This window comes from Phascolarctos cinereus, unplaced genomic scaffold, assembly GCF_003287225.1.
Source record: "Phascolarctos cinereus isolate Bilbo 61053 unplaced genomic scaffold, phaCin_HiC Scaffold_726;HRSCAF=1367, whole genome shotgun sequence".
Taxonomy (NCBI): domain Eukaryota; kingdom Metazoa; phylum Chordata; class Mammalia; order Diprotodontia; family Phascolarctidae; genus Phascolarctos; species Phascolarctos cinereus.
In genome coordinates this window covers 426,741,917-426,814,005 of record NW_027556098.1, presented here as the reverse complement: position 1 = coordinate 426,814,005, position 72,089 = coordinate 426,741,917, and the positions used below count along the sequence as shown (strand labels likewise).

Here is a 72,089-nt window from a genome sequence, read left to right as displayed (position 1 = left end):
AGACTGGCCTGATGACTGGAGGCTGCCTGATTGAAACAGACAACACATGTAGTTACTCTTCAGGACCACAAAGTCGCACATTCCTGCCCCATAGACCCATACTGCCAGCCCAATTTATCAAGGCTATTTCTCATCCTTGGCACTTTGGGCACAACAAGTCCTGGTCTTTTTCCAGTTGATCATATCTTATTTTCCTAATCATACAACCTTCTCTTAACCGTGCTCTAAATTGGGCAATCACAATGCCCACCACACCTGTTGGAAGTCTAATGCCATCCTGTAATTGAAATGATGCTTTCCGCTTTGTGAACATTTGTCCTGGAAGCAGGCTTAGAACCTCTTCTCCTTGAGGGCCAGAGCCCTCTCCTTAGTGTGTTTGCAGCAGCCACACCTGTGGGAATCTTGCAATGATGGCATCTAGAGGCACTTTCCGACCTTGGACATCCTCACCCTTTACATGTAGGGGAGGAAGGAATTCCTATCCTGTCCTGATCCCCACTCAGCTGGTCAAGAGTTAGTCACCAAGCACTTATTCTGTGCCAGGCAGTGTGCTGAGTGCTGGAGATACAGAGGCGGTTGTTATTTGCCCTTCATTCTCAGAGATGATCATGACTTCAGGGAAGTGATACCATGACATGCAAATGAGGTGAATTTAAGTGAGGCAGGGCTGTGCAGAGCCACCAGCCTCACTTTCTCCTCCAAAGTCATCTGGGTCCAGTGGCCAGATCTAGATCAGGATGACTGCAGATGGTCCAGGATGTAGCTGGGAACCTAGACCTTTTTAAGCTAAGGTCTTTAATGGGTCTCAGTTTGTCTGAGGCAGTACCCTTTCAGCGATGAAGGTTAAATAAGAAAACAGGTAGAGAATGGCCTTTTTACCTAGTGAAAAACAAAATTCTGTCTGGCAGGGGAAGACCTTCAGGGTTTCTGGCCAAAAGAGAAACAATTTCTATTAGCATTCACTGTGAGCCAATCAGGGCCCAAATAGTGACCAAGCAGGGTTTGGCCAGGGCCCTATTGTTGTCCAAGGAAGGAGAGACAAAGTGATTTGATTTTAAGACTGGTCCATAGGAAAAAAATGTTTCAGAGAAGTATAAGACCTACATTTGTTTTGGGCAGAGCATGTGAAAATAAGGGCATGGTACCCTTTGTGGACAGAGGAGAGAGAAAGAAATAAAGAAAAAAGGAACAAAAAGAAAAGGAAACAGAGAGAAAGACAGCAAGCAAGCTGTGTTGCCCAGCTGATTCATTCCAGGTGAGTCCCCCGTGGGGCAGTTCTTTTTCTACTCAAAGGTTATTCTTTGTCCTTCATTCTTGAAGAGGACCATGACATCTGGGAGGTGACGTCATGATATGCGCCTGAATTGGATGGAAGTGAGGCAGGGCTGTGCAGAGTCACCAGCCTCACTTTCTTCTCCAGGGCCATCTGGGTCCAGTGGCCAAATATAGATAAGGACTACTGAAGATGGCCCAGGATGCAGTGGGAGACGTTGGCTGGACAAGAAATGAGGCAAAGAAGGGCCTCTTTTACCTAGTCAAAAAAAAAATCTGGGAAGGGAAGACCTCAGTGTTCCTGGCTATTAGGGCAGTTAGAAGGAGTATACGTAGACAGAGGGTGCAGGGAATAAGTTTTCTTTGACCCAATGGTATGAAAATGGAGATGGTCTATCTCTCTCTCTCTCTCTCTCTCTCCCTCTCTCTCTCTCTCTCCCTCTCTCTCTCTCTTTTTGGTGAGGCAATCAGAGTTAAGTGACTTGCCCAGGAGCCCAGGGTCACACAGCTAGTAAGTGTCTGAGGACAAATTTGAACTCAGGAGTAGGAGTCTTCTTGATTCCAGGCCTGTCACTCTAGGCACTCTTCCACCAAGCTGCCCTGATTTCTTCTTTAAAACATCTAACATCTATTTGGAATCTGTGTTTCATCTTTAATTTCCTTTATTTCTATTAATTAGATTCTGAGCAGGCAATGAATTTATGAATCCTTTCCTACTTTTTGAGATTCCCAAGAATTTACAAACCTGTCCTTTACACTAAGGTCTCTTGAATTACTGTTTTTCATTACATAGCATGGCCTTACAATATAGAAGAGCAGTCACCCCTTTTATAGATTAATAACTGATGCCAAATTGATTCTCTAATAAATTAATCACTCCAAAGAGAACTTATTCCAAACTTCTTTCCTTCCCAGTCTTTCCACATGTATCATTCACCACCCTGAGGCAGGTTTATGAACTTGAAACCTCCATTTTAAGGGGAAAGCTCATCTCAGATATCTCTTCTTTTCTGGCCTGGCTCCACACTTTGGGACCTTCTCAGACTCACTTCTCTTCCTTGCCTTCAAACTGGATACCTTATCCCCTCCCCCATTTCCTGCTTCCTTTTGGGTATTGTCTCCCGTCATTAGATTGTCAGGTCCTTGAGACTAGGGATTGTCTATGTTTATTCATATTTGTATGCCTGGCCCTTTTTACAGTGCTTAGCTGAGAGTAGATGTTTAAGAAATATGTAGGGGCAGATAGGTGGTGCAGTGGATAGACCATGGGCCCTGAAGTCAGGAAGAACTGAGTTCAAATTCAACCTCAGACCAAACACTTGAAACTTACTAGCTGTGTGACCCCAGGCAAGTCACTTAACCCCAATAGCCTAAAAATAAACAAGAAATATGTATCAACTCTTTATAATGCCTCCCAATTACCCTCATCTGGGTACCTTAGCTCTCATTAGACGTTAAAATTTGAGGCCATTGAAGCTGAGCCCCTTCTGCTCCCAAATGCCTTGTAGAAAATTTGACCTAGATGACGAATTCAAGATGACTTAGTATCAACATGTGTACAACTGAACCCATTTTCTTTCTCCTCCTCAGCCCTATTCCTGTGAAGAGCCATATAATCCTCCCCATCCCCCAGGTTCACAAGCAAGGTGTCCTTGAATTCTCTCATTCCACCTTTTCCACTTTCACCTTTTCAACATCTCTGTAATGCATCCCCTTCTCTCCACTGATGTTTCAACCTTCTTAGTTCAGACCCTCATCAACTCACCCTTGGACTGCTGCAATAACCTGCTGGTGGGTTGGCCAAATTCAAGACTGTCCCACTCCAATGCATGGAAGATCCAACCATGTGGATCCCATACTCAATAAAGTCCACTGATTCTCTACCACCTGCAGGATCAAATGCAAAATCTCTTTGCATTCAGCCCTTCATGAGCTAGGCAACACCTCCTTTTGCATTCTTCTTACACCTTACTTGTCTTGGATTTGATGATATTGGCTCCCTTGCTATTCCAGGAAGATATCTTGGACCCAAGAAATTTCTCTGGCTGTCCTCCATAGCCAATATGTTCCTTCTCCTCATTTCTGTCTCCTAGTTACCTTCAAGTCCCAACTAAAATCTCTCTTTCTACAGGAAGCCTTCCTCAACCACTCTTCATTCCAGTGTCTTCCCTCTTTTAATTATATCCTATTTATCTTGTTTGTAGCTCATTTAGAAATTATTTGCTTGTTGCTCCTCCCACTATTTTGTGAGCTCTTTGAAGGCAGAGACTGTTGTTGACCTTTTTTTTTCATCCCCATCACTAAGCATGGTATCTGCCACAAAGCAGGCATTTAATATGTGTTTCTTGTTTGATTTAGCCTCACAACAACCTAGAGGGGTGGTGTTATCTTCCTCATTCTCTAAAATAAGGAAACTGAGGCAGACAGAGACTGACTTAGTCAGTGTTACACACTAGGTAGTTGTTTGAGGCAGCATTTGAACTCAGTTCTTCCTGACTCCAGACTCAGCTGTCTATTTACTGGGTCAGCTGGATATCTACAGGACACACAAAGAATAGACAGAAGGTAATCAGTCTCACAGGGGAAGGCATTAGTTGCTTGGTGCCTTTTGACTGGAGTCCTGAAGGAAGCCAAGGATTCTTTAGTTTTTAAATTTATTCTGAACCTAATAATCACTCCCCAAAAGAGAAAACATTTTCATAAGCACAATATAAGCAAAATAGGATTGATCATAAGTGAAATCAGGAATTATTATGTGTGTTGTTGTTATGTCATGTCTGACTCTCTGTGACCCCATTTGGGGATTTGCTGGCAAAGATACTGTTGGACTGATTTGCCATTTCCTCCTCCAGCTCATTTTATAGATGAGGCAAACAGGGTTAAGTGACTTGCCCAGGGTCACACAGCTAGTAAGTGTCTGAGGCTAGATATAAACTCAGGAAGATGAGTCTTCCTGATCACAAGCTCAGTTCTCTAGCCACTGTGTCACTTAGTCAGTCATTATTACATTTAGGTGACTTTTTTGTTAATTTATTTTTAGTTTTCAACAATCACTTCAATAAGCTTTTGAGTTTTAAAATTTCTCCCCCTCCCTTCCCACCTCACTCCCCAAGACAGTGTGCAATCTAATATAGGCTCTACATATACACTCCTATTAAACATATTTTCACATTACTCATGTTGTAAGGAAGAATTAAAACCAATAGGAGGAACCACAGGAAAAAGGAAACAAAAAAAAAAGAAGAAGAAAAAGAGCGAATAACCTGCTTTGATCTGAATTCAAACTTCATAGTTCTTTCTCTGGATGTGGATAGCATTTTCCATCATGAGGCTGTTGGAGATGTCTTACTTAGATCCTTGCATTGCTGAGAAGAGCTAAGTCTATCAAAGTCAGTCATTGCACAATGTAGCTGTTACTGTGTACAACATTCTCATGATTCTGCTCATTTCACTCTGCATCAGTTCAGGTAAGTCTTTCCAGGTTTTTTTGAAGTTTGCCTGTTCATCATTTCTTATAGAACTATAGTATTCCATTATATTCATATACCACAAGTTGTTCAGACCTTCCCCAATTGATGAGTATCCCCTCAATTTCCAATTCTTTGCCACCACAGAAAGAGCTGCTATAAATATTTTTGTACATGTGGGTCCTTTTCCCATTTATATGATCTATTTGGGATACAGCCCTAGAAGTGCTGTTGTTGGGTCAAAGGATATGCACATTTCTATAGCCCTTTGGGCATAGTTCCAAATTGCTCTCCAAAATGGTTGGATCAGTTCACAACAATGCATTAGTGTTCCAATTTTCCCTCATTTTCTCCAACATCTATCATTTTCCTGTTTTGCCAGGTTGACCAATATGATAGGTGTGATGTGGTACCTCAGAGTTGGTTTGATTTGCATTTCTCCAATCAATAATGATTTAGAGCATTTTTTTCATATTACTATAGATAGCTTTAATTTCTTCATCTGAAAACTGCCTGTTCATATCCTTTGACCATTTATCAATTGGGGAATGATTTGTATTCTTATAAATTTGACTTAATTCTCTATATGTTTTAGAAATGAGGCCCTTATGAGAGACACTGGTTGTAAAAAACAAAAAATTTCCCGGTTTTCTGTTTCCTTCCTAATCTTGGTTGCATTGGCTTTGTTTGTGCAAAAACTTTTCAATTTAATGTCATCAAAATTATCAATTTTGCATTTCATAATGTTCTCTATCTCTTGTTTGGTCATAAATTCTTCTGTTCTCCATAAATCTGATAGGTAAACTATTCCTTGCTCTCCCAGTTGGCTTATAGTATAAGCCTTTATATCTAAATCTTGAACCCATTTTGACTTTATTTTGGTATGTAGTATAAGATTTTGTTCTATGCCTAGTTTCTGCCATACTCTTTTCCAGTTTTCCCAGCAGCTTTTGTCAAATAGTGAGTTCTTTTCCCAGAAGCTGGGGTCTTGGGGTTATCGAATAGTAAATTACTATAGTCATTGACTACTGTGTCTTGAATACCTAACCTATTCCACTGATCCACCACTCTATTTCTTTTCCTTTCTTTCTTTTTTTGGGGGGAGGAGGGTAAGGCAATCAGGGTTAAATGACTTACTCAGGGTCACACAGCTAATAAGTGTCAAATGTCTGAGGCCAGATTTGAACTCAGGTCCTCCTGACTCCAATGCCAGAGCTCTATCCACTGCACCTCCTAGCTGCCCCCCACCACTCTATTTCTTAGCCAGTACCAAGTAGTTTTGATAATTGCTGCATTATAATAATATTATTTAAGATCTGGAATGGCTAGGTCACCTTCCGAAGCATTTCTTTTCATTAGTTCCCTTGATATTCTGGACCTTTTATTCTTCCAAAAGAATCTTGTTATAATTTTTTCTAGCTCTCTAAAATAATTTTTTTGGTAGTTTGATTGGTATGGCACTGAATAAGTAAATTAGCTTAGGTAAAATTGTCATTTTTATTATATTGCCTTGGCCTACCCATGAGCAACTGATGTTTCTCCAATTATTTAGATTCGACTTTATTTGTGTGAAAAGTGTTTTGTAATTATGTTCATATAGTTCTTGGATTTGGGGGCAGCTAGGTGGTGCAGTGGATAGAGCACCAGCCCTGGAGTCAGGAAGACCTGAGTTCAAATCCAGTCTCAGACACATGACATTTAACTAGCTGTGTGACCCTGGGCAAGTCACTTAACCCCAATTGCCTCACCAAAAAAAAGCAAAAAAAAAAGTTCTTGGGTTTGTTTTAGGAGGTAGACTCCTAAATATTTTATAATGTCTACAGTAACTTTAAATGGAATTTCTCTTTCTATCTTTTCCTGTGGGGCATTGTTGGTAATATAGAGAAATGCCACTGATTTATTTGGGTTCATTTTATATCCTGCAACTTTACTAAAGTTTATTATTTCAAGTAGTTTTTTTACTTGATTCTCCAAGTAGATCACCATATCATCTGCAAAGAGTGATAGTTTTGTTTCTTCTTTGCCTATTCTAATACCTTCAATTTCTTTTTCTTATTCCTAAAGCTAATGTTTCTAGTACCATATTGAACAACAGTGGTGATAATAGACATCCTTGTTTCACCCCTGATCTTATTGGAAATGCTTCTAGTTTATCCCTATTACATGTAATGCTTGTTGAAGATTTTAGGTAGATTCTACTTATCATTTTAAGGAAGGCTTTATTTATTCCTATGTTCTGTAGTGTTTTTCAATTAATTAAGTAATTTAAAGTCTTATTTTTATTTATTTATTTAATTTTAGTTTTCAATATTCACTTCCACAAGATTTTGAATTCCAAATTTTCTCCCCATCTTGTCTCTCCCCCCACCCCAAGAGGGTGTGCATTCTGAATACCCTTCCCCCTAATCTGCCCTTTCTTCTATCTCCCTCCCCCCCTTTTCTTATCCTCTTCCCCTTAAATTTTCCTGAAGGGCAGGATAGATTTCTATACCCCATTGCCTGTATATCTTATTTCCCAGTTGCATGTGAAAACAATTTTTAACATTTGTTTTTAAAACTTTGGGTTGCAAATTTTCTCCCTTCTTCCCTCTCCACCCACCCTCTTTGAGGAGGCAAGGAACTTGATACAGGTTATACATGTGTAGTTATGCAAAACACTTCCATAGTAATCATGTTGTGAAAAACTAAGTATATTTCCCTTCATCCTATTCCATCCCCCATTTATTCTATTCTCTCTTTTGACCCTGTCCCTCCTTAGACATGTTTGCTTCTGATTACCCCTCCCCCGATTCCCCCCCTCTTTCATCCCCTCCCACTCTCTTGTCACCTTCCCCCCATTTTCCTGCAGTGTAAGCTACTTTTCCATACTCAATTGAGTGTGAATGTTATTCCCTCTTTAAGCCAAATCCAATGAGAATAAGATTTCTTCATTCTCTCTCACCTTCCCCCATTTCCCCTCCATTGTAAAAGCCTTTTCTTGTCTGTTTTCTGTGAGATAATTTACCCCATTCTACCTCTCCCTTTCTCCTTCTCCCAGTATAATACTTTCTCACCCCTTAATTTTATCCTCCAGATACCACTCCTTGATCTTCAACTCACCCTGTGCCCTCTATTTATCTATCTGTCTATATATATATATATATATATGTACATATAATTTTTTCCCTTCAGTTACCCTAATACTGACAAAGGTCTCATGAGTTACAAATATCATCTTTCCATGCAGGAATGTAAACAGTTCAATCCTGTTTACCTCTTCCATGTTTCTCTTGAGTCTTGTATTTGAAAATCAAACTTTCTATTCAGCTCTGGTCTTTTCATCAAGAATGATTTGTTGTTTGACCCACTCATTCTTTAGGATTAGATTATTTACTTTCCTACTAATTTTTAGTCTATCTTTCTGTGGCCCTTTATTATGTATAATTTTTATTACATCATGATCTGAAAAGGATGCATTTAATATTTCTGCCTTTCTGCATCGGATTGTGAGGTTTTTATGCCCTAAAATATAGTCCATTTTTGTGTAGGTGCCATGTACTGCTGTGAAAAAAAAGTATATTCCTTTCTATCCGCATTCACTTTCTTCCAGAGGTCTAATATATATTACTTCTCTTTTTTTGTCCATTAACTTATTTTTAGTTTTTAACATTCACTTCCACAAGATTTTGAGTTCCAAATTTTCTCCTCATCTCATCCCTCTCCCACCCCCAACACAGCTTGCATTCTGAATACCTTTACCCTAATACACCCTCCCTTCTATCTCTCCCCCTCCCACCTTCTCTTATGCCTTTCCTCTTCTAGTTTCCTGTAGGGCAGGATAGATTTCTATATCCTATTGCCTGTAAATCTTATTTCCCAGTTGCAAGTGAAAACAATGTTTTAACATTTGTTTTCAAAACTTTGGGTTCCAAATTTTCTCCCTTCCTCCCTCCCCACACACCTTCATTGAGAAGGTAAGCAGCTCCATATAGGTTATACTTATATAGTCATGCAAAACATTTCCAAAGCAGTCATGCTGTGGAAAACCAATTGTATTTCCCTTCATCTTATCCCACCCCCCCATTTATTCTATTCTCTCTTTTGACCCTGTTCCTCCTTAGAAGGGTTTGCTTCTGATTACCCCCTCTAATCTGCCCTCCCCTCTGTTATCCCTCTCCTCCTTCCCCTCCCCCCCCTCCTGTTCCCACCTATTTTCCTGTAAGGTAAGTTAGCTTTCCACAGCCAATTGAATGTGAATGTTATTCCCTCCTTAAGCCAAATCTTGAGCTCTTCCAAAAAGGCTTTTTGGCCATCAGACCAGTTCATATTCCCTTTTGAGGTTTCTAATGTGGGCATATTGACAATGTTGTCCTCTTCTGAATTTCTGCTTTGATCTTCCCTGTCCCCATAATAAGAATCTATGGTCATCGTATGTTTCTTTTTGCTCATGGTGTTTCCTTATTTCCTGACCTTTAAAAAAATTGAGTTCTTCTGCTGGAGAGCAGGGGGCACTGACCCAAGTTTCTTGTGCTGGGAGCTTGGGGCCTGGTCACTGGCTTTGTGTGCTGGGGCCTCGTGTGCTGGCAGTTGGAGTCTGTAGGGTTCTGGCAGCTCACCTGGTGTTGGGCTGGGATCAACAACACTGGAGTTCTAGGGGTAGGGGTGGGGAGTCTGTTCTGTGGAGAGACACGCATGAATACGAGCAGAGAGCATGGTGGTTTAAGAAGGAGAGCAGAGTTAAAGAGGTGTAGGGATTAAAAGTTGTCCAGCCTAAGATAGAGGAGATGGAGGTAGAGCTCTGAGCCGACTCACGAAGTGGGCCTCAGATCTTCCTCGTGATCTGGGACGGCCCCTTCTCTTAGGGCCTTATTTTGATGAGGCTTGATACGCGATTTGATACCTGAACACTCTAAAGGGGATGTACAAAGTAAAGAATCCCATTGGCTGACACACCTGGCTTTGCAGGTCAGAAATTATGCATTAGCTAAAAATGCTATGTCGGGGGTGAGTGTGGGGGGTCAGGTTGAGCAAAGCATGGAACATTTCCCCTGACTAAGTGGTCATAAGATGGTTACCTGAGCATGCTGGACAAGAGAGAATGGTCCAGAGGCACAAAAAAATTTGAGTTCTTTCCATGTAATTGAGTCATCTCCCACACACTGGTCAAGGAAAAACAAGGGTGAAGGGCCTCTTGTTAGCTTCCTATGACTAGAGAAGTAAACTTAAAATCTGGAGCTTATAGCTCTGGGGCCTAATATACAGAATTTATAATCACTACCCCTGTGGAATCCTAGAAAGCTAATTAATACTGATTGGAATAAAATGGGCGTTCAAACGAATTATTTCTCACAGAAGAAATAGTCAAAATCAAAATAATAATAATAGCTAAACATTCATGTAGCACTTACTATGGGCCAAGTGCTTTACTGATATTATCTGATTTGATCCTCACAACAATTGAGGGAGATTGGTGCTATTATTATCCTTATTTTATAGATAAAAAAAAAAGCTTAGGCAAATGGAGGTATTGTGATTTGCCAGTGTCACACAATTAGTAAATGTCATGGTCTGTATCTGAACTCTAGTATTCCCGACATGATGCTGAGAACTCATATCAATCAACTGCACCACTCAGTCACCTCAGTGGAAAATAAATTGCCACTATAGATATTTCAAAGTGGGGAGATTAATGAGATAAGAGACTTTTCAGATGGTGTTACAACCAGTCATCTGTGGCTGGGCTGGATGAAAGACAAGGTGGGATTAGGAGTGGGGATCATGACATTTCAATTATAGATGACTAGTGTTGCTCTTGTTGGCTTCTCCCACTTGCTTATTTTTTCTAAAAGTAGAAGCAAGGGCAAACAGAAAAGATGATAAGAGGATATGGAGAAGAAAACATGATTAAATATCATAAATCAATATAAAAGTCATGAATTCACTAACAAAAACAGTAGAGGGTAGCAGAATGCGTTAGAAAGCAGAACCCAACACAAAATATTTTGTATAAGAAATATTTTTGAAACAAAGATTTCCATAGCATTGACATGGAAGAGATGTCATTCTGTAATAGCATCAGTATTAGTTTTTTATTTTATTTAAAAATTCAGAACCATGAAAGAAAACGAACACTATATATAAACATATATGTATGTGTATATATATTTGTGTGTGTGTGTGTAGGGTGTAGGGTATAGGGTGTGTTAGGGAAGACTAGAACCTCTGGGGTAAGGGCTGCTTTCCAACTCTGTTATCCACTTGGTCTACCTAACTCTCCCCTGTGGCTCCAAGAAGCTGTAGCATGCACAGCAGCCACACCCCTGTAAACCATTTTGGCAGACAGGCTAAACCAGGTTGGGTAACTGAGAGGTCTCAAACCTGTCCATGAGTTAGGGGGTGTCTACCCCCAGCGTGTGAGAGCTTCCCCTGGTGAAATGGGTGGATGATGACAATTAGTTCCAACAGCCATGAAGGTGGCTGAAGCAGGTGCTGTGGAGTGCTTAGTGCTTGGTTAGACATTGAAGAGGCCAAGGTGACCCCCTGCATTCTGAGCCATCAGCAGTCACCTTGACTCTGTCCCTGCCAGCACACTGCAATGATTCTGAAAGAGACAGTGAGGTCAATGTCTTCATGCAACTTGGCCTCATGTAAATCCAATTCTCACAGGAATCAAAAGACGTCACCCTTACCATTTTACCATTTTTACCCATCTCAAAGTCCTGTGGTGACAGACAAATGATGAAGCGGCAGGTGCAGATACACTGGGAAGTGTAGTCACAATCCAGCACACAGGTGGCTCAGGCCCAGGGTCATCTTCTCACTGGAAGCAGCCCTGGGATTCAGCAGCCCCAAATGTGTCTGAGCAGCCTTTTAAGGATTGTGCTGCTCACCTCCTGGTGTGAAGAAGGGGCTAGAAAAGATGCCCTAAAAATTGACTGCTTACCCAACCCTCGTCTGATTACTGTGGCAGGCTAGGATCTCACCCTGTGGTGAGCATAAACAAAAAAAATATACAAAAAACTTCTGCAAAGATGATTCCACTCACCATAGGTACCCAGAATGTGCGCACTTATAGACAAGATAAAATCCAGTAGATCTGAAAAAAGAACAGCTCTTGTTGCAAGAGAAGTCAGCAGGAATCAGCCAAATAGCAGCCCTGAGTGAAACAAGGCTGACAAATGAAGGCCGGCTTACTGAAGTTGGAGCTGGATACACTTTTTTTCAGGAGTGACTGCAGTGAAGGGGAGTGCCATGAAACTGGTGTAGGTTTTGCAATCAAAACTAATCTAGTCAACAAACTTGTATACCTACCAAAAGGAGTGAAAGACAGGCTCATGACAATGCAATTGCCACTTGCAGGAAAATGCCATGCTGCCATCATCAGTGCCTATGCTCCCACAATGACAAATCCTGATGAGATCCAAGAAAAATTTTATGAAGACCTGAAGACCTCATCATCAATATGCCAAAAGACAACAAGCTTATAATTCTGGGTGACTTTAATGCAAGAGTAGGCACAGACTACCAGACTTGGCAGGGAGTCCTAGGGAGGAATGGAGTTGCAAACAGCAATAGCAATGGTCACTTACTACTGATGACTTGCGCATCTCATGCCCTTCTCATCACCCACACTGTTTTCCATTTACCTAAATGCAATAAAACTTTGTGGATGCATCCTCACAGCAAATATTGGCATTTAATAGAATATGTGATTGTAAGGAGAAGAGACAGACAGGATGTGAGAGTGATGAGGGCAATGTGTGGTGCAGAGTGCTGCACTGATCATAGACATTCTCTCCAAGCTAAATATTCACTTTCAACAAAAGCTATGGCACCAAGGCAAAATGACTACCAGAAGAATTAATGTCACTAGATTAGAGCACTCCTCTGATTGGGAACAGTTTGTTGCTAACTCGCAGGGAAAGTTTAGTCACCACATGGTTGGCAACAGTGAAGCAGAAAAGGAGAGGGCAGTTTTCATAGATTTAGTGCACAACACTGCATTTGCTCATCTGGGTCAGAACACTTGCAAACATAAAGACTCGTTTGATGAAAACAATGGGGAAATTCAGAATCTGCTAAGTGAAAAATGAGAACTCCACAGGGGTTACCAGCAGGATAGTTCATCCATCTCTCTAAGAAGGCAGCATTTAATGCCATCAAAAGTAAAGTACAAGTGAAGCTTAGAGTGATGCAAGATTGTTGGCTCAGTAGGAAGGCAGATGAAATTCAGTTTTATGCTGGTAGTAACAATCCAAAGTGCTTTTATGATGCCCTGAAGGCTATGTATGGATCAAAGAGCCACAGTGAATCTCACCTACTCAGGGCAGATGGAGCCACACGGATTAGTGATAAGGACATGATCCTAGTGAGATCTGAACACTTCCATAGTGGTCTCAATAGATTTTCATCAATCAATGCTGAAGCCATTGGCCATATACCTCAGGTTGAAATCAATCTCTCTCTAGCTAAAGTTCCAACTGAAGAGGAGGTTTTGAATGTCATCAGGCTCCACTTATGTGGCAAAGCACCTGGTGCTGATTCTATTCCAACTGAGATTTAGAAGGTGGAGGTTCATTGCTCATAGAAAAGCTGACTGAAATTTTCTGGGTTATATGCCAAGAGGAGGTTATCCCCTAGGAGTTGAAGGACATTATTCATCTCTATAAAGACAAAGGAAATAGATTTTCCTGTGAAAATCACAAAGAGTTCTCTCTCTTTGTCACTGTTGACAAGATTCTTGCCAGACTCTTCCTGGATCCTTCACCTGGAAGATTATTATCTACTTGGCTCCAGAAAAGGCTGAGAGTAATGGTCTATATGGTGTTTGCTGCCGAACAACTCCAGGAAAAATGCCAGGAGCAGAACAGAGGTCTGTAGGCAACATCTGTAGATCTGACCAAGGCCTTTGATACTGTCAGTCATGAGGGCTTAGGGAAAATTATGTCCAACTTTGGTGGCCCATAGAAGGTCACCAATCTTGTATGTCAATTTCACTTCAGCATGCTTACCTGTGTTCTGGATAATGGGTGATGCTCTTCTACTTTCCCAGTAACCAATGGAGTAAAACAAAGCTGTGTGCTTGCTCCCATTCTTGTAGCATGATGTTTCCAGCCATGCTGTCAAATGCCTTCACTGAGGACAAACATGACATTCAGGTCAGCTACCACACTGAAGGTAAATTCTTCAACTTGAAAAGGCTACAAGCCAAGACTAAAGTGCAGGGAGCATTGGCACACTTTTTCTTTCTTTTTCTTTCTTTTTTCTTTTTTTGCAGATGATTGTGCACTCAATGCAGCCTCTGAAATTGAGATGTAACAAAGTATGGATTGATTCCCTGTTGCTTGTGCTAACAATTAATGCCAAGAAAACACAGGTGCTCCATGAGCCAGCACCACACCATCCATATGTGGAACCATTGGTTAGAACAAATGGAGACGTTCTGAATACTGTAGATAAGTTCACTTACCTTGGCAGGATACTTTTCAGGGATGTACATGTTGATAATGAAGTTGACACTGACGTTGCTGGAGTTAGATCAGTGTTCAGGAGGCTCTGAAGGAAAGTGTGGGAGAGAAGAGATACCTACTGAACTGAAGGTCTACAGAGCCATTGTGCTGATCTCATTCTTGCATGCCTATGAAACTTGGGGCAGTATACCAGCACCATGCCAGGAAACTGAATCTCTTCCATCTGAATTGTCTTAGGAAGATTCTGAACATGGCCTGAACAGGCAGTAGATCTGTGAGGGGCTGGCTCAGACCTACATGGGATCTGCCCCACAGATTTGGTGTCCAGAAGGCAGAGGTCTCAGGTCCAAGAGAAGGCAGCGGTGACCTCAGCTGTGAGGGAGGAAGGCAGGGAGACAATCCCCAGGGACTCCTGATGGAAAATGATATCCACATCCAAAGAAAGAACTATGGAGTTTGAATGCTGATTGAAGCATACTATTTGCTGTTTTTTTTCTTCTGTTTTGTTTTCTGTTTCTTGTGGTTCCTCCTATTGGTTCTAATTCTTCCTTACAATATCACCAGTGTGAAGATATGTTTAATAGGAATGTATACATATAGCCTATGTCAGATTGCATGCTGTCTTGGGGAGGGAGACTGGGAAGGGAGGGAGGGAGGGAGAAAAATTTTAAATTCAGAAGCTTATGGAAGTGATTGTTGATAAATCAAAATTTCAAAAAAAGGAGTTAGAAGTGAAATTTAAAAAAAAGAAGAAAATTAACTCCTCAAATGTTGGAGAAGATATGGGAAAATTGGGACACTAACACATTGTTAGTGGAGTTGTGAACCAATCCAACCTTTCTGGAGAGCAATTTGGAGCTATGCCCAAAAGGCAATTAAACTGTGCATTCCCTTTGGTCTAACAATAGCACTCCTAGGTCTGTATCCCCAAAGAGGTCATAAAAAAGAGAAAAGGATTCACATGTGCAAAAATATTTCTAGCAGCTCTTTTTGTGGTGACCAAGAATTGGAAATTGGGGAAATGGCTGAAGAAGCTGTGGTATATGATTGTGATGGAATACTATTGTTCCATAAAAGAATGATGAGCAGGCAGGCTTCAGAAAAACCTGGAAAGACTTGTATGGACTGATTCTGAGTGAAGTGAGCAGAACCAGGAGAACACCGTACACAGTAACATAACATTGTGAGATGGCCAACTATGGTAGACTTAGCTCTTCTGAGCAATGCAATGATCTAAAACAATTCCAAAAGACTCTTGCCAAAAATGCTATCCACATCCACAAAAAATGCAGATTGAAGCATGCAGTTTTCTCTTTTTGTTATTGTTGTTTTTCCTTTCTCATGGTTTTTCCCTTTTGTTCTGATTCTCCTTTCACAACATGACTAAGGTAGAAATGTGTCTAACATGATTGTACGTGTACAGACTACATCAGATCTTGCTGCCTTGGGGAGGAGGAAGAAGAAAAAAAATTTGGAACTCAAAATCTTACACAAGTGAATGTTGGAAACTATCTTACCATGTAATTGGAAAAAATAAAATATTATTAAGTTTAAAACAAGAAGCAGTCTAATTCCAAGACTGGCTGTCTGGGAACCACAAAGAGATATATGAGTTCTGTAGTTGATTTGCACTGCAGTAACAAATATGTAAAGAAGAATTTGCACCCCAAATTTTAAAACTACGCACCATTAAAAAAAACCCTAAAGTTGAAAAAAGAAAGAAAAATAACCCCTCTTTTGATTTAGATGTTGTGAAATTATGAATTAATCTGTGAGAGAGGGTGGTTACAATGTGTAAACACTGGTAAGTATTTAATTGGGCATCTTTGACTTTAACATAAATAAGAATAAAAACTTAACTCTTTGAGAAAAGTACAAAGGACCTTGTAAATTCTCCTTCTCTATAAAGTTTTGGGGAACTTACCAAGTAAGGGCCTTGGGACCTTGTCTTTGGGCAAGGTCATCCAATCTTATCAGTCCTGAAGAAGAAGCTCCTGAAAAAAGGGTGTCCCAATTCTGAAGGGACAGTGTGGCTTACTGAGTAACTGAGATCTCTCACAGCTGAAGTGAGGGTGGGGGTGGGGGGAGAGACCCAGTAGCAAGGCATGTAAGTAGAAGCCAGACACAGACAATGGCCTGGCTCAGCCCTACCTGGGACCTGCACCCACAGAGCTGGCTTCCAGGAGGCTGAGATCTCAGCTGCAGGGGAAGGAGGCTTTACACGTTTGGTTACAAGTTGTGGTTGTGGTTATTGTTACTATAGAGGCAATGTACCTCATGGACTGTCTGACCAGAGATTAGGAAAATGATAGAATCTCACTGCAATAATATGTATCCAAGTGACACCTTCAAGCCCCCTTAGTCTCAGCAGACCCCAGCCCTGATTCCCAATGGGCCTCCCTCCTTCCTTGAGTACAGCTGATGTTGTCAGATCTTGGGGTGCAGAAAAGAAGAGAATGCCTCCAATCCTCTGCAACTGGGGACTGGACTCCATCAGTTAATTCAACAAGCATTTATCAACCAATCAACAAACATTTATTAAGCACTTACTATGTGTCAGCCAGTAGGCTAAGTGCTAAGGATACAAAGATTAAGTAGGAGCTCACATTCCAGTGGTTTAAGTCAACAAGTCAACAAGCATTTATTAAGCACCTACTGTAGCAGGAAATACTTACTCTGGAGCTCTCAGGAATGGAAAAAACCAAAAGAAAACAGGAGACAACTTGCAAACCACTAAATACACACACATACACATGCATGCCAACACACATATTTCCATCTCTATTTCTGAGATAACAGCTTTTAGAAAGAAGCTTGTTGCATCCTCTGGCTGAGGTGAGAGCTGAAATAGGGGCTGCTCCCAGAGCTTTTAGTAAGCTTTACATTCCACAGAGTTCAGACAGAGGAATAAGGGAACCAGCAGAGGGGCCAGCTGGGAGGCAGTTTCCAAATACAGCACTTACAGGGCCCTGAAAGGGCAGATCTCAGAAAGTTCCTGGACTCCCCCTCTAGACCCCTCCCTTCCCTGAAGGTGTCTGGGGTCAGGGGGACCTGCATGTCCTGACTGAGCCACAGATCTGGTGTCAAAGCATCAAACAGATCCAGGCTCTAAGCCACACAAGAGGAGGTTCAAACTACACAATCCCATTTTCCAGGGGTTCTAAATATGCTTCAAGGAGAAAATGTCCACAAAGGCTTCTGCCACCCTGAAAGCCTCCTCCTAGAGGCAGGCCGGCTCCCAGGCTTTCCCCAGATCCAGAGGCTGTGTTTTCCACCAATGCCCCAGAAATGAGGCAAGGCCAAAGTGGGGAATTTGCAGTGTCAGAAAGAGCTTGGAGCCAAAGCCTCCCCACCGAGATCTTTCCAAGGCTCTTCTCCCCTGAGATCTGTCTGATGGGCCAAAGCCAAAGGCTGGTTCAACCCTCTCCCACATCCATTAAACCCATGGGGAATTCCATCACCTCTAAGTTATCTGAGAAGACCCATGTCTGTGCCCCAGCTGAGGCCTTCTCCTCTTCCCTCCTTTCCAGGTTTTCTTGGTGCATTTTGTCTATACCAGAGGGAGACCAACCCTCTCTCTCCCTCCAGGCTGGATCCTCTCTTGTGACAAAGGAAACAACTGAGGCAAGGAGTCCAGCCCCTGGCACACTGGTTTGTGTGGATGACCTTCTACCCGGGAAGGCCCCTTTCCTCCAGATCACCACGTCCTGTCGGCCTCAGTTTCCTCCTCTGTAAAGTGGGCGTTTCCTGGGCTGGTTTTGAGGAGCAAATGACCCACTACATGGAATGCCTTTGTAGACCTTCAAAGCAGCTCCTCAAGGGGGCTCTCAGCGTTGCTTGTGTTGGACATTCAGGCCCTTTTTACGCCCCCTCGGGGACCCTGGACGTGAACCCCCTAAGCTTTAAGCGGTGGGTCCCTGGGGTGTCAGGACCAAAGGCCATGGTGAACATAAGCGCCTAACCCTCTCTTTGGTGAGGGGCGCGGTCGGCTACTGAGCCAAGGCCAGTCAGAGCTCTGGGCCAGCCCCGCCCCCGGGCCCCGCCCTCTCCCCGCCCTCTCCCCGCCCATTCTATCCTCCCCCGCCCTGCCCTACTCGCCCCCTGGTCCCGCCCCATCGCCTTGGCCCCGCCCTCACGTTCAGAGGTGAAGATCCGGCCCCGCCTTGGGCGCAGCGAACTAGAGTCAGTAGCGGACCTCACGTGGGCCTCGCCCCGCCCATCGACCCCGAACACCGGCCAGAGACGCAGTCCGGACTACATTTCCCAGAAGGGTGGTGGTCGTAACCGGAAGCGGCCTTCCCTGGGAACTCCCGGAGAGGTCCGCCCCGCGGCCTTGTCCCAGGCCTTGGAGAAGCTCGCCGGAACCTCTTCCGGTCTGGGTCTGCTTCCGCATGCGCAGTTTCAGCCGGGGTCGGGCTGGCCCGGCAGATGGGAGTTGTTAGACGAGTTGTGGGGGCGGGGCGAGAGGGTGGGCAGGTGTCTGTTGTGGGTGTGAGCTGGTGGGTCCGAGGGAACGTGGGAGGGGGGAGGAGCCGGGGCGGAGCCTGGCTGGGCGGGGCTCCCTCTTCCTGCCCCACGTGGAACAAAGCTCAACCCGCGCTCTGTGCTTGCAGGTCCCAGGTAGGTCGGCCCCAGCAGCCGTGCCTTGTGGCGGCTACCCTGCCTTCCGGGCTCCCCCCCACCCCTCTGCTCCCCCTCGTTTTCTTCCTCCGCCCTGGTGCTGAGCGGCCCCCGCTGCCCGTCCCCGAACGCCACCAGACTGCCGGGCTCTTCCCCCTCTGCGGGATCACCATCGGGGCTCACTTTGCCCTGGGGACCCAGGAGTCCTGCTTCCAGCCCCCCGCAGGCTCTAGGGGTTCCGGGTCCCTGACCCCGCCCGCCTTTAGGGGTTGAGTTGTTCTCCCTTCCGACCCCCCCATAACGATCCAGAGTTCTGCCTGCCCTGAGGACCCCGCTTTGGATGCAGGACCTCCAGCTCCTGCCTGGCCTCTTCTCTGGCCCCCAGCTCCTGCCTGGCCCCTTCTATGGCCCCCCAGCTCCTGCCTGGCCCCTTCTCTGGTCCCCCAGCTCCTGCCTGGCTCCTTGTCTTGCCCCCCAGCTCCTTCCTAGCCCCTTATCTGGATCCCCAGCTCCTGGGCTGCTTCACTGTCAGATCCCAGGCACTGGCTCCCTGTGCCCGGTCTCCCCTGGGGGATTCCAAGCCTAAGCTGTACCAGAGGGTCCCAAGAGTCTCCCCTAATCTGTTATGCAGAAACTGGATTGGTGGGTTGTTTCACCACATAAGCCTGGACACCCGGCAACAGGGGACCTTGTTCAATTCACTTTCACCCCATTCCCATCCCACTGCTCTGGGGCCCCTTTAAAACACTGCTTTCCTCCCTGAGTGGTGTGAACTCTCCTTGAGGGGGAGAGCCACCCTCCTATCAGACTGAATAAACCTCGCTTTGGTTTACAAGCTTATGGTGCAGTTACCTGGTTATTCTACTCACCTCCCACCGTCCTGAGTCACAATTCTTCACTTTATCACATTTGTTAATAGTGTTATGCCATCGTTTTACGGATTGTAATTGATTTTCTAACTCAGTTCTAACAGAAGCTTTTCCAAACCTCTTCCCTTCTCAGTCCTCCCTCATCCATGGGGGTGGAGCCATGGACTCTGACTCCCACATCTCCTCACTCCTGTCTTGGCTTCTGCTGCTTTGTGGCTCCTCTACCTGACTTCTCCCCACTTCCTGAGGATGCCCAGTGTATGGCATCTTCTCTGCCCCCTCCCTGCCTTTTTAGCTTCCTTTTGAGTGCTGGCTTTTCCCATCAAATAGTAAGCTCCTTGAGGGCAAGGACTGTCCTTCCATTTTTGTCTTTGAATCCCCAGCCCTTAGGACAATATCTGGCTCATGGTAGTACCTGATAAATACTTATTGACCATTGACTGTTATAGACCACCCAAACGCTTAGGGGTGGCTAGGTGGCACCACAGTGCACTTAGGGATACGTGTATGCATATGTGTGTATATGTATATATATATGTATTTTAGACCCCTCCGCAAATAATTTTTCAGTCCAACACCTGAGAAAAGCCTAAAACCTGGATTGGCCAATCAGGAGAGACATTTTGGCCCACTCTGGGCTTAATCTGCCATAATGCTTTGCATGCTGTGCTCTCTGAGTGATCTAAGAATGCCCCTTCCTGTGTCAGCCACTACAGGACCAGCTGGAGCTGACCAGCACGCTTCCTGTCTGTGATCCCTAAGGTCAGGATGCCTGGGACCAGACAATGTCTGGAAGAATGAGACTTTTCTTGTCTTGGTATCCTATGAACATATTTAGGGAAAAACAGGTATCTTGGGACTGTAATTCCAATGGACACTTTGTTTCTTCTCTTATATTTACAACCTGTTCAATTAAGAAATTTCCTTTCTCGTGCTACATGTTAAAAACATATAGTGTCTGTGTATATATACATATATATGTATTTTGTGACTCAGACATTCTGAGTTGGAATTGCTCTAAGAGTATAAATTGTCTATTTCAAATTGTTTGATTCAGTCAGAGTTAAAGCTCTGGCTCCATGTCCATGTTACTAATTTAAGGGAATAAACAATCAGTTTACTTATCACCTAGCTTGTTGTCTCTTTAACCAACTTCCAGGTTGACAATATATAATATAAACATATATAAATGTATGTGTGTGTGTGTGTGTGTGTGTATATATACATATACATACACTAAATTGTTTTAGGAAGTTTAGGGGTCTTCAATTTAGGTCTCTTAGGCCTGGATAAATTTAACCATAAAATAAAATAAAGAATTGAAGTAAAGAATAAAGTTGTAGTAAAGTTAGATGATAGACTCCTGGAGAAATTTGAATGTGAGTAGAATGGAGAATACCTATTGCTCAGCTGTGCATGGCACCTTCACAGAAATTGACCATGTATTAGGGCATAGAAACCTCACAGGAAATGCAGAAAAATAGATCTACAAAAAGAGACTACCTGCTATTAGTCACAATGCAAATGTTGAGGAATGTTAAGGGGTCCCTTGAACTTGTTTGTCTTTTTTTGCAGTTGCCATGTCACAAGTGACCCCTGTCTGTTTGTACCTGTTAGCCCTCATGTACTGGTGATTCTTGAGATGCTAAAATGCAAGGCCTCTTTTGCTGAAGAAGGTTTATCCACATTTGGTTTTTATCTCATTACAAAAATTATCAATAAAAGGTGGTTTCATCTTGAATCCCTTGCTGATCTGCAGTGAGAAGAGCCTCAATGTGTTACTACCTTGACATGTTTCAGAAACTTCTTTTTAATTCTCTTAGTCCTGAGTTTTGCCTGCTTCATCTGGCTGAAACTTTAAGGAGAATTTACAAGGTCCTTTGGACTTTGCTAAAAGAGTAAATTATTATCATTATTATTTATTTTATTATTTTTGAATAATTTGACTTTTAATTTATGGAGTAAAACAAGCTTTTCTACTGCAGATAACACAAGTTGCTATTCCTTTACAATATGCAACAAAATTACCTTGTAAATTTCTTTTTTTTTTACTTTCTTTTTCTTCCTTCAACCCCCAGCCTTGGAAATGAATGCTGCTAGACACACACACACACACACACACACACACACACACACACACACACACACACACACATAGGTATATATGAATGTGTATAAAATTATTCTATATATGATTCTATTTCTCTGGATGCAGATAGTGCCTTTCTTCATATGTCCTTTGTAGTTAATTTGGATGTTTAGAATAATCAAAATAACTTATTCTCTTAAAGTTATTCTTTTTTTTGTTTTTGTTTTTGTTTTTGCTAGGCAATGGGATTAAGTGACTTGCCCAGGGTCACACAGCTAGTAACTGTTATGTGTCTGAGGTCAAATTTGAACTCAGGTCCTCCTGAATCCAGGGCTGGTGCTCTATCCGCTGCGCCACCTAGCTGCCCCTCTTACAGTTATTCTTAAGACAACATTGCTGGTACTGTATATGAGGTTCTCTTGCTTTCATTCCACTATTTTGTGCATGTCTTTCCATGGTTTTCTAAAATCATTGAGCTCATCATTTCTTATAGCACAGTATTACTCTATCACAATCATATACCACAATTTGTTCAGCTATTCCCCAGTTGACGGGGATCCCCACAATTTCCAGTTCTTTGCTACTGCAAGGAGAGCTGCTATAGGTATTTTAGGAGATATAGGTTCTTTTCCATTTTACCTAATCATCTTGGGAAACAGACCTAATAGTGGTATTGCTGGGTCAAACGATACTGGCAGTTTAATAACTCTTTGGCCGTAATTCCAAATCTTTCTCCAAAATGGTTGGATCAGCTCACAGATCCACCAACAATGAATTACATTCCTAATTTTTCCACATCGGGACCCCACTTTGAATAGGGGCCTGTCCTGGACCCCCAGCTCCTGTGCTGCTTCCCTGTCAGATCCCAGGCACTGGCTCCCTGTGTCAGCTCTCCCCTTCCAAGCCTACGCTCTACCAGAGGGTCCCAGGAATCCTCCCCAGCTCCTAGTTAGACCTGAGCACACAGCCATCCTGCTTTCCCAGGCTCAGTGTCCACCTGGAGCCCTCCTGTCTCTCCAGTGTCCCTGACCTCTGCCAGGAGCTGGGTTAGAATGTCTCCCAGCCCCTACCTGTACTCTCTTCCCCCAGGCCTCCTGCTTGCCTGCCCCCTCTTCCTTCAGAGCCTTTAGGGCCCCTTCCAAGTGGCTGAATCTCAGACTGGATTTCTCTCCCGGTCTCTGGCTGGCCCTGGTCATTCCTGGTGGCTCCATCCCAGAGCCCTCCCCATCCCCAACCCTCCCTCCTAGGTCAAGCAGTCAGTCTGGTGTCTAGATAATATGTGTGTGTGCGTGTTGGGATTGAGGGGAGGCAGGAAGGGCAGAGGACCAAACGTAGGGAGAGCTCTGATTCAGGAGCCATTGACACTCTGCCTGGTTTCATCCCATCTGGGATACCAAGCCCCTTCTGCCTCCTGGGTCTCTGAAAGAGAATGGGGGAGGGGAAGGGGACAGAAGAGAAGGAATAGGAGAGGGTGGGATCATCTCATTTCTAAGCCTGACCCTTCCTGTGGGCTGCATTCTCAGTCCCTCACCCCTGTAAATCCCTGCAGGCCAGCCTCCTACCCTGGGATCCTTCTCCCTCCCCAGCTCAGTGGGCAGAGGATCAAGGCCTGACTTAGCAGGGAGCCTGGAGCCAGAGGGAATGGCCCCTCGGAACCACAGACCCTCAGCCCAGGTGAGTGCACTCTACCCTCAGACTTGACCCATAGCAGCCAAGGAGGCCATTTCCAGAAACAAAGAGGATTGTCTAGGAGGCTGGCCATCCCTACCTATGGATTGTTTCTTTGTAAAAATATGCAGGAAATTCAAAACAGTAGTACTACCTGTTGTGAGACATGGCCTAAAGTGCAGTTTCCTCAGGTCTAAGCCCTGAGTTGAGTTTCACCTTTCTCAAAAATCCATGTCAGCACAGGCCACTCCCGCTTCCTGGGGAACCCATACAGCTAGTTCCCAAATATGGGTATGTTTGCTTCTATGGGCATTAGTTGCCGGATTTTGATGGTATGCATTGAGTACCCAGCCAATGGAGGAAAGAGGTGAGAGTGGGAGGGGGTATGGGTTAGGGCTATAAAACTTTGCTTCTCACAGCCAGCTGCCAACTCCCTGGCTGCCCCTACTTGAGCAGCCGCAAGGGCTGTGCCCTTTCTCCTGAGAAAGAATAAAGACCTTTTCTGATCTCTGATTCAGACTCCACACTCTTGATTTCAGTGGTCACTGTCCCAAACACTGTCAACCATTTCCCAAAGGTTTGGTCCAAAGAAACAAACAGAATCAGTTTCCCCCTTAACTGAAGGTTTATCCCAAGAACAAACAGGATCAGGCTGCTTATCTGTTCTCATTAAGCCAGACAATTCTGTGTGATGGAGTCAGAAAATCATTCTGAACTCTGAGTAAACAAGCTGAAGGAGACCCTTGATACAGTAGTACTTCTCTTGTTAGAGAGGATGTAGGGAAAGGGCTGAGTTGGGGGAACTTTTCAAAGGCCTGGGAGTTTTCTTTTCACCTCAGTGTTGTTTTGGTTTACATTTCTCTTATTAGTTAGTGGTTTGGAGCATATTTTATTTGTAATTTTTTTTAAAAAATTTAAATAAATACAAAATAAGGAAAGAAAAAAATCATTGATATGTGCACAGCTGAATATGAGAGAGGATTCAAAATATACAGCAATAAATTTCCATTTCAATAAAGCCTATATGGTAAACACTACTCATTGTGTTCAGAGCTTTCTATCTTTTTTTTGCTTCCTTGTAAGTTTTCTTTTGTTCTCTGCTGTGCCCCTTTTTTTGTTTTGTTTTGTTTTAATTTTATTAATGTATTTTGATTTATCAACAATCACTTCCATATGCTTTTGAGTTTAAAATTTTTCTCCCCCTTCCTCCCGTCCACCCTCCCCAAGACGGCGTACAATCTTATATAGGCTATACATTTACATACCTATTAAATATATTTTCACATTAGTGAAGTTGTAAGTAAAAATTAAAACCAATTGGAGGAACCATCAGAAAGAGGAAACAAAACTCAACAGAAGAGAAAAAAAATGATAGTGATTCAACTTCCATAGTTCTTTCTTTGGATGTGGACAGCATTTTCCACCAGGAGGCCTCTGGAGATGTCTTAGATCCTTGCAATGCTGAGAAAGGTTAAGTTTATCAATATTAGTCATTGCACAACGTGGCTGTTATTACCTACAAAGTTCTCTTGGTTCTACTCACTTAACTCAGCATCAGACCATACAAGTCTTTCCAGGTTTTTCTGAATTCAACCTGTTCATCATTTCTTATAGCGCAATAGTATTCCAATACATTCATATACCACTACTTGCTCAAGCATTCTCCAGTTAAATGGGCATCCTCTCAATTTCCAATTCTTTGCCACCACAAAAAGACCTGCTATGAATATTTTTGTATATGTGAGTCCTTTTCCCATTTGTATGATCTCTTTTGGATATAGCCTTAGAAGTGCTATTTCTGCTGTGTACTTTTGACATTGTTCTTTTTTTCCTCCTTCTTCCCCGCCTATCCCCATCCCCCAGCCTTTGCCTCAGTCTAAAATTAAGTGTGTGTGTGTGTGTGTGTGTGTGTGTGTGTTTGGATATATAAATTTCCTCCCAACTACTGCATTGGCTGCATCCCATAAATGTTAGGTTGTCTCCTTGTTGTCATTCTCTTTAATTAAATTATTAATTATTTCTATAATTTGGTCTTGGATGCATTTATTCTTTAGGGTTAGATGAATAAGTTTCCAATTAATTTTATCTCTGTTTTCACTGCCTTTTATTAAATATACTTTATATTGTGTTGTGATCTGAATAGGATGTATTTTATATTTGTACTTCTCTACATTTGATTGTCATGTTTTTATGCTCTAATCCATGGGCAATTTTTGTGTGAATTCCATTACTACTGAGAAAAATGTATATTCCTTTCTATTCTCATTTAGTGTTCTCCAAAGTCTAGCAATCTAACTTTTCTAAATTTTATTTACCACCTTAACTTCTTTCTTGTTTATTTTTTTTAGATTTATCTGGTTCTTCTAGGGGAAGGTTGAGGTTCCCCACTAGTACAGTTTTATTAACTATTTCCTCCTGTAATTCGTTTAAGTTTTCTTTTCAAAACTTAGATGCTATACCGTTTGGTGAATATATGTTTAGTATTGATATCATTTAATTGTGGCACCTTTTAGCCACAAATGGAAGAGATTCAGTTTCTTGGTTTATCTAGCTAAAACTTTTTGTTTTTTCTTCTCAGGAAATAAACTAAATCTTCTCTTTTCTTTCCTCTCTTATCAATAATCACACATAAATCCTCCCAACCATTACAGAGTACTGTACTTCACAGCTTCTCAAAAACTCTTCACAAATTTTTTTAATATTATATTGCTTCTAGATTTCTATACCTCATTATGTTATGCCCTTCTTAAGCCAAATCTGATGAGAGTAAGGTTCAAACAATGCTCACTCCCCTCCCTTCTTTTCCTCTGCTGTAATAGGATTTTGTGTCTTTTCCTGTAATGTAATTTACCCTTGTCTGCCTCCTCCTTTCTCAGTACATTTTCTAAGATCAGATTAATCCACTTATTTGGATCCATTTAACCACTTGATTAGATTTCTTTTTTATTATTACATGAAAGTCAACTAATATCCACCCTCTTTATGTATAGTCCTTTAACATGGTGTAATAACAATACAGTTCTCAAGAGTTTCAAGTGTCATATTCCCTTGTAGGGATGTAGACAGCCCACCCTTATTAACAACGTATTGTATCTTTCTGTCCCATTTACCTTTTTATGTCTTTCTTGAATCCTGTGCTTGAAGATCACATTTTTTGTTAAGCTCTGGTCTTGTTATCAGGAAGGTTCAGAAGTCTCCTATTTCGTTGAATGTCCATCTTCTCCCTTAAAAAATGATGCTCATTTTTGCTGGGTAGTTGATCCTTGGCTGCAATCCAAGCTCCTCGGCCTGCAGTCTTTTAATGTAGAACCTGCAAGGTCCTGTGTAATCCTGACTGTGGTTCTATGGTATTTAAATTGTTTCTTTCTGGCTGCTTGCAGCACCTTCTCTTTCATCTGGTAATTTTGGAATTTTGCTGTTATATTACTTGGCGTTGTCAATTTTGGATCTCTTTCAGGTGGTGAGCAGTGTATTCTTTCTATGGTTATTTTACCTTCTGGTTCTAGGACTTCTGGGCAGTTTTCCTTTATGATTTCCTGAAAGATACTGCCCAGGCTTTTTTTTCATCATGATTTTCAGGTAGTCCAATAATTTTTAAATTGTCTCTCCTCAATCGATTTTCCAGGTCAGTTGTTTTACTGATGAGGTATTTTACATTTTCATCTATTTTTTCATTTTTTTGTTTCTGTTTGACTGATTCTTGCTCTCTCATAGAGATGTTAGTTTCCATTTCTCCAATTCTAGTTTTTAACAGATTCTTTTCTTCTGTTAGTTTTTGTACTTCCTTCTTCCATTGGCCAATTGTGTTTTTTAGGGACTTGTTTTCTTCAGTGTACTTTTTTTCCAATTGGCCAACTGTATTTTTGAAGGACTCTTCTACCTTTCTCATTTAACTTTTAAAATTCTTCTTGAACTCTTCTAAGAAGGGCTTCAGATCAGTTCATATTCCCTTTTGATGTTGCAGATGTGGGTTTGTTGACAATGTTGTCCTCTTCCGAATTTCTGTCTTGATCTTCACTCTTCTCATTATATGAATCTATGTTATGTTTCTTTTTACTCAGGGTGTTTCTTTATTCCCTGGCCTTTAAAGAGATTGAGCTCTCCTGCTGGGGAACAGAGGGCACTAACCCAAGCTTCTTATGTTGGGAGCCTAGGTCTTGGTCACTGACTTTGTGATCTGGGGCCTCTTACATTGGCAATTGGAGTCTGTAGGGTTCTGGCAGCTTACCTCGTGTTGGGCTGGAATCAGTAAGGCTGGAACTTTTAGGCAATTCTAGGTTGCCTGTTTTTCCTTTCCTTTAGCTTTCTTCAGCTCCTTTTAGCTGGGTGCTGCAGGGTATTTATCTACCTGGGGCCCCCTGCAGTGTCATCTTCCTTTTTCTACTAATGCACTGGGAGATTCCTTTGAGGTATAGTGCCCAGGCACCTGGTGGTTTTCTGAGCTGGTTTCCACCAGTTCTCTCCACACCCCCCCCCAGGCACTCGGAGGTCCAGGTGTTGGTGTTTGCCTGCTCTACCACCTGGGCTTCAGTATCTCTTCCTGGTTGACAGTTGGAGGTTCTGAGAGCTTACCTGGTGTTGGGCTGGAATCAGCAAGGCTCGGACTTTAGGAAGACTTTAAGTTGCTTTCTTCAGCTCTTTTCAGATGAATGCTGCAGGGTACTTATCTGCCTGTGGCTGTTTTTTAGTCCTGCTTCCCTTATTTTTGCTCAGGCATTGGGAGACCTGTTTGCTGGGCTGCTGCATTGCTGCTCCCTGTCTTTCTTTCAGAGTTGTTAGGGGACAGCAACTACCTTTTCACTCTGCCATCTTGGCTCCCGGAAGCAGAGGGCTGATACTATAAGCCACTTGGAGAGCAGGGAATAGTTTACCTATCATATCTATGGAGAACAGAAGAATTCATGACCAAACAGGAGATAGAGAACATTATGAAAACCAAAATGGATAAGTTTGATTACATTAAATTGAAAAGTTTTTGCACAAACAAAGCCAATGCAACTAAGATTAGAAGGAAGGTAGAAAATTGGGAAGGAATTTTTACAACCAGTCTCTCTGATAAAGGCCTCATTTCTAACATATATAGAGAATTAAGATAAATCTATAAGAATACAAGCCATTCCCCAACTGATAAATGGTCAAAGGATATGAACAGACAGTTCTCAAATGAAGAAACTAAAGCCATCTATAGTCATATGAAAAAATGCTCTGAATCATTATTGATTAGAGAAATGCAAATCAAAACAACTCTGAGGTACCAGATAACACCTATCAGATTGGCCATCATGACAAAACAAGAAAATGATAAATGTTGGAGAAGATGTGGGAAAATTGGAACACTAATACATTGTTGGTGGAGTTCTGAAATGATCCAACCATTCTGGAGAACAATTTGGAACTATGCCCAAAGGGCTACAAAAATGTGCATACCCTTTGATCCAGCAACAGCGTTTCTGTGAGGTAGGAGGTTCTGTGGAAGAGATAGACAGAAGATGATCTGAAATTTCTGCCTTCTGTCTACCTCTTCCATAGAATCTCCTACCTCACAGATAAAACATACACTTTCTCCCAGATTCCTCAGGGAGACACATTACATTCTAAGACTTTTCTCAACTGTATTCCAACTGACTTTCATCAAGGGTACCATCTTTGGGTATCCCCCCTGCCTGTGCCTCAGTTTCCTCCTCTCACTTGATGAGGGTTAGACTACAGGAATCCTGGAGTCTCTTTCAGCTCTAAATCTTGTGACTTTTGATGGTTTAGGAACTGGTGACATTCCAGGATGTGGCTGTGGACTTCACCCAGGAGGAGTGGGGCCTCTTGGACCATCCTCAGAAGGAGTTGTACAAGGAGGTCATGCTGGAGAATGCCCAGAACCTGGTCTCCCTGGGTAAGAACACTTTCCCTGGCCACTCTGAGTCTGCAATACAAGGGAATGTCTTCATTCCTGAGTGGGCTGGGTTTGGAGCATTTAATAATTACTAAAATGGAAAAGTGCCAGTCTCGTGTATCCAAGAGACAGGGTCCCCTGCTGCCTGGTTTTCCTATAAAAGGGCAGTACACTGTGTGAAGAGAACCTGGAGGTTTTCTGGTTGCTCCTGAAGCTGTCTCTTGCCAATTCTAGGTAGCTTGAGGTCAAAGATCAGATCAGTGTTGAAGCATCTCAGATGTGGAAGTAATTCCACATTATGTAGTCCAGCCTCTCCCTGGACAGGAATTTTGTCTGCCAAGTCTCTGGAAACTGCTCAGGCAGCTTTTCCTTGTGACCCCTTCCTCTTTGTGATGGCCCTACTGTATGGAACGTTCTTCTTAAGAAGCCTCCATTTATAGCTCATATCTCCTACGTGTGCCTGCTATGGCAGGTTTGCCCTGAATTTTCCTTTACAATGCCCCAATTCCAATAGAGATGGTGGGAAAGACAGGAAGGGAATAAGCCTTTCTATTCACCTGCTGTTAACCAGCTGTTGTGCTAAGTGCTTTTTTTACAATATTATATCATTAGGTGATATTATTATCTCCATTTGACATTTCAGTTGACTGAAGCAAACAGAGGTTAAGTGACTTTTCCAGAGACACACACATAGTAAGTGCCTGAGGCTGGATTTAGAACCTGGCATCCCTGACTCTAGGCCCAGGGCTCTCTCCACTGCACTCCCAGCTGCCTCTACTTTCCAGATAATTATTACTGTACAGTGAGTTTATCCTTCTGTGAAGAAGGTGCACCAGGACCAAATTTTTTGATTCCGTATTGGCTCCACGATCTTCTCCCCCACCTCTCCCCAAAGCTCCCAAAATTAAATGCTGTGGACACTTGGTTAAGGAGTCCTGGGAACCATCCTTTGCTCCTTGTTTGCAAGCCCCTGTCAATGCCGGGAATAACAGACTGGCCAAGAATCAGAATTTGGACTAAGGTTCATTGAATTCCCCAGCAGGAGAATCTCAGCAGAAGAGGCAAACACTCCCTGAATGAATAGTAACAAGGTGTTTATAGGTTTCAGGGAGTATCGGGCAGGGTAGGGGACAGGGCCAAAGCTGGTTCCTCAAGGCTGATTGGACAGATCCTATTTTGGGTTACTTGCATTACAGGCATTGATGGGAGAATAAGCCAAATATGTGTGAATGTGATGGATTTTCAAAATGCAGTAGCTTGGCATGCACACCCTTTTTCCTAAGGGAACTAAATTACTAGTTTTTCTCTACCCTCATCCATGATTCCGCATGCCCAGGGGTGCCAGTTCCCAGAGAAGATTTGATCTCTTATTTTGAGGAAAAGGAAGCACCATGGCTTCTGGAGCATGAAGGCCTAAGGAGCTGTTATCCAGGTGAGTGAGATGAAAGCAGGTTGGATGAGAACTGTGATTACAAGAGGCTTCTGGGTGTGGTGGTGAAGCAAGTGCTAGATCTGGGGACAGGAAAACCTGACCTGGAATTATTTTTTAGTCACTTTTTAGCAGTGGGATCCTGGACAAGTCAAGGAACCTCTGAGCCTCAGTTTCCCCATGGATAAAATTGGGGAGTTGGACCAGTTTCAGCTTTCTTCCAGTGATAAATCTGTGATGCTATAAAAACTCATTGTTTAGAATTTGGAGACAGGGGCTCTTTTGAAAATGGAAAAAGGGGTTAGACTTTCCAATTTGAGTTCTTTCTTAGACTTTCTTCAAGTCAATGAACATTTATTAAGTGCCAGCTATGTACCAGACCCTTTGCTAAGAATCCAAGATATAAAGAGATGCAAGGAACATCCCCTGCTCTCCTGGAGCTCAGAAACTGGGGAGGGGGGGCAGGTTGGGGCAGATGACATACCAACAACTATGTACAATTCTTCTATGGAGAGGAGTTCATTGAGTAGGGTCACTGGAAAGGCTTATTGTGGAAGGTGGGCTCTAGCTGGGGCTTCAGGGAAGCCAGGGTGAGCATTCTAGGCACAGGATGGTGAGGACAGTCTGTAGAGTCAGGGGATGGATTGGCCTGTTCACAGAAGAGAAGGGAGGCCCATAGGAGAGGAGTATAGCATATTTGGTGGGGATATAAGGTGAAAGAGGATTGGAAGAGTGGGAGAGGGTTAGGTAAAGCAGGGTTAGGTGATTAATAGCCCTAGAGGGATTTTATATTTGATCCTTTTCCTAGGGAGATATAGCAGGGTGTTGAGAACATGGTGACATGGTCAGTCAAAACGTTAGGAAGATGCTTTGAGAAGTGGGTGGAAGAATGCCTGGAGTGGGGGAGACTTAAGGCAGCTGGGCCAAGCGGTGGGTTCTTGCAGTACCTCAGGTGTGAGGTGATTGGAGCCTTGATCAAGACAGTGGAAGTGTTTGGAGAGAAGGGGGTGAGTGGAAGAGATGTTACCTAGGTGGAATCACAGGACTTTGCAGCAGATTAAATATGGGGATCCGGAGTGTGACTATGAGAGTCAGTGAGGGGTGCATGACACCTCATTTGTGAGTCAGTACTATTGAGAGGATGCCTTGGAAAGCGTTAGGGAAGTAGGAAGAGGGGAGGTTTGAGGAAAAAAGAATGAGTTTAGTTTGGATAAAGTAGGAGAACCAGGAGAGCAGTGTCACTAAAACTCAGAGAGAGAGAGAGGAAACGGTGATTGACTGTATCAAAGGCTGCAGAGAAGTCAGAAAAGGATGAGGATGAAGAAATGACCAGTTGATTTTGAGAGTTTTGTTAATTTTGGAGAGGAGTTTCCATTGAAGATGGAGCTGCAACTGGGAGCTAGACTGCAGAGTATTTCAGAGAAAACAAAAGGAAGGGGTTGGACACAGCAGTTGTAAATGGGCCTGTCCAGCTGTTTAGTCATGACATGGAAGAAAGATATTAGAAAATATCTCTTGGATTGAATGGATCAAGTGACTGTATTTTGAGGATTAGAGAGAAAAGGTAATATTTCTGGAAATAGGGAAGGTGACATTAGTGTTGGAGAGGGTGAAAAGTAGTGAAAACACAATGCTGGAGAGGCGGTATACCTGGAAGATGGTGTGATGGAATGGGATGATTGACACATGGAAAGGAGTTTCTTTTAGGAGGCAGAAGGAAGATGCTTTTATCTGATACTGGTGTCATAAAGGGAAAAAACGCACTCGATTTACAGAAGATGAAGATAAGACAGCTTTTGTTAAATATCCAATTTTTTTCAATGAAATATAAGGCAAAAATCCCCGTTGAGGAGGTGAGTGGTAGGTGGAGAGAGTGGGAGCAAGAATTACAGGAGGCTTTGGAAGAATAAAAAGAATTGGAAAAGTTGCTGTGAATGAAACCAGGGAAGTCAGTCACATCATTGTCCAGTCATTTCAATTGTTTCTGAGTCTTCATGACCGAGTTTGAGCTTTTCTTAGTAAAGATACTGGAGTGGTTTGCCATTTCCTTTTCAGGGTAGTTTTGCACCTGAGTTAGGTGAGGCCAGCAGGCCTGAGTGACTTGCCCAGGGTCACATAGCTAGTAAGTATCTGTTGCTGGATTTGAACTGGACTCTTCCTGACCAGTACTCTATCTACTGCACCATGTAGCTGTCCCAAGGGAGTCAGTTAGGAAGATGTCAAAGAATGGCCTTGCCACAGTGAGGGCCACACTGAGATTATGTAACCTGAATGTGAAGTGTACCCAGGAAGCCTGGGTCTAAGTATCTAAGTAGTCACAAAGTAGAATTAGCCCAAGGCTATGCTTTGCATAAACCATCAACCTGTGTCCCTCCCCTGGTCTCTGAGGCTGAATCTTTGGCCAATTCTTGGTGAATCATTGAGTTGACAGTCACTCTCAGTTTAGGGTAGTGGCAAGTGGAAACTCCCAGGAGTCTAGGAAGAAGTCTGTGTGATTTTCACTGTAGGTCTGCTCAGTTTGCAACATGGTTAGAACTAGACAAAACGGCCACTCAGTATAGCAGATAAAGTACAGAAAAGAGGCAGAAACAGGCCTGAAACCAGAACCTGCATTTGCCAACTAAGAGAGAGACCAGAATACAGTGCTTGAGATAGAGCCTGGGGCCTGGTGTCAGCCCTGGGCCGAGTCATCAGTCAGTAAGCATGGATGAAGCACCTGCACTTTTCTACACAGCTTGTTAAGCTGTAGGAAAGGGAAAAGCCAGTCCCTGTTGTCAAGGAGCTGCAAACATGGCCTGCAAACATGGAAGTGTTTGAGAAGAAGCAACAGATGAGGAGCCTCACTCTTAGCTGGTTCTGGTAAATGAGAGTGTTTGGGAATGGAGATACATGTAGTTCAATGGGATATGAGGCACTCAAGGAGTGTGGCTAGTAACAGTTTAAGGAGGAGACTCAAATTGAGGAGGAAAGAGTCAAAGTCAAAACAAGAATGAGAAAAATTTCAGGCACACCTCAGAGACATTGTAGGTTCTTTCTAAAGCTGCAGTGAATACTGCAACCAATTACGTCACATGAATTTTTTCATTTCTCAGTATATATAAAGGTCAAGTTATATTTCCTATATACTGTTGTCTATTATGTGTGCAATACTGTTTTCTAAAATGTATGTACTGGGGGCAGCTAGGTGGCACAGTGGATAGAGGACCGGACCTGAAGTGAGGAGGACCTGAGTTTAAATCTGGCCTCAGACCAAACACTTGACACTTTCGAGCTGTGTGTCCCTAGGCAAATCACTTAACTCCAATTGCCATATAATAATAATAATAATGATGATAATGATAATAGTAATGATAATAAAAATGTATGTACTGAAACTTAAAAATGCTTCATTGCAAATAAAAGCTATCTGTCATCTGAGCCTTCAGTGAATCATAATCTTGTTACTGATGGTGGCTCTAGACCGGTGTTGATGGCTGCTGACTCATCAAGGTGGGGGTTGCTCAAAGTTGGCAGTGACTGTGGGAATTTCTTAAAACTAGGCTACAGTGAAGTTTGCCACATTGATTGACTCTTCTTTTCTTCTTGAACTTATAGCCCCATTGTAGGGTTATTAATTGGCCTAATTTGTATACTGTTATGTCTCAGGAAATAGGAAGACCTAAAGAGAGGGAGAGAACAAGTCAACATACAATAATAAAATAACATTTCTTAAAAAAAAAAAGAAAACAAAGGAAAGTGCAATAGAGAATGGCCACCTTGTACCATGGACAGAGCATGCCCATTTGCAGGTTTGGAGTACTAGCCTCAGCTGCACAGATGTTGGGCAGGTCACCCAGCCATTCTGAGCTCATGGCCTGAGGTGTAAATGAGAATGTGGGGCCTGCCAGTGTCATAGGGTTTTGTGAGGATCCAGTGTGATTCTGTGTGAAGCTCTGTGTGAATGAAGCATCCCTCTGATGTGAACTAATACAATTTTCAAATGACTGATTCTGTCCATTGAACTTTGCAGACTTTTCTCTTAGACCGTGGAGGTAGGATGTAGATCCTGCTTTCTCAGTCACTTTCTGGCAGTGGAGGGAAGGGAATATAACTATATATGTGTGTACATGTGTCTTTATGTATGTTTTACTGTTTCTTACAGAAGGAGAGATTAGATCTGAAATGAAAGAGACTACTGCAAAGCTAAGCATTTCTGTGAAAGAAACTGATGAAGAAAGTTTCATGAGGGTTGGTCCTTGTGACTTCACTGGGAGACAAATCTGTGCTGCATTTCACAGAATCCACAGAGGAGAAAAACCTTATGATTGTCTTCATGATGGGAAGGTGTTGAGTCAACAGTCATCCCTTATTTACCATCAAAAAATTAATCCTGGCATGAAACTACATGAGTGTCATGAATGTGGTAAAACTTTTAGTGAATGCTCATCCTTCATTACACATGGGAGAAATTACATTGGCAGGAAACCATATGAATGTAATCAGTGTGGAAAGGCTTTCACACAGAGCTCCAGCCTTATTAAACATCAAAGGCTCCACACTGGAGAGAAACCTTATGAATGTAATCAGTGTGGAAAGGCTTTCACACAGAAGTCCAGCCTTATTAAACATCAAAGACTCCATACTGGAGAGAAACGTTATGAATGTAATCAGTGTGGAAAGGCTTTCACACAGAACTCCAACCTTATTGTACATCAGAGAATTCCACACTGGAGAGAAACCTTATGAATGTAATCAGTGTGGAAAGGCTTTCACAGAGTCCAGCCTTAGTATACATCAAAGAATCCACACTGGAGAGAAACCTTATGAATGTAATCAGTGTGGAAAGGCTTTTACACAGAAATCCAAACTTACTCAGCATCAAAGACTCCTCACTGGAGAGAAACCTTGTGAATGTAATCAGTGTGGAAAGACTTTCAGGTGTAAAAGTGATCTTATTCTACATCACAGAAACCACACTGGAGAGAATCCTTATGAATGTAATCAATGTGGAAAGGCTTTCACACGAAGCTCCAACCTTATTAACCATCAAAGACTGCACACTGGAGAGAAACCTTATGAATGTTATCAGTGTGGAAAGGCTTTCACACAGAACTCCTACCTTGTTATACATCAGAGAATCCATACTGGAGAGAAACCTTACAAATGTAATCAGTGTGGAAAGGCTTTCACACAGAGCTTCAAACTTACTCAACATCAGAGACTCCACACTGGAGAGAAACCTTATGAGTGTAATCAGTGTGGAAAGGCTTTCACACAGAAATCCAAACTTACTCAACATCAGAGACTCCACACTGGAGAGAAACCTTATGAATGTATTCAGTGTGGAAAGGCTTTCAGGTGTAAAAGTAAACTTAGTCTACATCAGAGAAACCACACTGGAGAGAAACCTTATGAATGTAATCAGTGTGGAAAGGCTTTCAGGTGTAAAAGTGACCTTAGTCTTCATGAGAGAATCCACACTGGAGAGAAACCATATGAATGTAGTCAGTGTGGAAAGGCTTTCAGGTGTAAAAGTAAACTTAGTCTACATCAGAGAAAGCACACTGGAGAGAAACCTTATGAATGTATTCAGTGTGGAAAGGCTTTCACAGAGAGCTCCAGCCTTATTAAACATCAAAGAGTTCACACTGGAGAGAAACCTCATGAATGTAATCAGTGTGGAATGGCTTTCAGGTGTAAAAGTAAACTTAGTCTACATCAGAGAAAGCACACTGGAGAGAAACCTTATGAATGTAATCAGTGTGGAAAGGCTTTCAGGTATAAAAGTAACCTTAGTCTTCATCAGAGAATCCACACTGGAGAGAAACCTTATCAATGCAATCAGTGTGGAAAGGCTTTCACACAGAGCTCCAGCCTTATTAAACATCAGAGAATCCACACTGGAGAGAAACCTTATGAATGTGGTCAGTGTGGTAAGTCTTTCAGGTGTAAAAGTGATCTTAGTCTACATCAGAGAAAGCACACTGGAGAGAAACCTTATGAATATAAGTAGTGCGGAAAGGCTTTCATATATAAAAGTGATCTTCGTCTACATTAGAGAATCCTCACTGGAGAGAAACTATATGAATGTAAGTAGTGTGGAAAGGCTTTCAGATATAAAAGTGATCTTCGTCTACATCAGAGAATCCTCACTGGAGAGAAACTATATGAATGTAAGTAGTGTGGAAAGGCTTTCAGATATAAAAGTGATCTTCGTCTACATCAGAGAATCCTCACTGGAGAGAAACTATATGAATGTGATCAATGTGGAAAAGCTTTCAGACTAAACTGGGAAATGCTGTACATGAGAAAATCCACACTGGAAAGAAACTTTATAAATGTAATCAGTGTGGAAAGGCTTTCACACTGAGGTCCAGCCTTAGTATACATCAAAGAATCCACACTGGAGAGAAACCTTATGAATGTAATCACTGTGGAAAGGCTTTCACACAGAGCTCCAAACTTACTCAACATCAGTTTCCACACTGGAGAGAAACCTTATGAATGTAATCAATGTGGAAAGACTTTCAGGTGTAAAAGTGATCTTAGCCTACATCAGAGAATCCACACTGCAGAGAAACCTTATGAAGGTAATCAGTGTGGAAAGGCTTTCAGGTTTAAAAGTCATCTTTGTCTACATCACAGAAGCTGCACTGGAGAGAAACCATATGAATGTGACCAATGTGGAAAAACTTTCTGACTAAACTGGGAACTTGCTCTACATGAAAAAATTCACACTGGAGAGAAACCTTATGAAGGTAATCAGTGTGGAAAGTCTTTTACACAGAGCTCCAACTTTATTAAACATCAAAGACTCCACAGGGGAGGGAAACCTTGTGAATGTAATCAATGTGGAAAGGCTTTCAGGTGTAAAAGTGATCTTAGTCTACATCAGAGAATCCACACTGTATACAAACCTCATGAATATAATCAATGTAGAAAGTCTTTCAAATGCAGGACCAATCTTTCTCTCCATCAGAGCTGCATGTTTATATCCTCTATATCAGAATTATATCAGCTTATATCAGAATTACCCTATTGTACTGTCTGAATGCAGTCATTCTATAGGGTCAAACAGGTAAATGGGTAAAATGGTTTTTATATTGTGAACCATGAACCCCAAATTGAAACATCTTGTTCTAAAAAAGAGACAAAATTGGGGTATGCTTGTCCTGCAGTTAATTTCTCTCAAGCTAGTTTGACATGCATTGCGTGGGAGTTAAGTCCAAACTGGCTTGGTTTAGGATTTTGGGGTGTAGCCTTATATACTATTTCAACTTCCTATCAACCTGTCATCCTTCCAGACCACTCCTAGTGTCCTTCTATCTAGGTAGGAGTATTTGTCTCCACTGGAGCCTGAAAAGTATAAAATCAGTTCAGATTTGGGTAGAGTTTGATCAAGACAAGACAATCTCATTATCAGTGAGGGCCTTCTGAAGAACTTTGAAGCAGAAGGCTTGCAGGGGGGGAGCTCGATGAGTCTCCAAGATACAGATTACCAAGAAAAATCATTTTCCACAATATCTAAGATAATCAACTGAATTGATGTTATTTGACTGGCAACTTTGTTTCATGTATTGACATTGTAACAGTGTTTATGTTGTTATTACGCTTCAAATTTTTCTCAATTGTGGATTCGGGGAAAACCAATGTATAAGTCATGCTCTTAATTTGAAAAAATGATTTCTAAAGGGGTATGCAATTGTACCCTTAGAAAAGGAGTGTGAACCAGGCAGGGGCTTCCCCAAACCATTTTGAATTCTCCTCACCTGAGAAATGTCTAAATCCTGGCTTGGCCAAATGGGAGAAAGACATTTTGTCCCCCTCTGAGCTTCACCTATCATAATGCCTTGCGTGCTCTGGCATAACAGACACGGCTTTGCTTTGTTCTCTGAGTGAACCCAACATGCCCCTTCTTGTGTGTGTCAGCAACTACAAGGCTCAGATGAAGCTGACCAGGAGCATTCTTCTGTTTATAAATGCCAAGGACAAAGCACCTTGACCTGGACACTATCTTGAGTGATGGGACTTTTGTTGTTCTGTTCTGTTCTGTTCTGTTCTGTTCTGTTCTGTTCTGTTTGTTCTGTTCTGTTCTGTTCTGTTATGTCATGTCATGTTGTGTTATGTTACGAGGCAGAGCAATTACAACTTTTTCCAGCATAGGGGCAAGTAGGACAAGAGAATGGAAAGAGGGGATATCAGGGATATCTGATACAGAAAAGCAAGGAGAATAAGAAAGGGGAGGGGGTGCTTTGTGAAAGCACACAGGTAAGTCCGGAGAGGGGCTTCACTGCATCATTTTCTTGGATCACTCTTCTGGCTCGCCACATCCTGCATCTTCTGTCCTATCTCTCAGCCTGCAAAGTTCTTGCTCCATCTGCCTCAAGCACTCCTTTCTACCTCATTGTTATATTGTGTCATGTTGTGTTGTGTTATGTTAGTGACGATACCTTGGAACTCATTTCAATCAACATTTTGACATTTATCTTATTGTACGTACAATCTATCTGATTAAGAAATTCCTTTCTCACATTATGGCCAAACACATATACAGACTATAATTATGGTTGACACAGGCATCCTGAGTTGGGACTGCTCTAAGTGTGTAAAGGGTCTCCTTCAGCTTGCTTACCTCAGTGTTCAGAATTATTTTTTGACTCCCATGCGTGGAGAACTCTTTGGTGTAATAACAATAAATGAATAAGCGCGTGATAGCACAGTACAGCCTAATTCTGTTTGTTCCTGCTCAAACCTGTTGTAAAGGGAACCCCACTCTCTGTCGTCTTGAATAGACCTTTGGTAAGGTGTGTTAACCATTACTGAGCCTGTTCTAAGAAAGACAAACAGAGTTAGGCTGCATGTGCATGTTTATTTCTCTTAAGAGGAGGGTGGGTGTACATGGGTCCATACAGGGGAGCTCACTAGAAAATGAACTCAGAGACAGACTAAATGGAGGAGACTTCATGTCCTCAGAGCAATCCCCCTCCCCTCCTGACTGAGGATGCCAATGTTCTTCCTTAGCCAAAATTATAGTGTCCATAAAACAAACAGAGTGGCCCCATTGGGTCTGGCTTTCTGCCACCTGTAAACAGGGAATCATGAAACAGGAGATATCAAGAAAGAGCCTCTAATGAGGGAGAGACATAAAATTATCAGATAAGGGAAAAGTCTGATGGGCCTGGTCCTTGTCAGAAGAATATTCCACATCAGCAAAGTCCAGCAGGAGAGCTTCAGGCTCCTTCAGGGAGCTAGGTAAAGCCACCTGAAGATCAGAGGGAGTTAGTGCACCTTACTCTCAACAAAATTGGCTCAAAGAGGGAATAACATACACACCCAATTGGTATAGAATTCTATCTTACTCTGCAGGAAAGTAGGAGGGGAAGAAGATAAAAGAAAAGGGTGGTAGAAAGGAGGATCTGTTCCTAAAGGTGTTAGTTTCATGGTGAGGGGCAGGTGCTGGGCCCTAGGATGGGGATTATACAACGAACAAAATCAGAAGCCAGCAACAGCCCTGTGGTTCTGATCCCAGGAGCATAGTGTGGTCCCAGGTGCTGCTTCCAGTCCAGTCTAGAGCCTGCAGAAGAATAACCAGGAAAGGAATCCCAGATGAAATGGAATGCTGTGGTTCTGTCCCTTTAAACCAGAATACTTTTCCGACTGCTTTGTAGTGACTGAGTCCATCAATAACCTAGTGAAACTCTGCATGGGGAAAGCCTATAGCCTGATTGATCAGACTCAAACACAGGTCAGGATGTGCAGAGCTCAGCCAGGGAGGTGGATGGGGCCTCAGATAGCTTTGGTAGGTAGTACTGAAAGCTTGCAGGTCCCCAGTCTGAGCTGTTCCTGGGATGCTGAAGTAACACACCACTTGGCACCCCAAGAAAGCAGCAACAGCACCAAGCCACACATTCTGACTTGAATTCCTAGAGGAGATCAAACAACCATGAACCCTTCAAAACATTTCTATAAATGATATGGAAACACTGGAGGGGAAAAGTTGGAAAGGAAATGAGAGTATGGAAGAAAGAGTTGGAAAAAGAATTAAGGGCTTGGCACAAGGGGTGCAGAACCTGGCACAAGGGGTGCAGAACCTTTCCCAAGCCAACAGATCTGTGGAAAATGAGAATGGGCCAAAAAGAAGCTAAGGACTCCAGGAGACAAAGGGTGATATTAAAGTAAAATCAATAGATTGAAAAAAAGAATAAAATGTAAGGGATCTGATAGGAAAAACCACTGACCTGGAAAACAGATGAAGGAGAGAGAATTTAAGAATCACTGGATTCCTTAGGTGGTGCAGTAGATGAAGCATCATGCCAGGAGTCTCAGAGATCTGAGTTCAAATTTGGCCTCAGCTACTTACTAGCTGTGTGACCCATGGCAAATCATTTCACATCTGCATGCCTCAGTTTCCTCAACTGTCAAATAGGGATGATAATAGCATTTATCCCCCTAGGCTGTTATAAAGATTGAATGGGACCATACCTCTAAACCACTTGTCACAGAGTCTGGCACATTGGACCATTGTTAGTTGTCCTTTGTGCTTGAAGAAGACCAAAATGATATCCCTATGATGGGGTCAAGGTTCAGAGTCTCAGACTCTGGCTGATCAGACCAATACAAGCTGGAAAGGCTCTACCAATGGTCAGACCCTAATAGTCTGTATGGACATTTGGGGTAGAGATGTCTCTAAATACGTGCATCTACTACAATTCTTTGCTCCCAGAGCGCAGCACCATTGTTGATGTGGGCATAGCATGCTGGGTGGTCCTGTGCCAGTGTCTCCAATGTCTCACAATTGATTCCAAATGATCAGAATGTGAGCTTAGACATCCCATTTTAAGAAATTTAAAAAACAAAAAACACAAGCATCCATGTCTCTTTACAATGTGAGGTCAAAGTGGAAATAGAGAAAATCCACAGATCACCTCCAGAAAGAAACCCCCAAAATGAAAACTCACAGGACCAACCTATCCAATTACTGCAAGCATCCAGAAATAATTCAAACACTGAGGAGCCACAGTCAGGATCCCTACAAGCAAAACAAAACAAAACAAAACAAAGAACTTGGAACATTCTAGAAGACAAGGGATATTGCTTTACAACTTAGGAGAATTAACTCACCAAAAATAGGTGTAAGAGTACAAAGGGGGAAAGCTCCACTTTGATGATAGTGGGTGTCCAACCATTGCCAATGAAAAGACCAGGGTAGCAGAGAAACTTTGAAGTTCAAAGACAGGATTCAAGAGAAGATAAAAAAAGAGAAAAATAAAAAATCATTAAAGACAGAAACAAGGATTAACTGCTTACATTCTAATGTGAGGAAATAATACCTATTCCCTCTGAAACCTGTCATCATCAGGGTTGATAAACGTAATTACTAGAAGGTCTGGGAGTGGGTCCATTATGTCTTCATGATCTGGAAAGAATAGAAAGGAGAGGATACAGTGGAAAGTGAAGTTTAGGGAAAGTTAACCCTAATTCCTGCTCTGGAGTCATGGTTGTTCATTGCACCGATCAGTTTGGCTATAGTATAAACTCTTCTGGTTCTGCTCACTTTTATCTATATCACTTCAGACAACTCTCTCAAGGTTCTCTAACACTGTGCCTTTCATCATTCCTTATGGCCCCATAACTGACTCCATTTGATGCTATACTAGCTGTTCTTTTTTATATTATTTCATTATTATTATTTTGCTTTTTGGTGAGGCAATCAGGGTTGACTTGCCAGGGTCACACAGCTAGTAAGTGTCAAGTATCTAAGGCTGAATTTGAACTCACATCCTCTTGACTCCAAGGCTGGAGTGCTATCCACTGCACCACCTGTCCATCTCTAAGAAGGTAAAGGAAATAGACTGTCCTGTGACAATCATGGAGGTGGGGAGGGGAGGAAGGGTGGAAGGTCCTCTTTAGTAGTCATTGCTGGCAAGATTCTTGCCAGAGTCCTCCTTGATAGGCTGATCCTTCACCTGGAACATGGGGCCAGTGTGACTTCAGAAAGGACCAAGGAACCATGGATGTGGTGTTTGCTGCCTGACAACTCCAGGAGAAATGCCAAGAGCAGAACAGAGATGTGTACACAATGTTTGTAGATATCACTAAGGCCTTCAATACTGTCAGTCATGAGAGCTTATGGAAAATTATGTCAAAATTTGGTTGCCTGGAGAAGTTCATCAGTACTGTACTTCAATTTCATGATGACATGCTTGTGCAGGGATGATACTCTCCAGCTTTCCCAGTCACCAATGGAGTGAAACAAGGATGTGAGCTTGCTCTCATACTTTTTAGCATGATGTTTTCAGCCATGTCATCAAACAACTTCAATGAGGATGAACATGGCATTAAGATCAGCTAACACACTGATAGTAAATTTTTCAACTTGAAGGTGCTACAAGCCAAGACCAAAGTGGAGGGAGTGTTGAGGCGTGATTTTCTGTTTGCATATGATTGCACGTTCCATGCAGCCTCATTATCAATGTGTAAGTCCTTGGAAAGTACAGTACCAAGGTAAATCAACTTATCCCCAGCATTCAAAACTTCTCCATTTGCTGAAACCGATGGTTCCACATATGGATGGTGTGGTGATGGCTGATAGAGCACCTGTGTTTTCTTAGTGTTAATTGTTAGGCCAAAATTTGCTCAAGCAGCAGATTATTGATTCATACTTTGCCAGAACCAGCTCCATATTTGGGAGGCTCTGAAGGAAAGTGTGGGAGAGAAGAGGTGTTAGACTGACTATCAAACTGAAGGTCTACAGAGCTGTTGTGTTGACCTTGTTGTTGTATGTCTGTGAAAGCTGGACAGTATACCAGTCCCATGCCAGGAAACTGAATCACTTCCATTTGAATTGTCTTAGGAAGATTATGAAAATCACCTGGCACCACACACTGAGGTCCTTTCTCAGACTAAAGTGCCAAGCACTCAAACCCTGCTTTAGAGAGTGCAACTCTGATGGGCTGGCAATGTTGTTTGAATGCCAAATGTAAGCTTGCCAAAAAACTATTTTTTAGAGAACTCACACAGGACAAATGTTCACATGGTGGACAGAAGAAGAGATACAAGGACACTCTCAAGGTCTCCCTTAAACACTTTGGAATTAATTATGTGACATGGGACACACTGGAACAGGGCTGCTCAGCATGGCATGCCCACATCAGAAAAGGTGCTGTGCTCTAGGAGCAAAGCAGAATTGAAGTAGCTCAAGAGAAACACAAGATCTGCAAACTTAGGGAATCCACCCCAAAGGTTCACAAGGACTATTTGTGGCCAACCTGTTTTAGAACATTCTGAGCTTGTGTTGATCTGATCAGCCACAGGCGCACACACTCAAACTTGACTCTGGGATAGTGATGTCATTTTGGTCCTCTTTCAAAATGAGGGAAAACAAGATGGCTCCATAATTTTCAATTATATTCTTAGACCATCATTTCTTCAGTCATTTCCCAATGTACAGGCACCATCAGTTTCCAGATCTTTGCAGCAACAAGAAACATCCACTGTAAATTCATGATGTGTATATGGGTCATTTAACTCTTTAGTTTATAGGTCTAGTGGTTGTCATGGAGTGAAAGGGCAGGTGGTGGAGGGTGTTTAGGGACCAAGTTCCAAAGGTATTACAAAATTACAAAATGATCCTTCCATTTGAAGCGTGTGTGAATCTTTGTGTCAAGGGCGTTTCTTTTACACAACATGGTGAATTCTGTGTTCTAATGTATTCTGCTACTCTCCTCTATTTTTACAGGTGAATTCATGGCATGCAGATGTTATTGTGAGAATTAATTAATTACATTTTCTCCATGATATCCCTGACCTTTCCTCTTTGCTTGTGCCTCAATCCTTAGAAACATAAAGTAGGTGGGGGAAGAGAATGGGATCAACACTAGTAATTAATCATTGGAGTGGCCTGATCTCCATTCTTCAGCCCACCTATTCTTCCATCCATCCCATTCCCAGATGACTCACTGGAACACTATATTAAAAGTGTCTTATCCTCTTCTCTCCTCTATTTGAAGCATCCACTCTGGTGCAAAGTTATTTTCTAGCAAGAGGCAGCCATGTGGCACAATGGACAGAGGACTATGATTGGAGTCAGGAAGAGTTGAGTTCAAATCCAGCCTCAGACATTTTCTCCCTGGGTGACACTGGTCAAGTCACCATTCCTCTATTTGCTTCAGTCTCCTTATCTGTAAAGTGAGGATAATAATAGCACCCTTTGCCGTGGTTCTGAGGATAAAATAAGAAAATATTTGTAAATTTCTTGGAACATTGTATGCACTCTATGAATATTAGGTATTATTATTATTGTAAATTTTACTATTTCTTCACCAATTCCACTCTTCTTCTACTGCTATTCTTTTCTCTCCTTGTATTCATTTATTTCCTTCTCCAGTTTAATGTTGTCATTGTTGTTTGTCCTTTCTCTCCAGAGGACCTTGCCTTCAGGAAGCTGAGGCCATGACTCACAAGTGAATTGGATTTAAGTGAGGCAGGGCAGTGCAAAGTCACCAGCCTCACTCTCTCCCCTGTAGCCATCTAGGTGGGAAGATATAGATCAGGATGACTGGACATGACTCAGGATGCAGTAGGGGACCTTGGCCTTTTGAAGCTAAGGTCTTCAAGAGGTCTCACTGTGACTGAGGCAATGCTGATTCAGTGATTAAGGCTAAATAAGAAAAGAGGCAAAGAATGGCCTTTTTCTCTAGCAAAAAAAAAATCAGTGTGGCAGGTAGGTGGCAACACAGTGTGAATAGAGATCTGGCCTTGCAGTCAGGAGGACCTGAGTTCAAATCCTGCCTTAGACAGTTGACACTACCTGTGTGACCCTGGGCAAGTCACTTAACCCCAATTACCTCATCAAAAAGCAAAAAAAAAAAAATCAATCTGGGAGGGGAAGACCTTCAGGGTTTTTGGCCAAAACAGAAACAATTGCTACTTATATTCACTGTGATCTGCAGGGTCCAAAGAGTGACCAATCAGGCCTTGGCCTGAGACCTATCATTAGCAAAGGAGGGAGAGTCAGATTGATTTGGGGTTAAGGTTGGTACTTAAGGAAAAAAGTTTCAGAGATCAAGTAGCTGGATATACAAAGAGAGGCCAAAAAAACAAAAACATAAACAAAACAAAAAAACACCCAGACCATTCCCCCTTCCCAAGCCAGCAAAGGAAATCAGTCCCTGCCCTCAGGGAGATTACGAGATTACGGTTTAATGAGAGACAACCAGGTAACCACCTGGGCTCATCCTACAGTTATGCAAATTTTAACTTTCCTCTTATTCCTCTTGAAACTTTTGGTTAATATTAACCTCACCTGACTGAAACCTGCCTCATGGAATGTGAAAATTTACACACTCCTTTATTTCCTTCCTTGGTCCACCACCTCTGCTTGATTTCCTGCAACTTACCTTGGATATAGTTTGTATGTAGTGATACTCATTTAAGATCATTTGAACCCCAACAATGGCCATAGCCTGAATGAGTCAACCACATAGGACCACCCCAACACCATAGACGTGCTTTTCTTTGTTCTCAGTGAACCTGGAATGCCCATTCCTGTGTCAGCAACTACAGGGCCAGCTGGAACTGACCAGCATTCTTCCTGTCTGTAATCACTAAGGACAGGATACCTGGGACCAGACACTATCTGGAAGAGTGGGACTTTTCTTACCTTGGTATCCTATGGACATAAGTTATGTAGGGGAAACACAGATATCCTGGGACGATAATTCCAATGGACACTTTGTTACTTCTCTTGTCTTATTGTATTTACAACCTCTTCAACTAAGAAACTGCCTTTGTCATGCTATATGTTAAAAACATATGAAGGCTACATATTTTTTTGAGTGACATAGACATCCTGAGTCAGGATTGCTCTAAGAATATAAATTGCCTATTTCAAATTGCTTAAGTCAGTCACAGTTAAAGCTCTGGCTCCATGTACATGTTACTAACTTAAGGGAACAAACAATATGAATTTAATCATCACCTAGCTTGTTGCCTCTTTAACCACTTTCAGGTTGACAGTAGGAAACAAGGAAACAAACAATTTTTAATTTTGTGCCAGGCACAAGCACTTTATAAATAATACCTCATCAGATCCCAACAACCCTGCTGTGCAGGCCCTATTACCACAATTTTACAGTAAAGAAAACAAAGGCAAACTAACTAGTATTAGAGTCCAGCTTTGAGCTCAGGTCTTCCTGTGAACTATAACCACTATATCTCTTAGTAAGTATGTATGTATGTATGGGTGTGGGTGTGTGTATGTAGTGGTTTGCAAATTCTCTCCTTTCTTTCTCCATTCTCGGAATCCCCAAGAGCCTAGTAGTTACTTAGACCAAACCAGGTGCTTAACAAATGTTTGTTGACTTACTTGATGAAATGCTTTAGAATGTGAGCTCCTTGAGGGAAGGGGCTGTTTCACCTTGTTTTGTACCCCAGAACTTAGCACATAATCAATGCATGTTGAATTACCATGAATGAGTCCCCACATCATGGAGATTGGAGCCATTCTCTTACTTTCTGCATTCCAAGATCTGATAATATCAATTCTACTCAATGAAGGAGTGCCATTTTGAATCAAAGCTGGAGTCTGTTGAGCCTGAGTTGGGTCAAAGGTATAACTGCTATACATATTACTCTAGATGGAATTTCATTAGTTTCATAGAATTGATTTATACCTGTTGGTAACTCCCACTTATCTAAGGTCATATAAGTGTTCATAAGCCCCATGATTCAGCTTTGGTTTACAAAAGATAGCTAAATGATCATCATGTTATTAAATATTCACTAGCTATAATTAATGAAACCATTACTGAGAAATTATGTCTCTCATACTTTTCATTGATCAGATGTGTTTGCTAAGGAGATGGTATACATAAAAATTTTATCACATTTCCAAACACTCATAAGTTTTGTCTCCAGTATGGATCTCTGAAGTACAGTAAGTTTGGAGTTCATTCTGAAAGCTTTTCCATTGGTTCATACCATTTCACTCTGGTGTGGATTCTGTAATATGCAGCAAGACTGGAGCCCTGTGTGAAAGCCTTTCCACACTGATCACAGTGATAAAGTTTCTCTCCAGTGTGGATTTTCTGATGTAGAGCAAGTAAGGAGTTCAGTCTGAAAGTCTTTCCACATTGATTACAATCAAAAGGTTTCTCTCCAGTGTGGATTCCCTGATGTTTACCAAGATGAAACCCTTCTTCTAAAAGTGTTTCCACATTGATTACATTCATAGGATTTCCTGCCAGTGTGAATTCTCTGATGTATAATGAAGGATGAACATTCACTAAAAGCTTCACCACATTCTTGACCATCATGTGGTTTCTCTCTAGTATTAATTTTTTGATGGTAAATAAGGGATGCCTTTTGACTAGGCTCTTTCCTACAATAATGGCTATTGTAACATTTCTTTCCTGTGTGGATTCTGTGAAGTACAGCACGTATTTGTCTCCCAGTGAAGTCACAGGAACCATCACTCATAAAGTTTTCCTGGTGAGTTTCTTTTACAGAAATGCTTAGCTTTGCAGTAGTCTCTTTCATTTCAGGTCTAATCTCTCTTTCTGCAAGAAACAAACAATAAAACATATATAGAGACACATGTACACTATATAATTATAATCCTTTCCCTCCATTGCCAGTAAGTAAATTAAGTGATCTACATTCTACTTCACCAGGCTAAGAGAAAATCTTCATAGTTAAATGGACAGAACCAATCATTTGAAAATGCCATTACCTCACATCTGAGGGATGCTTGATTTACAATCAAGCTGGATCCTCACAAACACCTGTCATGCAGGTGGACCAAGTATTCTACTTACACACACTACTCAGGCCATGAGCTGAGAATGGCTGAATGACCTGCCCAACATTTGTGCAGCTGAGGGTAGAACGCCAACCCTGGAAGAGGGCATGCTCTTTCCATGGTACTAGATGGCCTTTCTACATTCTACTTTCTTTGGTTTTGTTTTCTTTTTGAAGAAAAAAAATTTATGATTGCAAGTTGACTTATTCTCTCCCTCTCTTTTGATCTTCCTATTCTCTGAGATACAACAATATTGGAATTAGGCCAATTAATAATCACACAATGGGCCTTTAAGTTCAAGGGAAAAGAAAAGTCAATCAGTGAGGCAAATTTCACTGTAGCCCAGTTTTAAGAAATTGCCACAGCCACTGCCAACCTTGAGCAACCACCACCCTGATCAGTCAGCAGCCATCAACACTGGTCCATCAGCAATAAGATGAAGACTCAATGAAGGCTCAGCAAATAGCTGCCTTTTTTTAGAGTTAAAATATTTTCAAATTAAAGTGTGTACATTTTTATTAGACATGGTAGTATTATACACATAACAGACAACAGTACATAATAAACATAACTTTTATATGCACTGAGAAACCAAAAATTCAGGTAACTCACTTGATTGTAGTATTCACTTTACTGTGGTGTTCTAGAACAGAACCCACAATATCTCTGAGGTGTGCCTGAAATTCTTCCCATTCTTGTTTTGACTTTGACTCTTTCCTCACCAATTCCACTGTCCTCCTTAAACTGTTACTAGCCACAATCCTTGAGTTCCCTCATATCCCATTGAACTACATGTCTCTCCATTCCCAAACACTCTCTTTTCCCTGAATCAGCTAAGAGAGAGGTTCCTGATCTGTTGCTTCTTCTCAAGCACCTCCATGTTTGTAGGCCACATTGGCAGCTCCTTGACAGCAGGGACTGGCTTTCCTATTCCTAAAGCTTAGTGAAGAGCCTAGAAAACTGGAGGTGCTTCATCTATGCTTACTGAATAATGACTGGGCCCAGGGCTGACACCAGGCCCCAGCCTCCACCTTAAGCCCTGTATTCTGGTCTCTTAGTTGGCAAATGCAGGTTCTGTCCTCAGCCCTGTTTCTAGCTCTTTCCTGCACTTTATCTCCTATATTAAGTGGCCTTTTTGTCTAGTTTTAACCATGTTGAAACCTGATCAGATCCACAGTGAACATCACAGAGACTTCTTTCTAGGCTCCTGAAGCATCTCACACTGTGGGACAGGTGGGAGTTTCTACCTCCTATTTCTTCAAATTGAGAGTGGCTGTCAACTCAATGAATCTAGCCAATGATTAACCAAGAATGGGCCAAATATTGAGTCTCAGAGATCAGGGGAGGGACACAAGTGCATGATTCATGTAAAGCATAGCCTTGGATTAATTCTAAGGAAGCCCCACCTTTGCTACTACACAGATGCTGATGAATGGAGAGAGAGAAAATCATAACATCAGACTGCCTGAGTCCACTTCATATTTAGGCTACATAACCTTAGTGTGACACTCACTGTGGCAAGGCCATCCTAAGACATCTCCCTAACTGACTCCCTTGGGGCAGCTAGGTGGTACAGTGGATAGAAAACTATTCAGGAAGACTAGAGTTCAAATCCAGCCTCAGACACTTCCTAGCTGTGTGACCCTGGGCAAGTCACGTAGGCCTGTTAGCCTGAGTTTCCTCACTTGTAAAAGTGAAAAGGAAATGGCAAACAACTCCAGTATCTTTGGCAAGAAATTGGATCATGAAGAGTCAGAAACAACAGAAATGACTGAAGAACCACATGAGTGACTCCATATCATATTCACCACAGCAGCTTTTCCAATCCTTTTCAGTCTTCCCCAACTCTCCCTTGCTGTTTACTCTCACTCTCTACCAACCACTCATCTCCTCACCAGAGAAATTTGCCTTATATTTAATTGAAAACAAAATGGACACTTAACAGGAGCTCTCTTATCCTCCTTATCTCCCATAAATGAGGTGCCCTTTTTTTCCTTTTTGACCTCAGTATCAGATGAAATGGTCCTCTCTCTGCTTGCTAAAGCAAACTCCTTTCCATGTGTAAACCATTCCATTCCAGTAAGCCATTTTCCTCAGTATACTGCCTCTCCAGCGTTTCCATTATTTCATTACTTTTCAGTCTCTCCTGCATTAATGAGTCCTTCCCTATTGCCACAAATAAAACCATTTCTTTCCAATCCTCAAAATACACTTGATCCGTTCAATCCAAGAGATATTTTCTAATTTCTTTCTTCCATGTCATGACTAAACATCTGGACATGCCCAGTTGCAACTGGTATCTCCAACTCATTACTTTTGCTTTCTCTGAAATACTCTGCAGCCTAGCTCCCAGTTTCATTCTTCAATAGAAACTCCTCTCCAAAACTGCCAACACTCTCAGAGTTGCTAAATTCACTGCCCACTTACCCATCCTCATCCTTCTTGACTTATCTCTCTCTCTTTTTCTGATACTCCTATTCTTGTTCACCAAACTAAACTCATTCTCTTTTCCCCAACCCTCCCATCTACCTTCTTTCCTAATGGGCTCCAAGGCACCCTCCCAATAGTGCTGACTCACAAATGAAGTGTCATGCACTCCTCACTGACTCTCACACATTCACACTTCTGACCCCCACAACCAATCTGCTGCAAAGTCCTGTGATTCCACCTAGGTAACATTCACCCCCATCTCTCCCAACACTGCTGCTGTCTTGGTTCATGTTGCAATCACCTCACACCTGAGGTATTGTAAGAACCTTCTACTTGGCCCAGCTGCCTCAAGTCTCCCCCACTCAAGTCATTTCTCCCCCAACTCCAGTCATTCCTCCACCCACTTCTCAAAGTTCATTTTCCAAAATGTTTGACTGACCATAGCACCATGTTCTCAACACCCTGCTATATCTCCCTAGGAAAAGGATCAAATATAAAATCCCCTCTAGGGCTGTTAATCACCTACCCCTTCTTTACCTACCCTTCTCCCACTCTTCCAATCCTCTTTCACCTTATATCCTCACCAAATATGCTATACTGCAGTACTATGGGCCTCCCTTCTCTTCTGTGAACAGGACACTCCATCACCTGACTCTACAGGCTGTCCTCACCATCCTGTGCCTAGAATGCTCACCCTGGATTTCCTGGAGCCCCAGCTAGAGCCCACCTCACACAATAAGCCTTTCCAGTGTCCCTAGCTCAATAAGCTCGTGTCCATAGAAGAATTGTACATAGTTGTTGGTATGTCATCTGCCCCAACTCCCCTCCTCCCCAGTTTCTGAGCCCCAGGAGAGCAGGGGATGTTCCTTGTGTCTCTTTATAACTTGGATTCTTAGCAGAGGGTCTGGCACATAGCTGGCACTTAATAAATGTTCATTGACTTGAAGAAAGTCGAAGAAAGAACTCAAATTGGGAAGCCTAACCCCTTTTTGCATTTTCAAAAGAGTCCCTACCTCCAAATTCTAAACGATGAGTTTTTATAGGATCACAGACTTATCACTGGAAAAAAGCTTAAAGTGCCCAACTCCCCAATTTTACTTATGGGGAAACTGAGACTCAGAGGTTCAGTAACTTGTCCAGGATCCCATTGCTAAAAAGTGTCTAAAAAAGAATTCCAAGTCATGTCTTCCATCCTCCAAACCTAGCACTTGCTTCACCTCCACACCTAGAATCCTCTTGTCATCACAGCTCTTATCCACCTGCTTACACCTCACTCATCTGGACATTAGCTCCTCGGACCTTCTTGCTCCAGCAGCCATGGTGCTTCCCTTTCCTCACAATAAGAGATCAAATCTTCTCTGGGAACTGGCAGCCCTGAGCATGGGAATCAGGGATGAGGGCAGAGAAAACTTGTAATTTATATTTCTTTAGGGAAAATAGTGTGTATACAAAGCTATTGCATGTGGAGAATTACTCCATCATGTTCACACATATATGGCTTCTTCTCTCATTAATGCTTATTATGTAAATAACCCAAAACAGGATGTGCCAGATCAGCCTTAAAGTCCAGCAAAAGGGACCTTGATGAACCAGCTTTGGCCCTGTCTCATATCTGCTCCTCACTCCCTGAGAACTAAAAACACCTTGTTACTGTTCATTCAGGGAGTCTTTGACTCTTCTGGTGGGATTCTCCTGCTGGGGAATTCAATGAACCTTAGTTAGTCCAAATTCTGATTCTTAGCCAGTCTGTTATTCCTGCCTTTGACAGGGGCTTGCAAGCAAGGACTGCAGGATAGTTCCCAGAACTCCTTAAGCAAGGATTCCACAGCTTTTATTTTTGGAAGCTTTGGGGAGAGGTGGGGGAGAAGATCATGGAGCCAATTAGGAGTCAGAAAATTTGGTCTTGGCAAACCTTCATAGAAGGATGGACTCATTGCAAAATTCCCAGTATCTAGAAATTAGAGGCAGCTGGCAGTGCAGTGGAGAAAGCCCTGGGCCTGGAGTCAGGGATGCCAGGGTTTAAATCCAGCCTCAGGCAGTTACTAGCTGTGTAGGTCTGGAAAAGTCACTTAACCTTGGTTTGCTTCAGTTTACTCGAATTTCAAATGGGGATAATAATATCACCTAATGACATAATATTGTAAAGGAAGCACTTAGCACAACATCTGGTGAACAGCAGGTGAATAGAAAGGCTTATTCCCTCCAGCCTCAGACACATAACACTTACTAGATGTGTGACCCTGGGCAAGTCATTTAACCCCATTGTCTAACCAAAAAAAAAAACCCCACAAAATGAAGCAAATGTTTATTCCCTTCCTTTTTTCCCCACCATCTGTGCTAGAATGGGGGCAATGAAAAGGAAGATTCAGGACAAACATGCTGTAGCAGGCATATCTAGGAGCTCTGAGGCTTCTTGAGAAGAACGTTCCATACAGTAGCACCATCCCAAAGAGGAAGGGGTCACAAAGAAAAGCCACCTGAGCAGTTTCCAGAGACTTGGCAGACAAAATTCATGTCCAGGGAGAGACTGGACTATGTAATGTGGGATTACTTCTACATCTGAGATGCTTCAACTCCGATCTGATCTTTGACCTCAAGCTACCTAGAATTGGCAAGAGACAGCTGCAGGAGCAACCAGGAAACCTCCAGGCTCTCTTCACACAGTGTCCTGCCCTTTTATAGGAAAACCAGGCAGCAGGGGACCATGTCTCTTGGACACAGGAGACCAGCACTTTTCCCTTCCAGTAACTGATAAATGCTCCAAACCCAGCCCACTCAAGAATGAAGACATTCCCTTGGATTGCAGACTCAAAGAGTGGCCAGGGGAAGTGTCCTTACCCAGGGAGAGCAGGTTCTGGGCATTCTCCAGCATGACCTCCTTGTACAACTCCTTCTGAGGATGGTCCAAGAGGCCCCACTCCTCCTGGGTGAAGTCCACAGCCACATCCTGGAATGTCACCAGCTCCTAAACCATCAAAAGTCCCAAGATTTTGGGGCAGCTAGGTGGTGCAGTGGATAGAGCACCGGCCCTGGATTCAGGAGGACCTGAGTTCAAATCCGGCCTCAGACACACAACACTTACTAGCTGTGTGACCCTGGGCACATCACTTAACCCCATTGCCTAACCAAAAAAAAAAGTCCCAAGATTTAGAGCTGAAAGAGACTCCAGGATTCTTGTCGTCTAACGCTTATCACATGGGAGGAGGAAACTGAAGCATATGACGGGGGTTTACCCAAAGGTTGTACCCTTGAGGAGTTTCAGAGTCAACACTTGAAAGAAACCGTCATCATCAAGAGCCCAATGGAATGTTGAGAAAAGCATTTCACATGGTCAGTTGGAACAAAGTTGAGAAAGGTCTTACTATGGAATGTGTCTCACTATAGAATCTGGGACAAAGTATGTGTTTTTACTGTGAGGTAGGAGATTCTGTGGAAGAGACAGAGAACTTGATCTGAAATTTCTGCCTTCTCAGAATAGAAGTAACATATTATTAAAATAAAATTTGCAAAGAGTTTGTGAGAAGTTGACAGGTACAGTGTATTTGGGAGAGGGGCTGCATTTCTATGAATACAAAAGAGAGGAAAGAAAAGGAAAAGATTTACTTATTTCCTGAGAAGCTAAAACAAAGTCTTATCTAGATTCAACATAAAAAGGCTTCTAGAAACATGCTAATTACAATCTGGACTGAACTTAGGGTTATGAGACTTTCCAGCCAAGTGAAGGAGAGTTATCTGTTGTTTCTTTGAGGGCTTGAGGCTGCCCTGGGTACAATGTGTCATGGCCAAAATATCTCATGCCTTCACTTTATGATTGTTTTCATTCACCAATAACATTTTTTATTAAAATATGTGGTTTCCATAGTTGGTCCTTTTTGCTGTTCTTTTTCCTCAAAGAGGACCAAAATGACATCACTGTGTCAGGGTCAAAGTGTGTCTGACCATGGATGATCAGACTACCAGAGCCCAGAAGGCTCCACCACAGGTTGGGCATAAATAGTCCATGTGAACATTTGGGCTGGAGATGGCTCTGAATTTGCACATCTCACCATTCTTTTGAGCTACTGCCATGCTGCTTTGCTCACACACCACAGCACAGGACATTCTTTGATGTAGGCTGGCCATGCTGAGTGGTCCTTTTGCAATGTCTCCCATGGCTCACAATTGATTACAAAGTTCTTTACAGACACCATGGGAATGCCATCGTATCACTTTTTCTCACCACCTTGTGAGTACCTTCTTTGTGTGCATTCTCTGTAAAATAGTCTTTTAGGCAAACATCCTTTTGGCATTTGAACAACAGGACCAGCCCATTGAAGTTGTCCTCTCTGCAGTAGAGTGTGAATGCTTGGCAGTCTAACTTGAGAAATGACCTTTCTCCATCCCTCCTTGCTTCCCTTCCTTCCTCCTCCCTGAGACAATAAGCAATGAGATATAAGTTATGCATGTGCAATCATGTAAAACATTTCCATATTTGTTATTTTATACAGCAAGATTAAAAAAAAGAATAAAAGTGAAAAATAGCATAATTCAATGTGTATGCAAACAATATCAGTTCTTTCTCTGTAGGTGGATTATATGCTCCATCATTAGTCCATTGGGATTTTCTTGGATCATTGTATTGCTTGACTGATTTGACTGATAACGACTAAGTCATTTACAATTCTTCACTGAACAGTATTGCTGTCACTGTGTACAATGTTTTCCTGGTTCTGTTCATTTCACCCTGCATCACTTCATGTAAGTCTTTCCAGGTTTCTCTGAAATCACCCTCCTCGTCATTTCTTATAACATAACAATATTCCATTCCAATCATATACCACAGATTATTTAGCCATGCTCCAGTCGATGGGCATCTCTTTGATTTCCCATTCTTAGCCACCACTAAAAGAGCTGTGATAAATATTTTTGTACAAATAGGTTCTTTCCTCTTTTTTTTTTTTGATGTCTTTTGGTTAGAGATCTAGCAAGAGTGCTGGATCAAAAATTATGCCCAGTTTTACACCTCTTAGGGCATAACTCCAAATTGCTCTATAGAATGGTTGGATCAGTTCATAACTCCACCAACAGTGAATTACTGCATTGATAAAGATTTCTCACATACCTTCCATCATCCGTCATTTTCCCCTTTTGTCATATTAGCCAATAAGAGGTTCAGCTAGGTGGTACAGTGGATAGAGCACCAGCCCTGAAGTCAGGAGGACTTGAGTTCAAATCCAACCTCAGACCAACCACTTGACACTTACTAGCTGTGTGACCCTGGGCAAGTCACTTAACCCCAATTGCCTAAAAAATAAAATAAAATAAAATAAATTAAAAACATATATTAACCAATATGATGGGTGTGAGGTGGTACCTCAGAATTGTTTTAACTTGCATTTCTTTAATCTATGTAATTAAGAACATTTTTTCATATGATTATAGATAGTTTTGGTTTCTTTGTCTGAAAACTGCCTATTCATATCCTTTCACCATTTGTCAATTGGAGAATGACTTGTATTCTTATAAATTAGACTTGAGTTCTGAATATATTTCTAAAAGGAGGCCTTTATCAGAGATACTTGGAAAAAAGTTCTCCAGTTTTCTGCTTTCCTCATAATTTTAGTCTCATTGGTTTTGTTTGTGCTAAAACTTTTCAATTTTATATGATCAAAATTATGGATTTTACATCTTTTAATGTTCTCTATCTCTTGTTTGATCATGAATTCTTCCCTTAACCATAGATTTGACAGATAAATGAATCTGTACCCTCCTAATTTGCACATGGTACCATCCTTTATGTACCCATGTACATAAATTTACCCATTTTGAGCTTATTTTCATATACAGTGTGAGATGTTGGTCTATACCTAGTTTCTGCCATTCTGTTTTTCAGTTTTTCCAGCAGTTTTTGTTCCAAAAGCTTGGATCTTTGGATTTATCATATGCCAGATTACTAGGGTCATTTACTATAAGGTAATTTGTACCTAATCTGGTCCACTCATCTACCACTCTATTTCTTAACCACTACCAGACCATTTTAACAAGCTTTATAATATAACTAAACCATCTTCCTTCATATTTTTTTTTCATTGATTCCCTTAACATTCTTGACCTTTCTGACAACCTCTATTTTCTTGGTATTATGGTCAGGACAACATTAGCACAAGCAGCAGAGAATCAATTCATACTCTGCTATTTAGTTGCAGAGAAATAAAAGTAATTGTGGAAAATTCCTTCATGCATTAAAATAGCAAAATTTAGATAATGTAGGTTATGTTTCAGCTAATTCATGAGAAAGTTCCTTCAAGAGAAATAAAAGATCTAAATATACCGCGAGAACTCTGGAAACTTGGGAGGACCAAAGACCAGAAAGGACCATATACAGGAAGGGCTGGCCAAATTTGAAAATACCTTGGTACTTATGAGCACTTATCTATTTCCAAGCTGCTACATGCACAATGTGTGTTGGCCTTTGAAGGTCTTTCATTTCCATCACTGGGACATGATTCACTTTATCAGAAATTCTGATATTTGGAACAATTCTCCATCATATGCACAAAATTGTCTTTTACTTTTTTATCTTTGTGATTTCTTCTTTAAAACACCCGATTCATGGTCTATTTTTTTTTTACCCATATAACACTTTTCACTCCCTGTATTCTATTATGTTAGTTTGGAACAATTGAGGTATTTTTGATCTTTTATACTTTTTGCATTTATAATTTTTCCCCCACACTGGGGTCTCTTCATTGCACAGTATTCATCGTGTGGGCTTTCATTGCAGGAGGACAGTCCTATTATTGATAGTTGGTCTCTGATTCCCTTACACCCAACAAAAGCTATTCCAAATCTCTTTCCTTTTCAAGCCTCTCACAACCATCTCTCACCACCATGGGATGGGGTTATGACCTCCAAACTTGCATTTATGGAGAAAGCTCATTTTAGACATCTCATGACTCATGTCACTCATTTCTTTGGGACTTCTCTGACTGACTGCTCGATTATGCCCCTGTACTGGGGTACCTTCTCCTCACTCCAACCCATTTTCATCATTCCTTCCTGTGTTGTCTTCCTCTATTAGACTGTCAGGTCCTTGAAGGTAAGATAGTCCTAAAAGCTATCAAGAGAGAAAGACTTTCAAATACAATGGAAAGAACACTGCAATAAGCAAAACTATTCCAAACCCTCTAGAAATGAGAAGGGAATAGAAGAATGTATTCCAGAAAGCAATGAAGCTCAGTATGCCACTCAGGGAGACCTATCTTGCAAATATGAGCTTAGCAATGTGGGACAAAAAGTGGATGTTCAAAGATAAAGAAGAGTTTGAAATCTTTTTAGAAAATCAGAACTGAAGACATAATTTGTTTCTTTGCACCACATGGAACTTTTACAAAAATTAACCTTAGACTAGGCCACAGAGATACTGCAAACAAAGATAAAAAGTTATCTATACATCCTTCCCTTCCATAATAAAATAAGAATGTAAATTGGTTCAGGGACCACAAAAGATACAAACCTAAATGGAGACTTAACAATGATATTTACACTTTTAATACTGTAGTAATGAAATTAAGGGGGCAGAGTGGATAGAATGTTGAGCCTGGAGTCGGGAAAATCTGAGTTCAAATTTGCCCTCAGACCCTTACTAACTGTGTGATCCTGGGCAGGTCATTCAATTCTGTTTGCCTCAGTAGCTTTATGTGTAAAATCAGCTGAAGAAAGAAACAAAAACACTCTAATATCTTTGCCAAGAAAACCCCAAATGGGGTCACAAAAAGTTGGACATGACTGAAAAGCATCAATAACGATAACAAAAAATTATGAAAGACATATTTTACAAGGCTGAAGAAAATAACAACATTCATTTGGAAAAAACAAAAGACTTACAACATCAAGAAGAATGATGAAAAGAAGTAAGGCTACAGGGGGAAGAGCACTTCCAGACCTCAAACTGTACTATACAGCAGCAGTCATCAAAACCATGGGTTTTGGTAAAATGCCATTTACCATTTGGTATTCTTAAAAATAAAAGAGACAGAGAGACACAAATGAATGGAACAAATGAAAGAAGGGAAATTCAGAATCATTAGAACTCAGTAACTCAGTGTTTGATAAGGGGGAAAACAAACTACTTAGGGTAAAACTCCTTATTTGATTAAAAAACTGCTGAGAAAGCTGGGAAAGTCAGGAAGGAAATTAAGATTAGACCAACATGTTACACCACAAGACATTCTATATGGATGTTAATGTTGCTGTTCATTTGTTTCAGTTATGTCTGACCCTCCATGACCCCAACTGCTATTTTCTTGGCAAAGAAATTATCAGGGAAAACTGCTCTGATATCTAGAGCCAGAGGGTAAAACAGAAATTGGAAGAATCCACCAATCACCTTCTTAAAAAGATCCCACAATGAAAACTCTCAGGAATATTATAGCCAAATTCCAGAGCTCCCAGGTCAAGGGGAAAAGAATGCAAGCAGCCAGAAAGAAGCAATACAAATCTCATGGAGCCACAGTCAGGATAACACAAAATTAAGCGGCTTTTACATTACAAAAAAAAAAATCAGAGGGTGTGGAATGATATTCAGCAAAACAAATTAACTAGGATGACAACCAAGCATCACATACCTAGAAAAACTGAGTAAAATCCTTCAGGAGCAAAAATGGACATCCAATAAATGGAGGATAATCAAGCTTTTGTAATGAAAAGACCAGTGCTGAACAAAAACTCTTCAAATGTAATACCCAAGAGAAGCATCAAAAGGTAAACAGGAAAGAGAAAACAGAAGAGATTCAATAAGATTCAATTCTTTATATTCCTATATGGGAGATGCTACCTGAAACTCTTAAGACCTTTCTGACTATTAGGGCAATTAGAAGGAGGATACATTGCCAGCATACACTGACTGTGATGGGATGATATTCAAGAAAACAAAAGTAAGGGGTGAGAAAGAGAACTGAATTCTAAGAAGAGGGAAGGAAGAAGTAAAGGGATTAAATTATCTCCCATAAAAGAGGAAAAGAAGAGTTATTACAGTGAAGGGGAAGATGGGGAATGTTGGAAGGAAGGGCTTGAACCTTACTCTTACCAAAATTGGCTGAAACAGAGAAAAGAATACATGCTCAGCTGGGTATAGAAATCTGTCTCATCCTATTGAGAAAGAGAAAGGGGCAGTGATATGGTGAGTGTAGACTGATAGAAAGAAGGGCAGATTGGGGGAGGTATTCATCTGGAGAAAACACTGGTGAGGAGAGATAGGTAAAAGGTGAGAGGGTGTGTGTGTGTGTGTGTGTGTGTGTGTGTGAGAGAGAGAGAGAGAGAGAGAGAGAGAGAGAGAGAGAGAGAGAGAGAGAGAGAGAGAAGGATAAATAGGAGAAATTGGATGAAGGGAAATACAGTTATCATAACTGTAAATATGAAAAGAATGAACTCACCCATAAATGGAAGTGAATGGTAGAATGAATTAAAAACCAGAATCCTACAATAAACCATTTACAAGAAACATATTTGAAGCAGAGACACATGCAGAGTAAAGCATCTATTATGTTTCAGCTGAAGTAAAAAAAAAAGAGGGGTAACAATGATCATCGCAGACAAAGCAAAAGCAAAAATATATCTAATTAAAAGACATAAGGAAGGAAACTATATCTTGCTAAAAGATGTCACAAACAATGAAATGTTGTCAACACTAAATACTTATGCACCAAATGGTGTAGTATGGAAGTTTTGAAAGGACAACTTAAATGAGTTACAGGGAAATAGACAATAAAACTATACTAGTGGGGAATCTCAAGCTTCCCTCTCAGAACTAGATAAATCTAACTAAAAAATAAAGAAAGAAGTTAAGCAGGTAAATAAATTGTAGAAAAGTTAGATTGCTAGATTTTAGAGAAAACTGAATGAGAATAAAAAGGAATATACCTTTTTCTCAGCTGTACATAGCATTTGTACAAAAACTACCCATGGATTAGATCATAAAAACCTCATAATCAAATGCAGAAAACCAGAAATATGAAATGCAGCTTATTCAGTTCAATCTGCAGTAAAAATCACATTCAATAAATGGCAGTGAAAAAGATTTAAAAAATTAAGTCAAAACATTCATCTAATCCTAAAGAATAAATGCATTAAAGAACAAATCATAAAAATCATAATTTCATTAAAGAGAATAACAACAAAGAGATGACATAACATTCATAGGATGCAGCCAAAGCTGTACTTGGGGGAAGTTTTATATATATCTATCTAAACACTTCCATGAATCATATAAAGAAAGAACAGATCAATGAACTGGACATGTAATTAAAAAAAGAACAAATTGAAAACTCCTACTAATTATATACCAAATTGGAAATTCTGAAAATCAAAGAAAAATTAATAAAATTGAAAGTAAGAAAACCAGTGAACTAATAAATAAAACTAGCAGCTGGTTTTTATAAAAAAGCCAATAAAAAAGATAAACTATTGGCTAATTAGATTTAAAAAAAAAGAACAGAAAACCAAATTCCTAGTATCAAAAGTGAAAGGAATGAAGAGAAAATTAAAACAATTACTAAGATCAATTTTGCCCAAATATATGCCAACAAATCTGAAAATCTAAATGAAGTAAATGAATATATATAAAAATCTAAATTGCCCAGATTAACAGAAGGGAAAATAGAATGCTTGAATAACCCAATTTTAGAAAAGGAAATTGAACAAACTTTCAATGAACTCCATAAGGAAAAAATTTCCTAGAGTCACAAGTAAATTCTACCAAACATTTAAAAAACAATGAATTCCAATACTAAATAAAGTATTTGGAAATATAGGCAAAGAAAGATTCCTTTTATCACACAAAAATATTGCTAAGACTGTCTGCCCCCGCACAAGTCACTTAAACCCAAGTGGCTCACCAAAAAACAAAAAGTTGCGAAGACCGAAATCAGGAAGAAGGAAAACAAAAGGAAAGTGTAGACTCTCAATCCATGAATGCCAAAGATAACTTAGAACGTCAGTGGGAAAAGTCTGTTTCTGTGATGCTGAGAGAGGAGAGCGGGGTCTGAGCTCCAGTTCTCCAAGAGCACAGCCCTGGGGGCGGCAGCTGCCTCCTGAGTTTCTAGCCCACAGACAGAGGGGGAAACCAGTGGCTGGTCAGAGAGGGATTGCAGGGATCTCTTTGCCAGTGCTGAGGCAGGAATCTCTTGCTTTGCCTCTGCTTAGATCTGGGTCACAGTTCTGGGTGATGGTCCTGGGATGAGGAGGAGCACTGACATGGTGAAGCTTGTAGTGGCTGTGTAGATGAAACCCTCCTCACAGTTCCAGGACAGAAAGGAGTGCTTGTGGTCACTAATAGACCAGAGCACAGGCTAGGAAAGGAGTAAACACCTCTCCCCTTATCATACCACCTTGGAAGAACTGAAAATTTAAGGGTCCCTACAAGTATCTCTGAAAGCAGTTGTACAAACCCCTGAAGCTTAGGACAGTACATTCTCCACATTGGAGGCAGACTTTTACCTTAACAAAGAGTTTAAAACTCAAGTAACTGGCCAGGATCATGAGCAAGCAGCTCAAAAGAGTCAGACTATATTATCTTACTCTGGTGACAAAGAAGATCAAAATATGCACCCAGAAGAAGACAGCAAAGTCAAAGCTCCTGCATCGAAAGCCTCCACGAAAAATATGAGTCAATCCCAGGTCTTGGAAGAGCTCAAAAGGGATTTTAAGAAGCAAGTAAGAGAAGTAGAGGAAAAACTGGGAAGAGAAATGAGAGTGATGCAAGAAAATCATGAAAAACAAGTCAACAGCTTGCTAAAGGACACCCAAAAAATACTGAAGAAAATAACATCTTAAAAAATAGAGTTGTAAACCAAAACAACACTGAGGCTTCATGTCATACTCTGAAAAACTGACAAAATGGCACCAGTCAATGTTGGAGGGGTTTGGGAAGATGGGCATACTAATACCATGCTGATGGAGCTAGGAAATGGTATATTATGAAGATGTGAGTTCAAATCCAGAATTGGACACTTACTACCTATGTGACCTGGTTGGTCTGTTTGCCTCAGTTTCCTGAACTGTGAAATAAAGATAATAAGAATACCTACCATATGGAGTTGTTGTGAAGATGGTCAAAAGTGGATTTTGGAGAGAAAGTAAGTCACTCCATTGTGTCTTTGCTTTGAGCCTGATGGCTCTTTGACAAGAACTGTGTGTCTCCTTCAATACCCTCCTTTCTCTCACTGGAAAAAAAAATCTCTTTGAATAATTCCCCAAACTCAGCCCTTTCCCTATAAGGGAAGTACTAGGCCCCTCAAAAATGCCAATTAACAGCCAAAGAAGGTACTCTTTGCTTTGGCCTGCTCCAAACAGCTCTGCTAAGGGCCTTTGAACATGTGAATGTGACCCAGGAGCCAACTTAACCTTTTTTCTGGAGTTGCCATATTTTCCAGAAACACTGGGCCACAGTATGCAGTAGGCCAGAACACCCCCCAGCCCCAGCTCATAGTATTTGGTGCTTTCAACCCTCACTCCCCTCTCAGTGTGCCCTTGAAGGTCAAACCAGCTACAAGACAGGACCAGTCAGTGTACACCAGACAGATAAACTGTTTGTGCAGCTGGGACCCTGGAGGTTAAGCAGGGCATCCTGTCTTCAAGGTCTGGCAGGGACAGCTTGGCCAAAGAAGCAAAGGAGAGGGCAGCAGTTCTATGGATGTGTGGGGGAGGGGCGCTAGGCATGCATAAAGGCAGCAAAGACAAGACCCCTGCAGAAGAGAGAGGAATGAGTGGAGTGGTTGTCCTTGTGACACAGGGATCAAGAGGGAAAACTTCAAAACTGAACACAGGAGGGCAGCAACTGGGATGGGGGGGAGGGTAGTAGTTAGTGCTTGTGATGCCAAAATGCTGAGAATCAGTTCAAAACACAGAAGGGGAGAGCAGGCCAGTGTTGTTACTACTGTTTTCAATTCCCTGCCTATTTTTGTAGAGAAACAATCCATAGGTAGGGGATGGCCAGCCTTGTAGACAATCCTCTTTGTCTCTGGAAATGGCCTCTTTGGCTGATGTGGGTCAAGTCTGAGGGCAGAGTGCATCACCTGGGCTGGGGGTCTGCTGCTCCCAGGGGCCATCCCTCTGGCTGCAGGCTCCCTGCTGGGTCAGGCCTTGGTCCTCTGCACACTGAGCTGGGGAGGCTGAAGGATCCCAGAGAGGCAGAGGTCTTTCCCTGGCCTTCTTGGGACAGCAGGCTGGTGTACAGAGATTTACAGAGGGTAAAATCCTGCCCTCAGAGCAGGGACTGCAACCTACAGGAAAGGTGAGGCTTGGAAATGAGATGATCCCACCCTCTCCTAATTCCTTCTCTTCTGTCCCCTTCCCCTCCCCCATTCTCCTTCAGAGACCCAAGAGGCAGAAGGGGCTTGGGATCCCAGATGGGAGGAGACCAGGCAGAGCCTCAATGGCTCCTGAATCAGAGCTCTCCCTACAACTAGTCCTCTGCCCTCCCTGCCTCCCCCTCCCCAACTAACACACACACACACACACACACACACACACACATTATCTAAACAACAGACTGACTGCTTCACCTAGGAGGGAGGGAAGGTTGGGGATGGGAGGGCTCTGGGATGAAGCCACCAGGAATGACCAGGGGAAGCCTGAGGCCAGGAGACAAATCCAGTCTGAGATTCAGCCCCCTGGCAGGGGCCCTGAGGGCTCTGAAGGAAGAGGGGGCAGGGAAGCAGGAGGCCTGGGGAAAGAGAGCACAGGTAGGGGCTGGGAGGGAGACATTCTAACCCAGCTCATGGCAGGGAGGTCAGGGACACTGGAGTGACAGAAGGGCTCCAGGTGGACACAGCCTGGGAAAGCAGGATGGCTGTGTGCTGAGGTCTAACTAGGAGCTGGGGAGGATTCCTGGGCCCTCTAGTAGAGCTTAGGCTTGGAATCCCCAGGGGAGAGCTGACAGAGGGAGCCAGTGCCTGGGATCTGATAGCGAAGCAGCCAGGAGCTGGGGGTCCACCTAAGGGGGCCAGGCAGAAGCTTTGTTTCCTGCATCCAAAGTGGGTCCTCAGGGCAGGCAGAACTTTCAATCCTTACAGGGCCTTGGTTGGAAGGGAGAACAACTCAATCTCTAACCAAAAGTTGGGGGCAGGAATACAGGATTCCTGGGTCCCTGTGAGTAAGGTTTGAATTTTAGGAAAGGGTGACCGAATCTTAAATCTAAAGAGAGTGACTCTGAACATTTGGGAAGTGTTTGGGAGTCTGCAAAAGAGAGCAGCTGAAAGGTTTTCCAGTAGCCAGGCCTGGGTGGGAGGATTGCTCCAGGTGGACTTGAAGGGGGCTCACCACGTAGTCAGAGGAGGAGGATGAGATCCAATGGCCTTCAGAGGCAGCAGATCTGTGAGGGGCTGGCTCAGACCTCCTTGGGATCTGCCCCACAGAGCTGGTGTCCAGAAAGCAGAGATCTTAGGTCCAAGAGAAGGCAGCGGTGACCTCAGCTGTGAGGGAGGAAGGCAGGGAGATCCCAGACCTGAGGGTAGAAGGTGGAGAGATCTCAGCTCCAGGGAAGGAAAAAATAGTTCAGCTTCAAGGGAAGAAAGCAGAGAAATCTCAGCACAAGCTCCTGTTTTGAAACAGCTTACTCTGGGAGGGTCCTCCCCCAGGTTGGGCCCTTTCCTCCAATCACACCTAGGGCCAGCAGCTCCAGAACCTGCCTGCCTCTCCTCCCGAAGCCCTGCCCTCCGCCACCTGGAATGCCTTGGCCACTGGGATGAGCCCTCTCCTGCCCTAGACCCCTCCCAGGCCTCCAAACTCCACCCCAGGGCACTTATTCTACTTGGGCCCACTCCCATCAGGCTGGTCATCTCTGAGAGCTCCTCCTCCCCTATCCCACCATCACCTCTCTCCCTCTCTGTGTTTGCTCTGGGACTTGCCCCTCCTCCTTCTGAGCAAAAAGACTGCCTGGATGGAAACTTGGGGGCAGTCTAATTGAAAGTAGTGAGTGCTATACTTTGAGGCGCTTGAACCAAATGGTCTTTAGGAAAATTGGGATTTTATATGCCAGCTGCAACTGTAAATCCAGACTTGAGTTTCTCCTAATCTAAATTGTTATGTGGGCTCATTTAAAGTCAGCTATGTTCTCCCATTATGGTAATAGGGGTGTTTGACCCTCTACAAGTAGATCAGACCTTATGCAAAATACCCTTAGAATTTGGCATTAAGGTGACATGTTTAGGAGCTGTGAGAATAAGAGTTAAGTGTGACTGCATCAGAATTACTGTGTTCTCTCTGAATACAAGCAGTCTTGAGTGTCAAATGGACAGAAGGAGGAAGTGATTTTTCTAGGGAAGATAATTCACAAATTCTCAAATGCTTTGATGCCATTTCACATTTTCTTTCATGTTTCAAATCTGTAACCTTGTTTATGTTATTATTATGCTTCTAATTTTTCTCATCTTGGGATTTTTGGGAAACCATAGTATAAAATGCTAATTTCAAAAATGATTCCTAGAGGGTAATGCGATTGTATCCTTAGAAATTAACTCCTTGTGAGCAGAAACAGGAGAACATCGTACATGGTTAAAGCATGCTATGCAATGACCATCATTGATAAACTTAGATCTTCTCAGTAATTCAATGAACCAAGACAATTCCAAGGGGCTCATGATGGAAAATGCTATCCACATTCAAAGAAAGAACTATGGAGTTTGACTGCAGATTGAAGCATACTATTTGCTATTTTTTTCTCCTGTTTTCTTTTCTCTTTCTTGTGGTTCCTCCTATTGGTTCTAATTCTTCCTTACAACATCACCAATGTGAAAATATGTGTAATAGGAATGTATATGTATAGCCTATATCAGATTGCATGCTGTCTTGGGGAGGGAGACTGGGAAGGGAGGGAGGAGGGAGAAAAATTTCAAATTCAAAAGCTTATGGAAATGATTGTTGATAAATCAAAACTTAAAAAAAAGAGTTACAAGTGAAATTAAACAAAAAAAAAAGAAAATTAACCTCTCAAATCATAAATGTTGGAGAAGATATAAGAAAATTGGGACACTAACACATTGTTGGTGGAGTTGTGAACCAATCCAACCTTTCTGGAGAGCAATTTGGAGCTATGCCCAAAAGGCAATTAAACTGTGCATTCCCTTTGGTCTAACAATAGCACTCCTAGGTCTGTATCTCAAAGAGGTCATAAAAAAGAGAAAAGGATTCATGTGTGCAAAAATATTTCTAGCAGCTCTTTTTGTGGTGACCAAGAATTGGAAATTGGGGGAATGGCTGAAGAAGCTGTGGTATATGATTGTGATGGAATACTATTGTTCCATAAAAAATAGTGAGCAGGCAGACTTCAGAAAAACCTGGAAAGACTTGTATGGACTGATGCTCAGTGAAGTGAGCAGAACCAGGAGAACACCGTACACAGTAACAGTAACATTGTGAGATGGCCAACTGTGATAGACTTAGCTCTTCTGAGCAATGCATCTAAGACAATTCCAAAAGACTCTTGCCAAAAATGCTATCCACATCCACAAAAAGAACTGAATGAAGATTGAAGCATACAGTTTTCTCTTTTTTTGTTGTTGTTTTTCCTTTCTCATGGTTTTTGCCTTTTGTTCTGATTCTCCTTTCACAACATGACTAATGTAGAAATGTGTCTAATTTGATTGTTTGTATATAGACTACATCAGACTCCTTGCTGCCCTGGGGAGGAGGGAGAAGAAGAAAAATTTTGAACTCAAAATTTTACACAAGTGAATGTTTGAAACTATCTTACCATGTAATTGGAAAAAATAAAATATTATTAAGTTTAAAACAAGAAGCAGTCTAATTCTAAGACTGGCTGTCTGGGAACCACAAAGAGATATATGAGTTCTGTAGTTGATTTGCACTGCATGTAACAAATATGTAAAGAAGAATTTGCACCCCAAATTTTAAAACTACGCACCATTAAAAAAAAACCCTAAAGTTGAAAAAAGAAAGAAAAATAACCCCTCTTTTGATTTAGATGTTGTGAAATTATGAATTAATCTGTGAGAGAGGGTGGTTACAATGTGTAAACACTGGTAAGTATTTAATTGGGCTTCCTTTACTTTAACATGAATAAAAATAAAAACTTAACTCTTTGAGAAAAGTACAAAGGACCTTGTAAATTCTCCTTCTCTATAAAGTTTTGGGGGAACTTACCAAGTAAGGGCCTTGGGACCTTGTCTTTGGGCAAGGTCATCCAATCTTATCAGTCCTGAAGAAGCTCCTGAAAAAAGGGTGTCCCAATTCTGAAGGGACAGTGTGGCTTACTGAGTAACTGAGATCTCTCACAGCTGAAGTGAGGGTGGGGGTGGGGGGAGAGACCCAGTAGCAAGGCATGTAAGTAGAAGCCAGACACAGACAATGGCCTGGCTCAGCCCTACCTGGGACCTGCACCCACAGAGCTGGCTTCCAGGAGGCTGAGATCTCAGCTGCAGGGGAAGGAGGCTTTACACGTTTGGTTACAAGTTGTGGTTGTGGTTATTGTTACTATAGAGGCAATGTACCTCATGGACTGTCTGACCAGAGATTAGGAAAATGATAGAATCTCACTGCAATAATATGTATCCAAGTGACACCTTCAACCCCCTTAGTCTCAGCAGACCCCAGCCCTGATTCCCAATGGGCCTCCCTCCTTCCTTGAGTACAGCTGATGTTGTCAGATCTTGGGGTGCAGAAAAGAAGAGAATGCCTCCAATCCTCTGCAACTGGGACTGGACTCCATCAGTTAATTCAACAAGCATTTATCAACCAATCAACAAACATTTATTAAGCACTTACTATGTGTCAGCCAGTAGGCTAAGTGCTAAGGATACAAAGATTAAGTAGGAGCTCACATTCCAGTGGTTTAAGTCAACAAGTCAACAAGCATTTATTAAGCACCTACTGTAGTAGGAAATACTGGGCTCTGGAGCTCTCAGGAATGGAAAAAACCAAAAGAAAACAGGAGACAACTTGCAAACCACTAAATACACACACATACACATGCATGCCAACACACATATTTCCATATCTGTTTCTCAGGTAACAGCTTTTAGAAAGAAGCTTGTTGCATCCTCTGGCTGAAGTGAGAGCTGAAATAGGGGCCACTCCCAGAGCTTTTAGTAAGCTTTACATTCCACAGAGTTCAGACAGAGGAATAAGGGAACCAGCAGAGGGGCCAGCTGGGAGGCAGTTTCCAAATACAGCACTTACAGGGCCCTGAAAGGGCAGATCTCAGAAAGTTCCTGGCCTCCCCTCTGGACCTCTCCCTCCCCTGAAGGTGTCTGGGGTCAGGGGGACCTGCATGTCCTGACTGAGCCACAGATCTAGTGTCAAAGCTTCAAACAGATCCAGGCTCTAAGCCACACAAGAGGAGGTTCAAACTACACAATTTTCCCAGGGGTTCTAAATATTCTTCAAGGAGAAAATGTCCACAAAGGCTTCTGCCACCCTGAAAGCCTCCTCCTAGAGGCAGGCCGGCTCCCAGGCTTTCCCCAGATCCAGAGGCTGTGTTTTCCACCAACGCCCCAGAAATGAGGCAAGGCCAAAGTGGGGAATTTGCAGTGTCAGAAAGAGCTTGGAGCCAAAGCCTCCCCACCGAGATCTTTCCAAGGCTCTTCTCCCCTGAGATCTGTCTGATGGGCCAAAGCCAAAGGCTGGTTCAACCCTCTCCCACATCCATTAAACACACGGAGAATTCCATCAGCTCTAAGTTATCTGACCCAGACCCATGTCTGTGCCCCAGCTGAGGCCTTCTCCTCTTCCCTCCTTTGCAGGTTTTCTTGGAGCATTTTGTCTATACCAGCAGGGAGACCAACCCTCTCCCTCCCTCCAGGCTGGATCCTCTCTTGTGACAAAGAAAACAACTAAGGCAGGGAGTCCAGCCCCCGGCACACGGCACACGGGCTGGTGCGGATGACCTTCTACCCCGGGAGGCCCCTTTTCTCCAGAACACCATGTCCTGTCGGCCTCAGTTTCCTCCTCTGTAAAGTGGGCATTTCCTGGGCTGGTTCTGAGGAGCAAATGACCTACCACATGGAAAGCCTTTGTAGCCCTTCAAAGGAGCCCCTCAAGGGGAACTCTCAGCGTTGCTTGTGTTGGACATTCAGGCCCTTTTTATGCCCCCTCGGGGACCCTGGACGTGAGCCCCCTAAGCTTTAAGCGGTGGGTCCCTGGGGTGTCAGGGACCAAGGGCCATGGTGAACATAAAGCCCTAACCATCTCTTTGTTGAGGCTGCAGGGCCAGGACTGAGCCAAGGCCAGTGAGAGCTCTGAGCCCGCCGCCCCGCCTCCTGGCCCCGCCCTCTCCCGCCCGCTCTTCCCCCCTCTGGTCCCTCCCCATCTCCTAGGTCCCGCCCCCACGATCAATGGTGAAGGCCCGGCCTCGCCTTGACTGTAGCCAATTGGAATAAGCGGTGGACCCCACGTGTGCCTCGACCCGCCCATCCGAGGAGAACACTGGCCCGAGCTTCAGTACGGACTACATTTCCCAGAATGCTGATGGCCATAACCGGAAGCGGCCTTCCCTGGAAATTCCCGGAGCGGTCCCGCCCCTCGGCCCTGTCCCAGGCTTTGGAGAAGCTCGCCGGAAGCTCTAGGACTGCTTGGCGCAGGCGCACTTTCACCCGGGGCCCCGATCGCCCTGGAGATGGGAGTTGTTAGAAGAGCCGTGGGGGCGGGGCGCGAGGGGGGGCGTGTCCCTGTTGTGGGTGTGAGCTGCTGGGTCCCCGCGAAGGTGGGAGGGGAGAGGACCCGGGGCGGAGCCTGGCTGGGCCGGGCTCCCTCTTCCTGCCCCACGTGGAACAAAGCTCTGCCCGCGCTCTGTCCTTGCCGGTCCCAGGTAGGTCGGCCCCAGCAGCCGTGCCTCGTGCCGGCTACCCTGCCTTCCGGGCTCCCTCCCTCCCCCCTGCTCCCCTCCTCTCTCTCCTCTTCTTCCTCCGCCCTGGTGCTCAGCGACCCCGCTTCCCGCTCCCCAGCACCTCCATGCTGCCGGGCTCTTCCCCCTCTGCAGGTTTACCGTTGGGGCTCATTTTGCCTTGGGGACCCAGGAGCCCTGCCTCCAGCACCCCGCAGGCTCTAGGGGTTCTGGGTCCCTGATCCCGCCCGCCTTTAGAGGTTGAGTTGTTCTCCCTTCCAACCCCCCGATAATGATCCAGAGTTCTGCCTGCCCTGAGGACCCAGCTTTGGATGCAGGACCCCCAGCTACTGCCTGGCCCCTCTGGTATAGACCCCCAGCTCCTGGGCTGCTTCCTTGTCAGATTCCAGGCACTAGCTCCCTGTGTCAGCTCTTCCTGGAATATTCCAAGCCTTACCTCTATCAGGGGGTCCCAGGAGTCCTCCCCAGCTCCCAGTTAGACCTCAGCACACAGGCATCCTGCGTTCCCAGGCTCGGTGTCCACCTGGAGCCCTCCTGTCTCTCCAGTGTCCCTGACCTCTGCCGGGAGCTGGGTTAGAATGTCTCCCAGCCCCTACCTGTGCTCTCTTCCCCCAGGCCTCCTGCTTCCCTGCCCCCTCTTCCAACAAAGCCCTCAGGGGGGTGAATCTCGGACTGGATTTCTCTCCCAGCCTCAGGCTGACCCTTGCCATTCCTGGTGGCTCCATTGCAGAGCCCTCCCCATCAGTCTGTTCTCTAGATAATGCGTGCGTGTGTGTGTCTGTGTGTCTGTGTTGGTTGGGGAGAGGGGAGGCAGGGCAGAGTACAAATTGTAGGGAGAGCTCTGATTCAGGAGCCATTGTGACTCTGTCTGGTTTCATCCCATCTGGGATACCAAGCCCCTTCTGCCTCCTGGGTCTCTGAAAGAGAATGGGGCAGGAGAGGGGAACAGAAGACAAGGAATAGGAGAGGTTGGGATCATCTCATTTCCAAGCCTGACCCTTCCTGTGGGCTGCATTCTCAGTCCCTCACCCCTGTAAATCCCTGCAGGCCAGCCTCCTACCCTGGGATCCTTCTCCCTCCCCAGCTCAGTGGGCAGAGGATCAAGGCCTGACCTAGCAGGGAGCCTGGAGCCAGAGGGAATGGCCCCTCGGAACCACAGACCCCCAGCCCAGGTGAGTGCACTCTACCCTCAGACTTGACCCATAGCAGCCAAGGAGGCCATTTCCAGAAACAAAGAGGATTGTCTAGGAGGCTGGCCATCCCTACCTATGGATTGTTTCTTTGTGAAAATAT

The 72,089-nt window shown here is 42.7% G+C and overlaps 1 protein-coding gene, 1 long non-coding RNA gene and 1 pseudogene across 3 annotated transcripts in view; 2 read left to right on the top strand and 1 right to left on the bottom strand.

The window, feature by feature from the left end:
• Positions 1 to 18,695: 18,695 nt before the first annotated feature.
• LOC110197790 (uncharacterized) lies at positions 18,696 to 39,448 on the top strand (annotated as a pseudogene). Its single transcript, XR_013482820.1, has 5 exons — positions 18,696 to 18,808; positions 23,316 to 23,440; positions 29,195 to 29,321; positions 30,658 to 30,753; positions 34,892 to 39,448. The product of XR_013482820.1 is annotated as an uncharacterized LOC110197790 (transcript).
• A 23,581-nt stretch (positions 39,449 to 63,029) lies between these two features.
• Positions 63,030 to 65,583, bottom strand: LOC110197784 (uncharacterized). Its single transcript, XR_002321559.2, has 3 exons — positions 65,258 to 65,583; positions 64,012 to 64,218; positions 63,030 to 63,159 (listed from the first exon to the last, which is right to left on the bottom strand). It is a non-coding gene; the product is annotated as an uncharacterized LOC110197784 (long non-coding RNA).
• A 4,915-nt stretch (positions 65,584 to 70,498) lies between these two features.
• The window catches only part of LOC110197765 (uncharacterized), a 12,700-nt gene continuing 11,109 nt past the window's right edge, over positions 70,499 to 72,089 (top strand). The window contains 2 exon segments of the mRNA XM_020971821.2: positions 70,499 to 70,760; positions 71,844 to 71,968. Coding sequence (XP_020827480.1) covers positions 71,936 to 71,968 — 33 coding nt within the window. The 5' untranslated portion in view covers positions 70,499 to 70,760; positions 71,844 to 71,935.